The sequence below is a fragment of the Mercurialis annua genome, linkage group LG1-X, assembly GCF_937616625.2.
Source record: "Mercurialis annua linkage group LG1-X, ddMerAnnu1.2, whole genome shotgun sequence".
NCBI lineage: Eukaryota > Viridiplantae > Streptophyta > Magnoliopsida > Malpighiales > Euphorbiaceae > Mercurialis > Mercurialis annua.
In genome coordinates this window covers 4,796,279-4,859,231 of record NC_065570.1, presented here as the reverse complement: position 1 = coordinate 4,859,231, position 62,953 = coordinate 4,796,279, and the positions used below count along the sequence as shown (strand labels likewise).

Here is a 62,953-nt window from a genome sequence, read left to right as displayed (position 1 = left end):
AAATAAAGAATTTTTTTTCAAAGAACACATAGAATGCGCATGAGATTTTTCTTCAAAGAAATACAAAAATGTGGCATAAAAAATAGAGTATGAGAAAATGTAAGATTTCATAAAAATTTTCACAACATTCTATAAAGATTCACAAGATTCCACGTTAAAGAAAACCATAAAACTTTTTGATTTTCAAATAAAACTTTGTCCGGAAAAGAAAATGATGTGAGCAAGGATCATCCAAACCAAGTGTTATTCATAATTAGTTTACATCAATATCTCAAATAGTAAAAATAACATTAATGATGTTTAAATAAAATTGGAAATTTTCATATAACCAAATAAATTTTATCAATATAAAACAAAATGATATAAACCCGATTATATTATACATAAAAATGGTTTTGGATGTGTTGCATAGGATAATTAATGCTTATAATACAAGTTAAGATACAAAATTTGTGATTTTGTCTAATAAACTTCAACCATTACAAATGCACCCTAAAACCTCAATCATGCACTTCCCCTTTTATCATTATCACTTGAATAATATGAACTCCTAAACATTATGTCTTGATCAACCACTGTATGTGAAAATGGAAAAGAAAAATATATAATTTTAATGTATATATTTATTCCGCTTCAGATAAAGGGCTTTTTACCCAAATAACTAAGGTTCCATCTTCATTTACAATATACAATATATAATTTTAACTTTCTAAAATACTGTACACGAAAGAAAAAATTACAATTATACGGTGATATAAATACCCCTCATAACTTTCAGGTCTAATGTCTTAAAAAAACCCGACCTTATAAACCCTTTTCGATCCTACCCTGACGTTAAAAACTTGTCAATTTTACCCTATTTCACATTTTATCGTTTCGATTATAACCCATTTTTTTTAATGTTTGCCAATTTTTTATTTAAATGATAAAATCATTCAATTAGCCATATTTAAAGATAAAATAAAATTCATTTCCATTCAAAAAAATACAAATAAGTCCTTTATTTCTAAAAACTAACTAAAAACCATAATCAAATTAAAACTAATTTAATTTTTTAATTAATTTTAACTCAATCTAAATAAATTTTAAACATGTACAATTAATATATATTATACATGGAGAACGTTTTTGAATTTTTTACAAATGAAAAAGACGTCAATTTAATATTTCAGTGTACAATTGAAACGATACAATACAAAATAGGGTAAAATTGACAAGTTTGCAACTAGAGTATGATCGAAAAGGGGCTATAAGATCGAGGGTTTTTAAGGTATTAGACCTAACTTTAAAAACCCTCATAATTCATTTGATTTTCTCTCTTTTCATTTTTCTCACTTCTCATTCTCTGAAATCAGATATGTTCTTCGTTTTTTTTCGCCGTTCCGCGTTCTACCTTCGTATCGCCGTCGAAGCCATTATCTATGTTCGTTGTTACTGTCGTCGTCACCATTATCGTTTTCGTTATCGCTTTTTATTTTAATTTCAGATATGAAGTTCATCTTTCTTCTTCTTTTTTCGTTTTCAGATCTGTAATTTGTTTATTTTTTTACTGTTTTGCACCATTAAACATGTATAAAGATTATCTTTAAAGAATCTAATACTCATTTCATGTTATGTAGAATAATTTTATGACTTTATGGAATAAAATTCTGTCATTTCTGCATTTTTCTTCTGTTTTGTTGTATTTCTGTGTTTTTTTTTTCTGCAGCACGATTTGTTGATGATGGTTGATTATTGAAATATTGTAATGTTACAGTGTCGTTCATTTTATGTTGACTTTATGTTGATATTGTGTTGATATCAGTTGATATTTTACTGATCTTAACTTTGACAAATAATATAATATTATCCGTGAAATAAATTAAAAAAAATAAAAATTTAACTGAGACTAGATAATGATATGTTAGCATTTTGGAAAGAAGACAAATAATAATATTGAATTATTGTAATGCTACAGTGTTTATATTGTGTTGATTTTTGTTTGATATTTTGTTGATTTTAGCACTAGTGAAGAAGACAATAATGATGGTAAATTATTGTAATGTTACAATATTGATATTGTGTTGATATTATGTTGATTTTAACATTAACAAAAAAGACCACATTATATGTGAAATAAAATAAAAAAATTGAAATTTAACTAAAACAATTTTGAAAAAAATAAAAATTAGTATAAAAAAAGATTGAAAAATTTAAATTGGTTAGTTTATTATATATTATTAATTTTGTGTTGATATTAAAACTGACGAAAAGCGTCAACAGTAAAAAAAATAAAATAAAAATAAAAATTAAATATGTGATAAATATTAAGTGCAGGAATATAATGATGAAAAACACTTAAGAAAATGTTGGAAAATGAGAGTTAATATAGAAAATAAAGTTTTTTCACAAATTAGTATATAAAAAAAAATTGTTATGAAATCTAAAAATTTAGAAGAGATAGTAAAAATATAAATGTTGTAGAAAAAAATAATATTTCATATAAAAAATTCTAAGATTTTTTTTTAAACTTGTTATAACATTATTAATTTATGATTTTTTTACTCAGTTTCGGTCTATATTTAATTAATAAGTACAATCAATATGGAGTACAGACGCTTTACACAGTCTTTTCTATTTTTTTTTTTTTTTAACTTTTGATTTACTTGAATATTTTGGTACCACAAATATATTATGACTGTAAGTAAGCTATCGTGAGCGGAGCGGGTTTCAGGGTTGCTCGCCCCTAACTTATTGCTGACCTTTATTTTAGAAAGGTTTGAGAAAATGAGTAATCGTCACCTAACTTAGCTAGGGATGCCTTTTATACCGACTGGATGACCTCATTCGCATGTGGGCGAGATTATTGTACGTCGGAGTAAAAGATCGGGTTCGTGGACATTCTACTGAAACTCTTGTACTTAACTTATCAGTTACATTTGTTTTGTTTTACAGGTTGTATTCATTTTATATCTCATCTCAACATTCATGCAGTTCATAGTACAAATTGCGAAAAACACAGATGAAAGCAGTAAAGCGCCCCAATTTCAGACGCTCATATGACTCGATCGTTGAGGCAAGTAGCAGATACTTCTACACATTCATCTAATCTTAGAGATTTCTAACAAGTAACAGATAATGGTTGGTCTAGATTAGTTACATGCATAAAGCTTATAAACTGGATGTCTAAGTATTTTATTGATTTTATTAAATCATCTTGAATAATTTATACAACATCTAATTTACATTTTCATGACAGTCCTATGATTTCTAAGTGATTTGCTGGATTTAATTGATTTAGCTAATTTAACGTGATTAATCATTTAGCTTGTTAATATTGGATTGAATCATGCTTTTGAAAAGCGGTAAACGAGATCGACACACACATTGTGCATGTGATAAACATACGAGGTTAAATTTTTAACCTCATAGACCGTAGTGTCTGGTACTCGATGCAATTTAGATGTCAGGGTGATCATAATCTGGACTCGGTCACGGAAGTTCTTTGTCTCATCGATACAAATTATTTGGTTCAAACCGGGGTCAATTCTGAGTATGGATGGGCTCGGAATCGGGTCTGGAAGTTTTTGGTCACGTCAGATCTGGGCTTCGCGGCCCGGTTGGCTGGACATGTTACATAATTGGGATTTGAGACCCAAAATAAAGTGGAACAGGCCCATTAAAGGTTACAAACAGGTCCTACAACTAATTGTCTACGCGTGGGCTTAAACGAGGTTTAATTCTGAGTTCGAATGAACCCGGAAACACGGAAATATGATCAGATCGAAGTCTGAAAGATTTGGAAATCATTCTAGATTGTGAAAAGAGGAAGAATTGGGAGCCACTTACAGTGTCGGCAGCGACACTGTGTACTACTGGCGCCGACAACACATTCTAGTGGCGGCAGCACTTCCATTTGGTGGCGACGACGCTTCGAAGCAGGGGCGTTGGTTCGTCGTTTCGACCCTATTTTTCATCCAAACACTCATAAAAACGCATGAAAAAGCACATTGAAATGTACTAAAAATAATATACAGTAGATAAAACATCCTAAATCAGCTGAAGAATGTAAAATTATGGCAAAAACACTAAGAAAACTTTCATAGCAAGAAAAAGCGTAAAACGTTTCTAATATGCATTCTAAACATCGAAATTGAATGAAATAAGCATATGATATTTAAAACAGTGTTTTAAAAACCAAACCGGTAGCTAAACCGGTGTATCCAGCGGTTTTTCGACCGGTTCAACCGCCGATCAAACCGATTGAGTAAAACTGTAAACGAATAAAAATTAACACCGCAAGCCAACCTGTATTGAAAATCCGAACAACATATATCCAACTTAATAAAATTAATAAAATTCAAATATCATAGTTGTATACTTGTATCTTAGAATAGGGTTTTGAAAAGAGAGCCCACGTGCAACTGTGGGCATAATTGCACTTTTATAGCTTTAATTTCATCTCTTTTTTTTCAAAAGGAAAAAAGAAACCAAAATATGAAAATATTTATTTTCTTCCTAATTCCTCCGTTCACCAACAGATACACCATGACAACCAGGGATGGACCTAGGAAAAATTTATGATGGGCAATTGACCATCTTATAATTTGAAATCTTCAAAAAAATATGAATATATAGATTAATACTATAATTTTTTTGCCTTCAAATTTGAAGCATTGACCACATTAAATTTTATATTCCGTCAATTTATTCATCGTATAAACCGTTTGTACAATTTTGCGCACCTTATAAAATATTTTTGGGTCCGCCACTGGTGACAACCAATCTTTTTTACTATTTCTATCAATTTTATGACAACCAATCTTTTTTACAATTTCTATCAATTTTATGACCACCATCTTTAAATACGTAGCCACTATCCTTCATATCGGCCTCTACTTTTCACGGCAACTACCTCTAAATCTCCTTTTCATCACTTTTTATGTGTTGTATTTTCAATACGATGAGATGGTTATAGATCCAGAAACTCAACTTTATGTGTAATCCAAATTTGGGGCTTGAAGACATAACTTTCAGACTGAAATTATTTCTTTATTCAGAAAAATTGTTGGTTCTCATCACCGTTTTTTTTTTCTACCAATCTTTTTATAAACGGACGGTTCTATCGTTTTTTGGTTCTCCGGTTCAATCCGGTTTGCCGGTTTTATCCGGTTTAATCCGGTCGAATAGTATTTTTGGTTTTTAAGATAAAATGGACCGGACAGATGGCCGGTTCCCGATTTAACCAGTTCCACCAACCGGTCCGGGACAGTTTTTAAAACACTGGTTTAAAACATATTAAAACAACTCTAAACATACTTCTAATCAATTTTAGCATGGAAATCAAGACAAAGTCAGTTTATCTCAGTTTAAGCAGTTCATGAAAAAAATAGATAAAAATATACTAACATGTATCCTAGGCACAACCAATCAACATTTATGATTAATATGACATGAAAAGTGACAAGAGATTATTAAGGGTCCTTAGAAGCACCATTGTGAGTCTTTGACTCATTTTCTGGCGATCCGGATGTAGAATTCAGTTTTGGATTAGTGCGCTGTAGGGCAATTTTTGAGTGATTGAAGCGTTTCTAGCTTGTTTGAAAAATTGGTGTATATGTGTGTGTGTCTGTGCAATGTGTAGGATTCGGCCAACACTGTATTTTCCTGGGCCTCTATTATTTTGCTTCCTAAAAAGATCACTGAAGACATTCAAAAGACTTGTTCAAAGTTCTTATGGAATGGTTCTACTGAAGTGAGAACTAAAGCTATGATCTCCTGAGATGATATCAGTAAGCTTAGAAGTGAAGGAGGCCTCAGTCTTAAAAACATTAATGTTTGGAATAGAGCTGCTATTAGCAAACACATTTGGCATTATCAGTAATCCTACTTCTCTTTGGGCTGCTTGGATCAGGAACAATAATATTAAGAAGAACAACTTTTGGGGATTTAAAGTCAATAATTCTACTAGTTATATTTGGAGGGGTTTACCGAAAATCAGAGATGACATCAAAAGAGTTGTTAGCTATAGCTTGGGAGATGGGAATAAGATTGAATTTTGGAATGATCCTTGGCTTCAAGGTTGTTCTATGCTTGACAAATTCCTTAGGGTGAAGATGAAGGAATCTGATATCCCTAGAAACTATATGTTACCCGGATTCTTCATTTTACCCTGCCATACCCGTGTCGGACATGACATGGCACCGACACGACACATGATATGGGTCCAACTCTTTAACTGACAAGTGGACACTTCAAGAGATAGAATTCATGAGAAGTTGCTATATCATATGGTAAAAAGACCATATCATGTATCGGATTTGGTGTCATGCTTCCGTTCTTAAGAGCTAAGACTGTATTTATTGTTATAAACTTTAATTTGAGTTATTTTTTTTATTATTTAAGACTAACATATGAATATTTATGTCTAGTTTATATATACATATATATCCGTGTCTAAGTACCCGAGTCCTATACCGGATCCATATCCCCGTATTTTCATTTAAGAAAATTAGCGTGTCGGATATGCGGATATCTATCCATTTTGGACACCCATATCCGAGTCTGTGTAACATAGCCTAGAAACACTCTCATTGCTGATGTGTGGAGGAACAGATGGATCCTTCATGATCCTCTTGATGAAGATACTGAAACAGTGTGGAGGTTTATCAGGGATAATTATGAGGTGAGAAGTAATGTGGAGGATAAAATCTCTTGGAAAGTTGTTAAAAATGGTAGATACTCTATTAATTTTGTCTGGAATATTATTAGAATGAACTATCCTGTTGTTAACTAGTACAGAGTTGTTTGGGGTAAGAATTCCATTCCCAGATTTAACTTCATTCTTTGGCTTGCCATTGTGGGAAGACTCAGAACCAAGGACAAGATGAAAGATGGGGAGTGATTGATACTGATACTTGTGATATTTGTCCTACTGAAACTGAGAATTTAAAGCATTGCTTGTTCAACTGCTCTATCCCAAAGAATGTCTAGCAGAAAGTGTTAAACAGCTGCAACTGCCATGTTAACCTGGGTTGTTGAAGGAGACTTGTTAGCTAGTTCAGCAGGACAGCCACCGGGAAAAGCACTCTTGCAAATGCTAGAAGAATTATTCTTGCCTCTACTGTCTATTACTTGTGGAAAGCAAGAAATTAAAGAATTTTTATGCAGAAGATCACTACTGTTGAAGATATTATTAGAGATATCAGGAACACTCTGATTGCCAGATTTGATGGAGCTCGACACAACTTGGTTTAACCAGCTCATTTAGTTGGTTTGGTCAGGTTTAGTTGCTATGTCCATGAGGCTTTTATATCAGGGTCAGTTGCATTTTTTTATCTTGTCTCCCAATTTTCTGCTTTGGTTTGTTTTGTTGCTGGGTCTAGGCTCCCTAAGGCTTTTGTAGTAGGGTGGTTTTATATCTTTAGTTTAGTGTTTGGAGTTATTTTTCTGAGGCTTTTGTAACAGACAATTATCTCCTTTGGTTTTTCCTTTGCCTTCCTGGGTGTCTGTAACAGGATTAAGTTAATTAAAGTCCTTCAACTCAACTACTAATTCAAGTAACCACAATCATACATTTATCAATACAATCAATTAATAAATTGGGAGTGTATCCCCTTAAATTTAAAATTTTCTCAATTTTCCTCAAGTTCATTTAGATCAATGATGCCAAAGCAAAATAATATTTAATAAAATGATATTTTTATTATTTTATTTATGTGTCATTCATTTAAATGTATTTGAGAAAAATAGAGGAAATTTGTTGAGGAGAGGAATAAATTACTACTTAAAATTGGAAATTGGAATTTTGGTATCATTTTTGAAATAAACTCCAAAATTATTATTTCCGGAGAATTAAATTCTATCACTATTATTTCGGGATTTTTTTAATTTCTTTATTCAATTTTTTTAAATTATTTCTTATTAATAACATAATTTAGTCATGATAGAATTATTTTATCCAATTTATATTTTTAATTAATACCATAACTCCGATAAATTTAATAAATTTTATGAATAATTATTTTCTTAACTCAAATTGATATTTAGTTTCATAATTTCGGTTATGAATATCACAACACGTGGCAAAACCACCATTTTAGAAATTACGGGATATTACAATTTCATACTCTACTGAATTAATAACTGGATTAACGATCATTACTATTGCTACTATTTCATGCTCAAACTCCTCCTAAGAGTTAAATTTTTCCTCGTCTAGCAAATACGGTATTATAAACTTCTCAACATGAGGAAAATTTACAACCAGACTAATTATAGGCTGATTGTGTATATCTTGCTGATCAGCATCACCCACTTTATCATCATTTCTACCCGCGTCATTGATCACTGTTTTACTCAGTTTTTGCAATTCTTTAAAACTCAATATATAGAATGTTTGCTTCCCTGTTTTCTATCAAAATTTTCAGTTTGCTTCAATATCTCACATAAAATAAAAACATTTTCAGTACAGGAAAAATATTAAAATAATAAGATCTTTATACTTCTATAAGAATATCATCTAATTATCATTTCTTCAGTAAAGTGTGATTTTACTTTTATCACAAGATATACATTTTTATATCATCTAAAGATTTGTAATCTTGTACGAAGTGTGTACCATCCAAAACGTTTGTATGAATGACCGACAAAACAACCAAATCTCGAAGATGATTATTGTGTACAAATAGAAGACGGAAGTATACATATGGATCTAAGAATAAATAATTTAAATTTAACAAACATATATGTCTTTTAATGTAATATAAATAATATATGTAATTTTATTCATAAACCATGCAGTTCTAGCTAAATTACCTAGTTTTAACTAAAACTGTGTACTTTTGGCTGAATAAAATTTGGGCAATTTAAGTTAAGGTGTTAGGTGTGTCTACATTTTATATATACTAGTTTCGCATTACGTGCTATGCACGTGGCTCGTAACGTGACTCCTCAATGAACATATTAGTAAATTTATTATAGTTATATCGATTTTTTTATTTATAATTAATATTAAATTAGTTAAGATTTTTTATAAAAATAAATACAATATATTCGGTTTAATTTTTTTATTCCATACTGAATTTATTTTTCTTTTGGTTTTATAATAACCATAATTAAATAATTAACTTAATTTTATTAATAATATCTTTAAAAATAATAAGATAGAAATTTAAATAATAATATATTAACTAAATATAGTATTTTAATTTTTTAGTTCAATCAAACTAAAAGATAGGTATTTCTATACTAATTTGGAGACAATTTAGTTTTGGAGATAATTTAGCTAGCTATTCTAATTAGGACTTTAATTATAATAGTGATCAATTAAATAACTAATTAGTTAATGACTATAAAACCTTTATTTAGTAGTAAACTGAAAAGGATTATTCAGTAAATTTGCCTATCCCCCCATCCGTGCTTTTATATAATTAGTTAATGACTATAAAACCTTTATTTAGTAGTAAACTGAAAAGGATTATTCAGTAAATTTGCTTGTCCCCCCATCCGTGCTTTTATATATAGTATAGATAATCTAGCTTTTTTTATATAATTAATATTTTCTATTTCTTTTATATATTTATGGTTAGATGTAAAATAAAATATGCAATTCTCATAATCTTTCATATCAAACTATATTGAAGTGTTAGAACTATTAGAACCAAATTTTCATATTGAACCGTATCAAATATGAAAATCTCTCGACCAAACCAAACTAAACAAATTATTAATGCTTTTCTGGATATCTCATTTAGAGATTCTCAATTATTGTGGTTCGATTTCAGAAATTTACCATTTCAGCTCCCGCAAGTCATATACAATCCTAAAATGTATGTGAACCTTTGTATTGTATTCGTCAAACTTGTATTTCCTTTTTATTTGATATAAATGCATAATATAATACAACTAGGTCGATGCCCGCGCGTTGCGCGAGTGATTTTAATAATTTTAAAAAATATTCTCTATAACATAATTTATAAACATGATAAATTTCATAAGTTTTAAATATAATAAAAATTCTTCAAATTTCATATATTTAATACATTAATAAAAATTCGTCATATCTCATACCTTTTAAACGTAAATTAGAAATACTCATAAACTTTAAGGAAATTTCTTTAACTAAAATTCAATAAATTGCATAACCAAAACAATAAAAAATTTAATAAGAATAAATTTTAATTACTTTTATTTAATTTCAAAAATATTTCATATTTCATAACATATAAATAATGATATTATAGTTAAACATTTAAAATTCATAATCAATTTTTTTATTAATGTACTGTTTTTTTTAATATAATTAAACAAAGGGATGTCATATAAATGAATAAAAAAGACATTTGATGGAAATAATTGTCAACCTTAAATCAATTCAATGCAAAACATAAAATCTTTTATGTTAAATTTTTTTGATGAACCTCATAAAATCAACATTATCATTGAAATCATATAATTACGATTGTATGGTTTATGTCTAAAATATATATATTCCAATGGCATTCAATCCTCGTTTCTTTGAATTTTTTAGCAAGTTAGGTCACATGTCACTAAAATAAATTAAAATACAATAGCAACAACAAACATACACATAAACTAAACAATTTTAAAAAGATAGACGGTACTTACTTCAAGCGTACTTTATAAAAAATCATGAGACAATATCAAATATGAAAAAATAGAAAGAAATAGATATAAAGAATCATGTTTGTTTATAATTAAATATGTGTGCATGGATTTATATATATATACACTTATATATTTCATGACAAAAAAGTTGTAATTAATTGAAAAATATGAAAAGTTAGATGTTATACAAAATTTATTTTTAAAAATATGAAAAGTTAAAACAAAATTAATACATTTGGTTTCATAACCTATAAATGTTAATAATATTTAAATTTTTTTAATATTTTATAACTTATAAAAATAAATAGAAACTCTTCAAATTTTATAACCATCACTTTTATAAAATTCTATAATTTTAAATTTTAATTAACTAAATTTAGTTTTAAAATTATTCATATTTTTAGCATATAATGAAATAAAAGTATTTTAGTTCTCATAATTTAATTTTTTAATTTTTATAATATTATTTTAAAATATGTAATATTCAATAGGATGTATTTTTAAATTATGAGAAATAAAATATTTTTTATATTATTATATATTAAAAATAAAAAAATTTAATTTAATTTAATTTAAATTAAAACTTATAGAATTTTATAAATTTGATGGCGATGAAATTTGAAGAGTTTCTTTTTTCATGTTTATCAGTTATAAAATCTTAAGAGTTTTTCTATACTATTAATATTTATAAGTTATGAAACAAATTTAATTATTGCAAGTTTTAACTTTTCATATTTTATAACTTAAAAAATATTAATTAATAGATTTTTTAATAAAATAATAAATTAATTTTAAATGAGTAATTGCCACATGGCAATTTGTAGTCGATCCACTTGTCAAAATTAATTTGGATTTCAAGATTAGTTTTAGCATATAATGAAATAAAAGTATTTTAGTTCTCATAATTTAATTTTTTAATTCTTATAATATTATTTTAAAATATGTAATATTCAATAGGATGTATTTTTAAATTTTGAGAAATAAAATATTTTTTATATTATTATATATCAAAAATAAAAAAAATAATTTAATTTGATTTAAATTTAGACTTATAGAATTTTATAAATTTGATGGCGATGAAATTTGAATTTTTTTTTTTCATGTTTATAAGTTATAAAATCTTAAGAGTTTTTCTATACTATTAATATTTATAAGTTATGAAACCAATTTAATTATTGCAAGTTTTAACTTTTCATATTTTATAACTTAAATAATATTAATTATTAGATTTTTTAATAAAATAATAAATTAATTTTAAATGAGTAATTTCCACATGGCAATTTGTAGTCGATCCACTTGTCAAAATTAATTTGGAGTTCAAGATTATATTATAGTATAGATTTTAAATGAGTAATTGCCACATGGCAATTTGTAGTCGATCCACTTGTCAAAATTAATTTGGAGTTCAAGATTATATTATAGTATAGATATGCACATTTTATATAAGGGTCTTTTACAAATATATAATTGAATATTTGCAAAATACGCTGTTAACTTTTCTTTTGCAAAAATATGCTTTTTAATAGATTGGTAGATTATTAGCAGATTAATATTGGTAGTTTGAAAAAACAAGCGTATTTTAAAAAAAAATTAAAAAAGGTATATTTGCAACACCAAAAAGTTAAACCTATTTTTATAAAAATTTCAATAAAAAGCGTACATAGCGTTCTTCTTTATTTCAAGCATCGGTTGTTGGTGATAAATCAAAGGTTTTATATTTTAAAAATACTAATATTTTGTTAAGTCCGAATTCGAGCTTGGAATATTCAAATTCGGCTAGGCTCGTTTATACTCCAAAGCTGTAAACTTTCAAATGGTAAAGATAAAATGAAAATACTTGGCCAATATAAGCAACCCAATAGTGAAATTAAACTTCTTCGATATACTTATGAATAAATTTTCTATAACAAAATGTCAACATTACAAGATTATAACTCAGACACAAAACTTATTAAGGATAAGCTTTCCTGACAATATTATTAGATAAATTAATAATGAAAAAACATGTTACGATACCAAATTAACTTTATTTTCCACCCTCATATTTTACTTTTAAATTATATTGATTGTGATGTATTTCTTGCTCAGGTTCACATTGCGATCATTGCCATCACCACTGCGACTGCAACCAAAATATGGTACCACGATGAGAGGATTTTGTCGGAGTGACTGGGAGCCGGTGCCGGACCGTCGGATTCGACATTAATGACGAGCTTCATGCCGCCTGTACTACAGTGAGAACCAAAACCACAAATGTACCATTTTTTGCCTGCTTGGCTAAGTGTGACCATGCCATTGGGATTGTCTAAAAGAGTTCCTGTTGCATTGTTGCAGTCCTTGAAGGCAGCTCCATTCACTTTCATCACATTATGTGGTGCTCCGTAATTAAACACTGCAAATAAAATTTTAGGGTTAATGAATTTAAATTAAACTTTAAGATACACATTTTAAATAAATTCTATGATGCCTTGACAAGTTGAATTATTTTAAATTGTATATATCTTATATCAAAACATTCACCAATAAGTATTTACTTTTCTTATTCAAAACTATCTTCTCACTATATATAACCAAACGTCTATAAAACGAAAAAAATATTAGGGTTAACCAACTCCACCAGGGGCGGTGCAGAACCGCCCCTTTAAGGTGTTGGGGCAACCGCCCCTTGTAAAAGTTAGTCTTTCAACTTTTCCTTTTTAAACATAGTTTTTTTTATCTTAGTTTAGTTACTAGTGTTAATACAAATATTGTATTAACAAAAAGTATGAACAAAAGCCTAATTAATTATGGCACATGTAATAAATACAATAAAAATTTCACAATTATACGTGTTGAACCGACCAATTAATCTATAAAATTTTTATACCAACAAATTTAATTATTTTCTGAATAAGAGTTAACTCATGTGTCTACCTACATTTGAAATAGATTGTTTAATGGTCGAGATATCCATAATGTATTTTTTAAAAAAAAAATCATATTTTATTTATCACAATAAAAAGGAGAAGAAATAAAATTTAATAAAAGAGTTGAAAGAATTACTTAATGTGTCACCAATATGAAAAGTTTTGCCCATAGCCCACTGAGTATAGTTAACACCAACTTTCCAGCCTGCATCATCCCCAACAACATAGTCAGTAGCCATGGCTACGGTAGGAAAAATAATTGCTGCAATTACAAAGGCAATAAATTGATTAGAGGCCATTAGAGATTAATTAATTAGCTATTAATTGTATTTAGTAATTTATTAATCTCTAAAGCCAAGTGTATTTGGTTGTGTTTAAGGGAAGAAATTATGCTCCTTTATATATAGTTAATCTCTGTAATGGGAATGGAATGCTTCCAAATTTAAGTAGCAACCGGCAAATCGTTAAGCACAAGAAATTATTAGCAAATTAAAAAAATCAAATTCATAGCAACAGGCTAAAGTCGGCACAATAATAATATTATATGGTTGGCTTGTAGTATAAATATGGTCTTAATAATAAGAAATCAATATTAGCTCTGATCTACGACAGTATATATTTCATAGAAAATTTATGCCTAAAAGTAATTTTGATGGTTTCATCCATCAGTTTTATAAATCATGATAATTATACCTAAACAATAACTAAAAAAATAAAGGATCTAATTAAAAAAAGGATAAATTATTAGTTCTTAATTAATTTCTGTAATAAATTGGTCTATAATTACAAAAATCGTTAACTTTTAAAATCATCTATCTAATTTTATAAATATATATATATATATATATATATATATATATATATATATATATATATTATTAAAATATTTGTTTAAAAAAAAAATTTCACCAAATATAAATTAATTTATCATAAAAGTAACATAATTATTTTTATTAGTTAAATACTTCATCTTTTTTATTGCTTTTGAATATAAAGTCATGACTTGTAAAATTGACAGACCAAACTTTTAAAAAATTAAGAATATTTCTATCAATTTATAATTTATGAATAGTAAAATTTGTATGAGATAAAATATAGTAAAAAGCAATATAAACAAGAAATTTCCTATAATCTATTATTATAACTTTAACTCTTAAGATTTGGAACACTCATATCTAGAATTTTTGACGTAACATTTCCTACTTGCGAAAAAAAATTCCCGATTAGTGTCCCTCACATAACAATTTCTCGGATAGTGTCTAGAACCCACAAATCGGCAATATTGAATTGCGGATTTAACACCAATCCGCAATTAAATATTGCGGATTGGTGAATCACTTTGATTATCTCTGTTTTGTGGGGCACTAATTGGGAATTTTTTTTGCAACTAGGAATCGTAACGTCAAAAACCCCTCACATCTATAAAATTGATATTAAAATCATCTTTATTTTAGAGTTGCAAGATTATATTTGAGTTACAGTGGAAGTCAGTTTGCTAAATACATAATAAAATTAAGCATTACATAATTCACTAGAACTGAATAGAATATAAGTTTTAACTAGCTAATACAAACAGATGAATCACTACCATATTCATTTATTTCTTAATAAATAAGAATATACTCTTAGATATATGGAAAACAACGACATTGTATATAAATTAATCTTTGGACTGAGAGAGTTATAGTAATATCTCTCAAAAGTTGAATTAACTTGCAGTTGCCGACCTGGAATTTCCTGTGCTTAGGAGGTATCACCTGCCGGCGGATTAATGTAATTATAGAAGTTGAGCTTTTTCGTCCGAGTTTCGGAAGCTAAGTCCCGTCACTCGGAACACGTTGTGAACTTCAAAAAGCATAGAAAAAACTAGAATCAATATTGTAATCAATCATTAAGTAGAAATCAAGTTTATTAAATTCATTGGTCTTAGATAAAATACTACAATGCAAATATTAAAACAAAAGTTAGATAGACTTTATTCATCATATCATATGTGAATTAACCCAATTAAATTTTATCACATTACTAAAAAAAGTACATGAAATTATTTAGTGATATGATAGAAATTTAACCAGTGATGTTCACGAATGACATGATGAATAAAATTTACATAATTTTAGCAAAACATAGTTTACTCACCTCTAAACTCTATGAATTAAAGTTATTGCATTTCCGACTCCGCCAATTCCAGGAATTTCGCTCCAACTCTCCATTTTCTCCCTCTTAAGCCTCAAATTTGCATTTTAAATTTATTTTTGTTGAACTGCTTAATGACACTATATGATTGTTGTATCAAATAAGTACTATATAAAGATTTAAGTTATCATCTTCAGGTTCTACAAAAGTATCATGCTAGTACTTAAGTGACCTCTGTACTGCATGGTACTATGTTAGTACTAGTACTTCAAGTTGTAATGCTTTTAAATAGGACCGTGGATCGGTCGGTTTAGTCACTGAATAAAAAAATTTAACTTTTCAAAACGAACTATATATAACTGAATCGAAACTACCATAAAATAATTATTTAATGCGGTCGATTATTTTTGTTACCCAAATAATTAAATATCGTTAATATTAATTAATAAAAATATAATTTTAGTGTTAATTTTAAGGGTTAATTACATATAAAATCATGACCTTTCCACCAAATTTCAAAAATAACATTACATTTGAAACGTGTCAATTATAGACACCACCTTTCATTTTTTTTCAATTTCATCATGGGCACATATTTTGGTGAAATTTTGCTGACTTGTACAGCCGATGGGTCTGCCACGTATCATGCCACGTCAGCAAAAATGCCACTAAAAATCGCCGAATTTATTTTTGAAAAGAAATGAAAGGTGGTGTCTATAATTGACACGTTTCAAAGGTTATGTTATTTTTGAAACTTGGCGGAAGGTCATGATTTTATATGTAATTAACCCTAATTTTAAATTGTGTATGAATTTTGAAACAATTGATACCTAACTCCTATAAAATTACAAATAGATTTTTTTAAATTTTACGAAAATAACAGTATGGATACATAGAATTCAGTTAATTTATTGGTTTGATTAATTTAAAAATTTCATATTAAAAAACGAAATGAATCGAATTAATCAAACGTTCCGTTATTTCGACTATATCCAGATACAACTCACCCCTACTCATAAGACAACTAAAGAATAACAAAAGAAGTACAGTGTATATTAGTACTAGCATGTACTACGCACCCATCATATTTAGCAAACTTAAATTCTAAAATTTATCAGTTAAGTTATATAGATAATTATATAGTGTTTCATTATGCTATTCCTGGATCAAACATGAATAATTTGATTCCAAGGACTAAGTTAATATTCAGCAGCATTTAGATTTTAAACACCGAATAGATACTAAAATGAAAAAAAAAATTGATGAATGTTTCATCGGACAACCAACTCTACATCTCTAGAGAAGGCGGAAAGGCGTTTACAGATAGATTGACGTCGTGCTTTATGTCGAGATTGCTGTCTTTCGGTAGCAATGTGCAAAAGTGGTCGCTTGATGACTAATCGCTTAAGCTTGGAAGCATGTTTCAACAAGTATACTGCAAATCTGAACTGTTGAAATGTATCGGTATATCCACCAATTTCAACATCCTCCAAATGCTCAGAAGAATAATCTCCAAGTGGGAAATTTTTGTGGTTTACATCTTTTATGCAACGAAACTGCAATAACAGCACCAGATTAAATGAATTAATGACATTTCATAAAAGCATCATATATGCCAATGTCATGCTTCAGGCACATGATATTTCATAAAATCCTCGTATCATAATGCCAATATCATGCTTAAGTTATATTATACTTAAGAATAGATCATCACTTACCGCTAAATTCAATCCTCTCAAACGAGGACATGCTCTAAGAACGGAAATCATCTTCTGTATATCAAACTTCGTTTCACACATTAGCTCAAGCTTTAAATGTAACACACTGAAGATAAGCATTCTTTTTGGCACCGGCAAGCGATTACCCTACAGGGGAGAACCAAAAGCATTACAATCAAGTGAAACTAATTTTCTATATGACAAATAAATAGATATCTATATGTATGTACACACCCAGTCAATTCCAGACCGAATGTAGATATGCTTCAGCTTGATGACATTCGATAATCGCTGAAGTCGAGAAGCAATTTGGATCATTTGTAGATAGTTGTTACCAAAATAGACCAACGTTTTCAACCTATGAGCCCCAAGGAAATCCAATCTAAGGATTGAACTATCTATACACGCAAGACGCTTAAGCTTGCGATTAGACAGTTTGATATGTTTGATTCCAGAACATTGTATGAAGTGGAGTTTCCTCAGAGCAAGTAAAGAAGCAAAGCACAACATGGCAGGAAGATCGCATTGTTTAAACGTCAGACTTCTGAGATTCGCCAAACAAAAAAACATGCTTTGCAGATCATATCGGGCTAGAGGTGAATAATCCATGACGAGAGTCTGCAAGCAACTGAATTCCCGACTTATGCTTTTTCCTATGCAGCAACCAACCAAGTGCAAATACTTCAAATTAATCTGTCTACCGCCCTCAAATATGTCTTTCTCTAACACATACTTTTCCTTTGCAGTGTTAGGAAAAGGCAGGCGACGGTGTTTCTTACAATGTAATCCAAGATACAGATTTTCAACGCCCATTTGCACTGCAAACCTAACCCATCGATTCATATCATTTGCGCGATTAGAACCAAGACAATAGCATAGCGCAAAATAGCGTATCTTTGTTCCCTTGAAGAATTCCAGAAACTGATCAACTCCTCTTACAAATCTGTTCTCATTGAAGGTACAAAAGTGTATATCATGGTCTTGATCATCGCCATCCAACATGTTAATCCGGTCAAACGTTAGATTAGGTGGGAATGCTGAAACATGCCTCCATCTATGTGATAGAACATTCGTTCTTATAGCTTCTCTCAGTGGCAATTTTGCGAGAATGTCACTAAGAATTTCGTCGGGTAAGTTACTGATAAGATCTCTTGTTGAGCTACGGTCACTTGTATCCTGTATGTGCAACAGGATTTCAAAATATAAAAGATCATGGAGGATGATAATTAATGAGTAATACTAACATGTATGCGTAAATTAAAACTATCATACCGTAAATAAGTAACCTAATTCTAGTTAAGACCTGTTTGTTTCAAATGATTTCACAATTTTTATGGAATTCACCAGATATATGTTTGGGTAAAATGAATGTTCACAATTTAAATTTCCATTTACACTCGAAATACAATATTCATTTTATTTCATATCATTTAAAATTAATTTCATATATAAAATTCGAAAAACCAAACACAAAAATTTATTTTCAAATAAAGTTTATTAAGAAATGAAATGAAATAAATTTTACACTAAAATTGATCCAAACAGGTCCTCAAATTATGTTTAGATCTTCAAAAACACTGGATGCTTAGTGTATAAATATTGGAGGAAAAAAAATCGATTCTGCGAACGAACCTTGTTCGATGAAGTGTAACAAGTTTTTGATGATTTGCGTGGACGCATTATGCCAATACACAGATTAGATTGCTTTTGAGGCAGCGAAAAAATTGAGACAGTAAAAAGTTTTATAATATTTGATACGAACTCGAATAAAACACATATATATATAGGTTTTGAGAAGTAATCCTAATAAGGAAACCTCAAAATAGGGAAAAAAAGAAGAAGAATAAAATTAAAGTCAAAGCCAATAAGCGAATCTCCTAAATTAAAGTGAATCAGAAAAGTTCCTACGATCAAAAAAAAAAAAAAGTTCCTACGATCAAAAAAAAAAAAGTTCCTAGATTAAAGCAAATTAGGAAAATTCATAAGCTGAAAAATGCATTGATCACTCGTCTTGAGTTGCTAATATCATTCTTCGACTAGGTGTCAAAATGGGTTATTAGCCAAATTAATTTCGAATTGGTACCTTAATTTTTAATTTTACGACCAGCCAGTTGATAGTCGACCATTCTACAACTGAGCTACCGAGGAACAAAATATATTTTTAAGATCATTATTGTTTTTTTTCTTTCAATTCAGGATATCCCACCATTTCAAATCCGAATTTTGTCGGAATGACGGGAAGCTGGTGCCGGACTGTCGGATTGGACGCTAATGACGAGCTTCATGCCATAAGTACAGTGATTACCAAAACCACAAATGTTCCATTTTTTGCCTGCTTGACTAAGTGTGACCATGCGCATTGGGAGGGTCCAAAATCATGTTACATTATTGCATTTCTTGAAAGCAGTAATAAGCTATAATTTTACGCAGTTTTTATAGTATTTATTCGTCAGTTTTCAGTATTTATGCGTAAAATAAGAGTTTATATAGTTAGGTTTTCATGTTTTGTAGTTTTTATAAATAAATATTAAATCTTATTATTTTTTGGATATTTACGATTGAAACAGGGTCAAATAGTCAAAATCAGAAGAATTTAAAAAACCGAAATTAAATTCAAACCTAATCGGTTTGGATTGAATCGAACCGGTCAAGAATCAAAAACTAGCAGGTCAGCCGACATTCAACCGGCCCACAACATCAGGCCGGTCAGGGGCCGGCTGAGACCTGGATATGCGCGAAAATGCGTTCGCACTGGATTAAGGCAACGAAATTCTGAAGTTAATTATCACATCAAACCTTCCATAATCAGCAGAATATTACATTCACACTCAAGAGAGTGATCTTTCTTGACTTGCACACAAAGAAGTGGGCTTTAACAATAAGATAGAAGCTCATTAAGGGAATAAGTTATGCTTTTTTGGAAACAAGACAAGTTAAAGATTGGTCCATTCAATATGATTATGGAAGAATTTGATCATTACTCTACTTTCAAAGGAAAGAAGATATTCTCAACTTGATCATGATTCAAGTTTCACATGGAAAGATGATATCTTTGGTTTGGACTCCATTTCAAGTGACTCTATAAATAGACATCATTTGTGTAGAGAAAATATATCATTCGTGTAGACTTAGGCTTAGGCACTAAAAATATTCTTTTAGTATAGATTATTTATATCTTTTATTTCCCATGTACTCAAGGTATAACTTATCCATTGTTATAATTCACATGACAATGGGTAACTAAACCTTTAGTTCGATGGTTGATATAAATGTTTATTTATATAATTGATTGGCCTTGGATATTTTGGTGATTTATCGTGTTTCGGTTATTGAACTTAATGCTTGGATTAAATTGAGAAATTGATTAATGATATATGTTTAGTTAACTAATTGAGAAATTGTTAATTAAATAGATCTAAATAATTGGAAAATTAAAGGAAAACGCCACGAGATTGGGTTGGAATTTAAGTAATCTTGAGTTTGCTTCATAATCACATTTTAGTTGGCTAATTAGTTTTTAATAACACGAGAGTGAGTTAATTATCGATTAATTAATAGGTGTTGAAATTTGGTGTTGATTAATATTCTTCATACTTGAATGTTTTTTATCAATTCATTCATTGCCCTATGTTTTAATTATTGACTCTAGAGAGCTTAGTTAAAATAGATCATTTAATCAACAACGTATGAATTAATAATACAAGAGTTAGTTAATGAATACGCGTTCTTAAGGGTTTACTTAATAAATATCATTTAATCATTTGACTAGATTCATTACACTACTAAAAGTTAAAATCTGTCGCTGACGAACTGAGTCCGTCTAAAATCCGTCGACATTTAGCGACGGAAATATCCGTCGCTAAATGGCGCACGGCCGTCACCAAACGACGCGTTTGGCGACGTGCCGCGACGCATATGTTCCGTCGCCAAATGGCGACGGACAAAATCCATCGCCAAAAGCTGTCGCCAATATGCACATAAATTATATATTAAAACTCTCAAATATAATTTAATTAAAATTAAAATTAACTTACTAAATTACCCTAAAATATAAGTTATTTAATCAATTACATAAACTATAAAATTATACAAAATTAAGCGAAACCATATGATTAAACATAATTAACATACACACCTAAACTATACTACCTAATTAAACTAATAAAAAATTCAACTACCTAATTAAATTATATTAGATTATAAAATAAAACTAAATTTACAAAAAAAATATAATCTAATAAATTAACCTAAACTATATTAAACTACCTAATTAAACTAATAAAAAATTCAACTATATAATTAAATTATACTACATTATAAAATAAAACTAAATTTACAAAAAATATAATCTAATAAATTAACCTAAACTATATTAAACTACCTAATTAAATAAACCATATTTAAATGAAACAATTGAAGAAATTTTACTTAAACTAATTAATTTACACTTAAACTAATTAATTTGACCTAAATAAACTAAAATAAATTAATTAATTTAACAATAAATTAGCGGAAATACCTTTTTAGACGGGGCAGCGGACGAAAAATGCAGACCGGAGCAGCAGCAGGTCGAGGGCGGGCAAAAACGGTCGGAGGCAGCCTAATTTAACGAAATTTAAAAAAATTAAAATCAAATAAAATCAATAAATCACATATATTAATTGATTTTAACAAATAAAAATAAAAATGAACCACTTACCTTCGGAATTTCCGGCGGTGGCAGCAAGTTGGCTTCCGGCGGTGGCAGCAAGTGGAAGTGGCTCTCGGCGGTAGCACGAACGGCGCAGACGGCGGGGGAAGAGAGGCGCAGACGGCGGGGGAAGAAAGGAGCGGATGTCGGGGGGATGAAAGGAGCGGACGGCAGGGGAAAGTAGGCGGGCGGCGGGAAAGAAGAAATTTGTAAGAATTTTTGATTTTTGGAATCTGAAACAAAAGGGGGAAGAAGAAACGTTTTGTACCATTTAGGGTCCGTTTAGCGACGGATTGTGAGAATCCGTCGCTAAACGGACCTTAAATGAAACGCAGTGTTTCATTCATTGTGGTTAGCGACAGATTTTGATAGTTCGTCGCTAACTACAAAGAATGAAACCTGCGTTTCATGATGGCTGTCAGATTTAGCGACGGATTTGAGAATCCGTCGCTAAATTTGTTAAATTTTTAGGTGCCATTCCTTCCCGCCAATTGGCGCCAATATTAGCGACGGATTTGTGTGAATCCGTCGCGAAAATGTCGTGAAATAGCGACGGAATTTCTTCGTCGCTATTTCGCCAATTACCGACAGAATTTGGATCCGTCGCCAAATTCCGTCGGTAAAAACAGACATTTTAGTAGTGTTATAACACGAGAGTGAGTAATTTGCCTATAAATTGGTTATTTGTTTATTTTTATCTGTAGTAACTTGAGAGAGAGCTATGGGTGCTTTAAAATAGTCTGAACTATAATTTTGGCAATACAACTGAGTTGTGTTGTGATCATTTTGGTCTTTGAGGCTCGAGAGAGCGGGATTCGATATTTTAAAATAACTCGATTCTTGATAATCAACAAGATATTCATTGTTCATGATTTTTTATTTTTATTCGGAATTATCAACCCTTGAACCTCTACACTTATTATTTACAAAAATTATCTTTTAAATTATTTTTATTTTATTGATTTTAATTATTTAATATATTTGTTAATTGGTCACTTTTAATTGTTTTGGTCACAAACTCTCAGACCATTTTCGTAGCTAACCGGTTAATAAAATTCTCAAAATTAATCATTAAATCCATTGTATATGTGGGATCAATATCCGTACTTCCGAATTATATTATTTGTGCGATACCATGATTTGTGATTTGCAATCAACAGGCAGCTCCGTTCACTTTTCATCACATTATGTGGTGCTTCGTAATTAAACACTGCACATAAAATTTAGTGGTTAATAAATTCATTGACGTCTTGACAAGTTGAATTTATCTAAATTTATACTCCATCCGTCCCGTAAAGATAGAAAAAGTAGCTCTTTTACTAGAATTAAAAAAGTAGTTAATTATAGATAATTTGTGATAATTTTCCTAAATTGTCCTTTTAATTTCTTGAATAATAAATTAGTGGTTCACACAACCCAAAACCAGTATATAAATATTAGCCAATAGAATTTTAAATGCATAAAAAGCATATATTGAAACTCTAAATCAATTAATGTTAATATAAGGATATTTTAATAATTTTATATTTAACTAACACTAATTTTACGGGACGGAGGGAGTATACGAGTATCTTAATATCAATTTTTTTATTCAAATCTATCTTTTCATTATATAAAGTCTCCACCATATAAAATTAAAAACTTCTTATGGTAATTGTTAGATTATATTAGTCAACAATCTTCTCCAAAATTGTTTTGATTTGTTTATATTTTTGACTCACAATAAGAGAGGCTGATTTTAGGTGATTGATTTAATGATTATTTGTTTCTATTTCTAACTCTTTATTTTCTTTATATATAAAGACCTGTACCAAGGCTTGTAATTGACAAGTTAATACAGTCTGTTGAAATATGAAAATTAGAAAACACTTGATGTGTATTTATTGTCCCGTAATGATTAGGAAGTAACCGACCATTAGGTTTATTAGGGAGGACTTTCTCATTTGGGTTTGGCCCTAAAGAGTACTACTGGTGCTGTCCGGTCGGTCGGTCGGTCGGCTGGCTTGATTCAAGCGCTATTATTATTTTTCGTAATTAAATCCCTTAATTATGTATTAATGGAAGCGTTTTTTAAAGATGAATTTACTACGTTAATTCATATTGATGTTTTATTTCATTTCTATTCTCTATAAATAGCAAAGGTCTTCCTTATTTTTAAAACAAAAAATTTTAACACGGCCATTTAAAAGAAAGAAACAGAGAATTCTTGAGCAATAGTTTGAAAGAAACAGAGAGTTGCTCAATGATATTAAACAAAGAGTGTGATATCACTGAAGTTATTTAGATAATTATATAGTGTTTCATTACGCTATTCCTAAATCAAACATGAATCATTTGATTCCAAAAACTAATTTAATATTCATCAACTTTTAGATATATAAACACCGAATAGATACTAATTAAAATGAACAAAAGAATTGATGAATGTTTCATCGGACAATCAACTCTACATCTCTAGAAAAGGCGGAAAGGCGTTTATAGATAGATTGACGTCGTTCATTATGCCGAGATTGCTGTCTTTCGGTAGCAATGTGCAAAGGCGGTCGCTGGATGACTAATCGCTTAAGCTTGGAAGCATTTTTCAACAAGTACACAGCAAATCTGAACTGTTGAAATGTATCCGCAAATCCACCAATTCCAACATCCTCCAAATGCTCAGGAAAATAATCTCCAAGTGGGAGAGTTTTGTGGTTTACATCTTTTATGCAATGAAACTGCAATAACCACCAATAGATTAAATGAATTAATGATATTTCATAAAATCATCACATATATGCTTCGACAAAAAAAATCATATATATGCCAATGTCATGCTTAATTAAGGGCCGTGATATTTCATAAAATCATCATATCATAATGCCGATATCATGCTTAAATTACATTATACTTAAGAATACATCATCACTTACCGCTAAATTCAATCCTCTCAAATGAGGACAGGCTCTAAGAACGGAAATCATCTTCTGTATGTCGAATTTCATTTTACGCATTAGCTCGAGCTTTAAATGTAACACACTACTGAAGATAAGCATCCTTTCTGGCAACGGCAAGAAATTACCCTACGGGGAGAACCAAAAGCAATACAATCAAGTGAAACTAATTTTCTTTATGACTAGTAAATATATATATCTATATGTATGTACATACCCAGTAAATTTCAGATCGAATGTGGATATTCGTCACCTTGATGACATGTTCGGATAATTGTTGAAGTCGAGAAGCAATTTGGAGCATTTGTACAGTGTTGTTACCAAAATAGATCAAGGTATTCAACACAGGAGCCCTAAGGAAATTCAATTTTAGGCCATCACAACTCATACATGCAAGACTCTTAAGCTTGTCATTAGACAGTTTGATACTTTTGATTCCGAAACATTGTATGAATTGAAGTTCCCTCAGAGCAAGTAAAGAAGCAAAGCACAACATGGCAGGAAGGTCACACTGTTTGAACGCCAGATTTCTGAGATTCGGCAAACAAGAAAACATGCTGTGCAGATCATATCGGGCTAGAGGTGAATATTCCATGACGAGAGTCTCCAAGCAACTAAATTGCCGGCTTATGCTTTTTCCTATGCAGCAACCAAGCAAGTGCAAATGCTTTACATTAATCTGTCTACTACCCTCAAATATGTCTTCCTCTAACACATACTTCTGTTTTGCGGTGTTAGGAAAAGGTAGGGGACGGTGTTTCTTACATTGTAATCCAAGATACAGATTTTCAGCACCTCTTTGCACTGCAAACCTGACCCATCGATTTATATCATTTGTGCGATTATAACCAAGACAATAGCATAGCTTAATATTGCTTATCTTTGTTCCCTTGAAGAATTCTAGAAACTTATCAACTCTTCTTATAAATCTGTTTTCATAGAAGGTATGAAAGTGTTTTTCATGGTCTTGATCATCGTCATCCAACATGTTAAACTGGTCAAACGTTAGATCAGTTGGGAATGCTGAAACATGCCTCCATCTATGTGATAGAACATTCGTTCTTACAGCTTCTCTCAGTGGCAATTTTGAGAGAATGTCACTAAGAATTTCATCGGGTAAGTTACTGATAAGATCTCTTGCTGTGTTACAGTCACTTGCATCCTGTATTTGCAACACGATTCAGAATATAGAAAATAATGGAGGACAATAATGAGTAATACTAACTCGCCTAAACGGATTTCTCCTAGAAAAGGATTACGGAAAGACATCGACCAAACTAAAGATCTTTTAAATTCATAAGTTCGTACAACTTATTGAAAATCCTCTCCTCTCCATACACTACTACCATACTCTACTCTGAGTAAATCAAAACTCGCATACCATGAACAAACAAATTGATCTTTGCCAAATACTGGGATGCTTAACTCTCTTATTTTGCAAATTATTAGAGTGGTAGCAATTCAGATTGGATAAAAATCAGTCCAGCAATGGCACTTTTTGCATAAACTATCAATGAACAGGCAGGGGTGAGCCGGAGCCAAATCGAAGTTCATAATTTGGTTCGGATATTCGGTAAAAATGGTCTGGTCCAGTTTCTATTTAGATAAATTTGGTGTTCGGTTTTTGGTCTGGTTTGGACACTTTAAAACCGAAAAAACTGAAAAAACCTAACTAAAACATAAAAAAATATATTTTTCTAAAATATATATTATCTTGGCCAAATGTCTTAAAAAGGCCAAACCTTTCATAAAATTTTCACAAAAGTCCTGACCTTTCAATTTTGTCGATTTTGGCCAAAAACAAATTATTTGGTTTCAATTGTGGCCAACTCTCAATTTGATTTCAATTTGCCTATGTGGAGCCTATGTGACGCCTATGTGGCATGCCAAATATTAAAAGTTTAGGACTTTTGTGAAACCAAATAATCCATTTTTGGTCAAAATCGACAAAATTGAAATGTCAGGACTTTCGTGAAACCAAATAATCAATTTTTGGCCAAAATCGATAAAATTGAAAGGTCAGGACTTTTGTGAAACTTTTGTGAAATGTTTGGCCTTTTTACAACATTTGGCCTATTATCTTTGTTCCTTAATTTTTGTTTATATATAAGTTAATTAATTTTATACAATATATAAATATATTAATAAACATATGAAAAGTTATTAGACACTATTATTATTTAATGCTTGTATTAATTTTAATATAAAAATAAAAATAATTGGTTTTAACCAACCGAACTGATATTTTCCAAACTTTGGTTGGTCGGTTTTGCTTGATTTCCAACCGAATCAAACCGACCGATATGGTCACCCCAAGTAATTGGATTGACATGTATTCATAAATTTGATTTATTTATACTCCGACTCACCCGTTCATTCAAATCGCAACTGGATTATAAAATTAAAACCTAATCCGCATATCCATTCTAACATTCCACAGCAGTGCATCCTTATAGGAACAATATACAAGCATTGGAGACAAAAATTGACTTTGCGTACGTACCTTGTTCGATGAAGTTGAACAAGTTTTCGATGATTTGCGGCGACGCATTATTATGCCAATAATGGACAGATTAGATTGCTTTTGAGACAGCAAATAGCTAAATATATAAGAAACCTTGAGAGAATAGAACTCTCACTGTGTAATAATATTTGATACCAATTCAAATACTAACACTTGTAGACAATAGGAAACCTCAAAATAGAAAAAACATTTAATTTTAACTTATACTTATACATAATTACACAGTGTTCCATCCGAGATCAAACTCTAATGATTTGATTCCAAAATTAATCTAATATTCAGCAGCTTTTAGATTATTAAACTCCGAATAGATGCTAAAATGAACAAACAAATTGATGAATGTTTCATCGGACAATCAACTTTACATCTCTAGAAAAAGGCGGAAAGGCATTTATAGATAGATCGACACTGTGCTTTATGTCGAGAATGCTGTTTTTTGGTATCGAATCGGAAAGGCGATCGCTGGATGACTAATTGCTTAAGCTTGGAAGCATGGTTCAACAAATACACGGCAAATCTGAACAGTTGAAATGTATCCATGAATCCACTAATTTTAACATACTCCAAATGCTCTGGAAAATAATCTCCAAGTGGAAAATCTTCTTCATTTACATCTTCTATGCAAACAAACTGCAATAACATCAATAGATTAAATGAATTAATTATATTTCATAAAATCATAATTTTATATGCCAATGTCATGCTTAAAGTACATAATAATTGATAATTAATTATCACAAACCACTAAAAAATTATATTTCACAAAATCGTCATATGTCATATGCCAATGTCATGCTTAAATCATATCATCATACTATATTATAATCTAGCTTGAGCCATTTAGAGAGAATTAACAAAAACTTGCCAAGTGGAACATTAAAATTTTAACATGTGGTTTTCTCTTTAATTATGTTCTTATTTCTTAAAGCATTTTATAATTTATAAATATTAATAATATAATAGAACTTTTCGAATTCTATAACCTATAAACATTAATAAAAATATCTTTAAATTCATTTATCATGAAAATAAATGATAATAATTATCACATTCCGTAACTTATAAACATTAATAAAAAAAACTTTAAGTCATTTATCATAAAAAAAATATATGATAATACTTTTCACATTGTATAACTGATAAACATTAATTAAAAAATATCCTCTTTAAATTTATTTATACTATATTATAATTTTGAGCCATTTAGAGAGAATGAACAAAAACATGCCAAGCGGCACATTAGAATTTTAACAAGTGGCAATTATTCATTTAACATTATAAACATTTAATTAATAGTTACTATTAATATTTTTAAGTTATAAAAATATGATAAGTTAAAACTTACAATAGTTAATTTGTTTCATTATCAATAGTTTTAAAGAGATATTATTCATTTTATTAATAGTGAAATAAATGTATTAAAAAAATCAAATTAAATAAAGTTTAAACTAACATAAGTTATAAGCATTGATATGAAAAACCCTCTTCAAATTCATTAATCATAAAAACTAACAAATTAATCTATAAATTTTATTTTAAATTATATAATTTTTGAAGATTTTTTAAAAATCTATAAACTTTCCATATTTTTAAAAAACCTCTTCAAATTCATTAATCATAAAATATAATTTATTTTAAATTAAATTAAATTATGAAATTTAAAGAGCTTTAATATAATAATAATAATACTTATAGTTATTGAATATGAAGAGTTATATTAAATCCAATCAATAAATTTAATTGTATTATTTTAATAAATTATAAAATTTTATTATATTAATAAGTTGAATAACATAAAGAATTTGTTAAAACCAATCAAGATATTTTATTATAAATATATATAATTAATAAATTTAGCTTTAAAGTATATTTTATGTTAACTCATTCAACTACTAAACTAAATAAGACTCAAAAAAAATATTTTTCATGATATAAATTTTAAAATTTTAAAAAATTAATTATTAAAAAAAAATTCAAACTATTGATTCTCCGCGCAACGCGCGGGCATCGACCTAGTTACATAATAATTCAGAATAGACTTACTGCTAATCAATACTCTCAAACGAGGACAGGCTCTAAGAATGGAAATCATTTTCCATATATCAAACTCTGTTTCGCACGTTAGCTCAAGCTTTAGTTGTAACACATTGCTGAAGATAAGCATCCTCTCTGGCACTAGAAATAAATAACCCTACACGAAGAACCAAAAGACTCACTTACAAGCAAAATTAATTTTCTATATGACAAATATAAATATATAGTATATGTTATGTATACGCATACCCAGTTAATTCTAGATCGAACATAGATACGCGTCAACTTGGTGTCATGTTGGATAATTCACAAATTTGAGAAGCAATTTGGAGAATTTGTACATGGTTGTTACTAAAATAGACCAAGTTACTCAACACTGGAGCCCCACTGAAATCCAATATAAGGCTTTTACAATCGATACATACAAGACCATCAAGCCTGGCATTAGACAATTTGATACCTTTGATTCCAGAGCATCCCATGAATCGGAGGTCCCTCAGATCAAGTAAAGAAGCAAAGCATAACATGACAGGAAGATCACATTTTACGAACATTAGAGTTCTAAGGTTCAGCAAACAAGAAAACACGCTTTGCAGATCATATAGGGCTAGAGGCGAACGATCCATGACAAGAGTTTCCAAGTAACTGAATTGCTGGCTTATGCTTTTTCCTATGCAGCAATCAACTAAGTGCAAATGCTTTACATTATTCTGTCTACCGCCCCCGAATATGTCTTTCTCTAAGACATACTTTACTTGCGCGGTCTTAGAAACATGTAGGCGCCGATGTTTCTTACATTGTAATCCAAGATACAGAGTTTCAGCACCCATTTGTACTGCAAACCTAACCCATCGATTCATATCATCGGTCACACTATGAACAAGACAATAGCATAGCTTAAAAGAGCTTATCTTTTTTCCCTTGAAGAATTCAAGAAACTGATTAATTCCTCGAACAAATATGTATACATTATCAGTACAAAAGTGTTGTTCATGATCAGTTTCCAGGCTTGATTCTCGTCGCCTTTGTGGAACATGTTAAACTGATCAAACGTAAGATCAGGTGGGAATGCTGAAACATGCTTCCATATATGTAATAGAACATTCATTCTTACAGCTTCTCTCATTGTCAACTTTCAGAGAATGAGACCAAGAATTTCGTCGGGTAAGTCACTCATAAGATCGCTTGTTGTGCTACGCTTACGTGTATCCCATATGAAAGGAGTTCTCCTACAAGAGAGCTACGGAAAGACGTCAGCGAAAATAAAGATCTCTCAGACTCATAACACTTGTTAATAATAGATGGATTTTGCGTACGTACCTTGTTTGATGAAGTTGAACAAGGATTTGATGATTTGCATCGAGGCATTATGACAATACACAGATTAGATAGCTTTTGAGGCGAAAATAACTCAAATAGAACACTTATTTATATGTTCGGAAGTAATCCTGATCAAAACAGGAAACCTCAAACAATAGGGAAAAAGAAATAAAACTAAATTCATAAGCTGAAAAGTACTTGGCTGATTTAGTGGTGGAATGCCTTCCATTGGAGATGTGTTAAGAGGTAGTTATTTCGGATAATCCTGACGTAAACAGTAAAACTATGATTGGCAGGGTTTCTCCAGAAATCAACAGCTTTAGCAATGTTGAAAACAGTGTTTCTGTTGCGCCATTTGAAGCATCAAGTAATAGCATCCATGAGTTTCAATGAGTAGTTAAGTGTTTTCGCAGTCAGAAGGCCGACAACCATTGAAAATTGCATGTTTGATATGAGTTGCATTCCTCAGATCACAGCAAGATGAATTGCTCACTCGAGTTGCTAATTTCATCCTTCCATTAAGGTGTCAAAACAGGTTGTTAATCAAAATGGTACAAATCGTTACATCTTAATTCAAATCGGTATCTTAATTTTAATTTATGTCTTTTAAGACCATTACTTTTATTTTTGCTTCAATTTATGATTTCCCACCATTTCAGATCAAAATTGGGCACTCACTAATGGGTCTATGCATCTGCACTGGTCGGAATTGATCGAAGATGTATTTTTTATATAAAAAAATTGATTCTTAGCTATGCTCTAGTTGGTACAAAAAATAAAATTAGGATTCCTTGCTTACAGTTGGTTTTTACACTAATTTCTACAACACCACTATAAGTTGTATCATGTCAACTCAAGTCATACACTGATCTAAACAACTATAAAATTAAAGGTCTCGTAAACATACAAATTAAAAGTACGAACCGATTTAAAATGATGTATAAAGGTTTAATACTATTTTGACTATAATCGCGTAAAAACAGCTACCTTGAATTGTTTGTAACTAGAAGAATATTAATCGAATATAATTCATCTTAGACAAATGGAATCTTACTGCGATGATTATGAACCAATATTGCAAACATGAATCTGAAAAAATAAGCTGCACTATGCAAAGCAAATGACATGTAAGGCAGTTATATGATGTTCCACCTTTATTGAAAGTAAAACAGATTTTATATATTAACAGAAATACAACATCTCCAAAATGGAGTATGAACAAATCCCTCTCATAACAACGACAACAAAATAATAGGCGCGACACTTACACCCTTTGCTTGAAATCAGCTTATTGTCCATCCATTGCCGAGTAAATTGCTTCTCAGAAAGTTCTAGAAACTTGCAGCCAACATTAGCCGCCACTAATGGGAGGTATGATCGCCAACTCGTCTCTTTCTCTAACAATTGCCGACTCTGTCGTGTACTCTTCATTTAGAGCTAGAACTATGCAGTTACGGATCTCTTTCAAACCGGGGAACCTTGCAACTAGCTTATTCAAACAATCACCAGCAGTACTACCAGATGCCACCTCCAGTGGCATCTCTGCTAAGCCGGTTAGATCCCGTGCTCTAGCAAAGAACAAGACTTTTACCTTAATAGAAGAATCCTTGCTTTCCGCAGGCATAGTGTCGACATTTTCAGTCTTCTTATCAATTGCATCCATAATTTATCAAGGAGTGAGGAGAATGGAACACGTATCTGCATCAATAACAGTCTTGATAGAGTTACAGGAATTTAATTTGGAGCGAAACAGAACAGCAGAAAAGGGAGAGTGGAGAAACTTATGCCAAAACTTAAGTGCATAAAAACTGAAACAAAAATTGGTAGTGACATTTTCTAACACATATTTATAGCATAATAAGGACACAATGATATCAAATGATTGTAATAACCAAAGTGCACAAAATTGTCATAATCCAAAATTGTTACTTCTCTAATCTTCTCCTATAACCACTTCATCTACGTCACTGATGATCTCCCTGCACACTACAAAATCCTCCGGTTCCAATGATTCCATGATGCGCCAGTTTCTGTTTACTGTTACGGTTAAATACGGACTTATCAAGTTGTTTTTTGTTATGCTCATACCAGGAGAAACTAGTCACCATTACAAGATATTCCATTCCGTCGAGATTCTAAAGTATATTTGCTCATACACCTTGCATTTCCACTGCAGATCAAAATAGGAAAATCTAGCTACAACACTCCCAAGGAACTAAAACAAGAAAGCTCAAATTACATCATCAAACCGCCACAAGAAGCAAATCAATTCCAGCAAATTCCTATTAATTTATAAAATAAGCTGCATTACATCATCAAACCATCACACAATTATTTTAGCATCAACCTCAGATAATGAAAATTCCTATTAGCTACCAAAATTCACAGGACCAAAGTTCAAAACTATATACTATATTAAATCTTCTAATGACTAGGGAGACCTAAATTAAGAGAGAATAATAAATTCATGAGCAGTAATCAGTTAAAATGTAAGTAAGTATTCCATTATAAAATTACCCATTCTCTAATTCAATCAAGTAAAGTAAATTAGAGAGAAAAGGAGAGGAGAGAAATACCAAAAATTAATAACTGAGAGAAAGGAGATTGTGAAGCTTCTTTTTTCAACACCAAAAAGTAGCTATGAAATTGAATATCAAGCTTCATATGTTTGTTGAGTTGGCGGATCATGGTCCAACTGGGCCCAATTACTCAGAACAATTGTCAAGTCCAATATGTCTTTTTTCTTTTTGAAAATAAAAAATATTTTTATTTAAATAATTCTTCCACCATTTAATTCTAAAATAAAGATGAGTTGAATTTTCTCTAATAATTATCCCTTCAAAGCTGAAAAAAATATTATTTTAGGGGTATTTCTAAAGAAATTATTCTCACCGTATTGCTTTTTGTACAAATGCATTTTTGAGGTTTTGATTTTGGATTTCACGGCAGCCTCCAATAATAATTACGAGCTAATATTAAAAAGAAAAAATTGTTTTTCGTGTCTTAATCAATGTTGGTCGAAAGTAAAAAACAACTATTGAAAGTTAAAATGTTTTATAGTACAAAATCCTAGAGACCAATTTGATTTAGTGTTTTACATTTTAACTAGGCATATAGTATTGAAACAAGAAAACAGTATTGATATAATAATCATCAAAGGGACAAAGGTACTTATAAAACAGAAGACAATAATAAATCTCGCAATTAAATTGGAAAATACAATGATCACACGGCAAATAAAATAGCAATACATGAGAAAAAATTCTTATGCAAATGCATCCTTTCAAAGGAATAATAATAATAATACATTTTTCAATTAAATTAAAAAATACATGATCACACAATAAATGAAGCAGCACTACATGAGAAAAATACTTACGTATCATATAAAATTATAAACCAAATCTTTTTATAGTATAACACTATAGTGTGATTAAACTTACCTATTAATGGAAAACCACATTAATTAATAATCATTTTGTTTAAAATTAATGTGGCTTTTATTGTTTCATAATTTTAATTTAATCACACTATTCTTCACACTATAAATAGACGGTTACCTCTATGCGATGAATTTAAGTTATATAAGCATTTTTTATAGTTGAGATATCGATGGTCTGGGTGATTCAATAAACAGTCAAGAAAAGCTTCATGCCATACTCGCAGTGTTTTCCTACACCACATATGTACCATTTTCTTCCCGGAGTTGCAAGAACTATAATATCATTTCCGGTGGTCAATGCTTCAGTTGCCGGCGGCCTAATGCAGCTTTCGAAGCCAGTTCCATTCACCCGGTATACATTGTGAGCTCCAGGGGTATACTTGAACACTACATAATGATTAAACTTTAGTAAATATATTATATAACTAGCTAGTCGCTTATTTATATCATACTAACAATTTCATAATTGAATATATATTTTGTGGTGAAAGATCTGAAATTCAATTTGAGTCATACATAACAATTATTTTAAAATGACTAAAGAAGAAGGATAAAAAGGAAATTTAATGAAAAATTACTTTAAAAATAAAAATTGAACATTTAAAATGGGACGTCTACAAATGAAAAATAAAACTTTTAAAATTGGACTTGTGGAGTACTACATAGTAAGTTTTTGGTGAGCTCAAAAAATACTCGACATGATATAAACTTGAATTTCGACTCGAAACGAAGTTAGTTAATTTTAATATTTTCAATACTCAACTTGACTCGGTTCGATTATACCCTCTAGAGAGGACTTCACTATTAATTGAAATAAGTTTCGACTTTTCAAGATTTGAGAAGTCGAATTGAGATCAAATTCAAGTGTATTTCGACTCGATTACACACGGATTTTTGAGAAAATTAACAAACTAAAATAAAAAGCAAATGGCACTAAAAATTAAATGTAACCAATTAATGAAAATGCAAGAGATGAGAAAAAACTGTTAAAAATTTATACCAAGCTTGTCGCCAACTCGAAAGTGCTTGTCCTTAGCCCAAGCTTGATAATCAAATCCAAGTGTCCATCGAGCTTCATCTCCAACTATAAATTCTTTGCCATAAGTGAGAGGAGCAGGTGCAGGACTAGGAGCTGGAGTTGGTGCATTGTAAAGAGGTAGCACATTGATAAACAATTTCATCCCATACTCACAATGCTTCCCTACACCACACATGTACCATTTTCTCCCTGGAGTTGCCAACAGAATCGTATCGTTTCCGGTGGCCAATGCCTCGGTAATCGCTGGCCTAATGCAGCTCTGGAAGCCAGTTCCGTTCACTCGAAACACGTTGTGAGCTCCGGTTGGATACTTGAAAACTATACGTGACAATATCATTTTAAAATATAATAATCAGAATTATTAAAAAAAATCTATTAATTTGTAACTATCAAATCTATGACGAAATTATCAACATAAAATTTTGTGATGATTTCTAATAGAAATATCGTATCAGACATTTTCTGTCACAAAGTCTCAAAAGACTGTCATAAATTTAATTACAATTCTGTCATAAATTTGCAATGAATATTTTGTATACTAGAAAAATAAACATTTTTAATTTAGCATTTGATATATCTAATTAAGAAATAATTATCTACGTACCAAGCTTGTCTCCAACGTGAAATTTCTTTCCGTAAGCCCAAGCCTGGTAGTCGAATTGGAGTCTCCATCCCGCTTCATCACCAACGATGTGTTCTTTACCCCAAGCCGTGATCGATGGAACAATGGCGGCCATCGAAAGGGCGAAAACAAATAAAAAAAGATGTGAAGCCATCGAATTAATTAGATAGCTCAAGAAATTAAAGAAATTTAATTGAGTAGATGTGATGACTTGAGGAAATTGTATGGATATTTATAGGGTTTTTATTAGGATTCTTTAAGTGCAAGTAATAGTATAACATAAGAGTGGTTAGCCGAGCGGCATACATAGCCGAATAGAGAATCCAATACTGAGTCATATTTGCTATAAAATTAACATAATTTCTTGACCATTTCAAAAGATTTTTAGTCTTTTCATAAGCTTAATCTTGAAATTTAATAAATGGGTCACAAAATGTTAGATTCTGCTACCATTAAATATATAATCAATTAATAAGAAAGTATTTTAATTCAATTTAAAATTATTAGTAGTAATTACATATGAAATGGATAATTTTTTTTAAAAAAAAAAATTGATTCTTCTGGTCAGATATATGTCCATATGTTGAGCTATGATGTGGGCGTTCGTACAGATGTTCATGAAGAATGTGTCAACATATATAATTTATGGATAAGTAAATAGCATAGTTAATTTTAATTTTGTTTTGTTTTTTGTAGTTGATTATTTTGTAAAAGTAAAAGACGAATATCTGTCTGAACCGGCACAGCAAGCTCTCCGATTCTTATAGGAGAGGGTGTAAATGAACCGAGTCGAACCAAGATCGGTTCATGTTCAGCTCATTTAGCAATAAGGTGTTCATGTTCGGTTCATGTTCATCCGAGCTTTGAACGGAGATGTTCATATTCGGTTGTTTAGATTTTATAGTGTTCATGCTTGACTCGTGTTCAGTTTGTGTTCGTTCGTTTAATTGCTAAATGAATAAACTTGTGAACAAGCTCACAAACACGCTCGATAAATATCAAATGAATCCGTTCGATATTTATAAAAATAGACCTACTGTTGTTTTAGGTATCCTTTTGGTAAAATATATACAAACAAAGGGTCAACGCGCCCCCTAAACTTGTGACATGGGTTCATCTAGCCCAATTTATACTTTTTTGAGCAACTAACCCCAAAACTCTTCATTTTTAGGTCAAATAACCCATAATTTATATTTTTATTCAAAACAATAAATTTAGGATAATTATATCGCAACAATTAGAGAAGTATCTAATTACTTTTTTGCATCCCTCACATCCGATCTGTATTTTACGCGTTTTAAAAATACAATTATGGGGTTATTTGACCTAAAATTGAAGAGTTTTGGGGTTAGTTGCTCAAAAAAGTATAAATTAGATTAGATGACCCCGTGTTATAAGTTTAGGGGGCGCGTTGACCCTTTGTTCAAATATATACTAAGCCAAACTCCAACACTAAATTTGAAGGAGAAATTTTAAAAATGGTTTATAACCAGTCATAATTTTTATAATTATTTTTTATTTTCATTTATTTTTATACTTTATTTTTTTTATATATTTATTTTTAAAAAGTTCACTTTTTACACTTTATATCAGAGATTTGTTAGAAATATAGAGTAGATATATCAATATTTGCACCAATAAGTTGTTATTCAAATTGTATAAGCGTCATATAGCAAACTGCAATACTACTAGGTCGTGAATTCAATTATCCTCACAAGCGTTTTTCGCTCTTCAAATATCAAAAAACAAAATATTGTACTTTTGAGGTGTTTGGTATATATTAGCGATAGGTAAAGATAAAAGCATAAAAAAAAAAATTATTTTTTAGGTAGAGATGAAAAGTCCACATTATGTCCGATTTATATAAATCCGACTATTGAGTAGAAAATGGAATATATTTTTTACTTCGAACTTGGTCTTATGTTAATCTCCTCAAATTCTGATCATAATAGAAGTTAAAAATATGAAAAACAATCCTAAAATTTTAATCTTTTTTTTTCTAGATGAAATGTTAGATTTTGATGAGCTATCAGCAGTGAGACTAAGAAGTTAAATTTTAACACAAGATTTTCTAAGGACTATGTTAAATTCGAAACTCCCTTCCTGTAAATAAATAAAATTGAAATTTTAAATAAAATTTGAAAGCAGTAATTTTGATGACAAGATTGGCAAATTGCATTTATGATTCTAAATAAATGGAATTATTAGATCCTGAGATCAACTAATTATAAGACTCGATCGCTAAATAACTGAAAACTTCAAGCATATTAGTATCTTTTATTGTTGAGTACATGAAAAAAAAAACTTATAGCTAATTTTCTAGAGAAATTTTGATGTTTTATTTTAATTTATTCCCAAAAAATAAAACTTCTTGTCCAAGTCACAGCTGCATTCATCACCACCTGAAAAAGTTCAAAAATCGCGTCTCCTTGTCGGCACTGGCACCGGTAGAAGGCGAAGGAGCGATGGTTGGGGCCGGAAAAAATGGGAGTTGAGAATTCACAACATTTATTGCAAGTTTCTGGCCACCATTTTCACAATGTTTAGCTACTCCACAAATGTACCATTTTTTTCCTGGTGCTGCTAGGGCAATTGTGTCATTTCCACTTGTTAGCGCCTGCTCTATTGGCGGAATAATACAGTTCTGAAACCCAGTTCCGTTCACTCTGAACACGTTGTGGAATCCAACTGGGTATTTAAACACTACAAAAAAAAAACCAATTTAGATTTTGATCAGTTTAATTGTTTGTTGAATATTAAGTGTGATGGAAATCCCACATTGGAAAGATATGAGTAGAATGTGGAATATATAAGTGGGATGGACTACCTAACCCATTACCTTAGGGTTTTGGGTTTAATGTGGTGTCCGGCCCACGGTTATATGCTTCACATTCTGGGCCTCATGAATGTATTCTCCCATACATTGCGCTCAACTTGGACCAACAATTGGTATCAGAGCCCGGTTCGGCTGGGTGGAACTTGGTGACTCCGGGTAGCCATCCCGAAAGGGTTGGAGTCTAGTTCCGAGGTAAGTTGAGCGATCTAATGTGGAAGGGTATCACACTTAAGGGGGAGATTGTTGAATATTAAGTGTGATGGAAATCCCACATTGGAAAGATATGAGTAGAATGTGGAATATATAAGTGGGATGGACTACCTAACCCATTACCTTAGGGTTTTGGGTTTAATGTGGTGTCCGGCCCACGGTTATATGCTTCACATTCTGGGCCTCATGAATGTATTCTCCCATACATTGCGCTCAACTTGGACCAACATTGTTCAACTGAGATTTCCTTAAATGTGTCATTAAACTACTTATTCATTCATCAATTAAATAACAGTTTCAACTCAATTCACCTAAATAATTAACTTTCATCTATTAACTTATATAAAATCAAGTCTGGCTCATAATTTAGATTTATGGGATATTAAACTCAATAAGTCACTGAATTATTCCAATATTACAGAAAGGGTACTAAATTTGAAATCGTTAAAATATAATCACTAAGTTATCGAATCATTTCTCAGAAAGGTCACCGTCTTAAAAGAAGATCATTAAATTTATCGCAAATTACAAAACGGGTACTGAGTTATAATTTTGTTAAAATATGATACTGAATTATACGCCTTTTTGTAATTATGGCATGCCACGTAGGATAAAGCGCAAAATGTTTAGTGCGTTTAGCCTCGAGTGATATCCCGTGAAATAATTTAATAACATAGTGATCATTTTTTAACGATCTGAAACTTAGTACCCTTTCTGTAATATTGGAATAACTCAGTGACATATGGAGATTAATATCCTAGATTTATGCAAGCTCAAGTTTTTTTTATCTACATTAAATTTTATTTAAAAAATAAGAAAACCGAACTCACACATTCAAAAAGCCCGAGTTTAATATAGGGCAGAATTGGAAATGCGCTTGATAATAGAATAAGTGTTACGGTTCAAACGGGGCAGATTTGACAGATTCTTGGCTTAGTAAACAACTCTTATAATAAATTTAAAAGAAGATTTTAAGAAACATATATTATGTTGTAAGAATTCATTGATAAGCTAAATTAACTTATACTATCTGACTATACTTAAAATGCATGCTTATTCAAAACTAAAAAAGAAAATATATTAGTTATGCATGATTAATTATAGAAAAGAGTGATAGAAATGTTTTAATTTTACCAAGTTTATCTCCAACTTGAAAGTTCTTTCCTTGAGCCCAAGTTTGATAATCAAAATTGAAAGTCCAGCCTGATTCATCTCCAACAATGTACTCTCTTCCCAAAGTTGTGATAGGAACAAGGGCAGCAATAAGCATAAAGATCATAAAATTGCCATGAGAACCCATCCTGAGTTAAAACAAAATATATCTAGAAAATGGTTTTAATGGTATAAAGATTAGAATTGCTTGCTTTCTAGTTGATTTATGAACAATATACCTTGACATACCTTTTTATAGAGCTTTAGAGAATAGGAGACGATGTCAATTGAGTTTGGTTAATGATTTTGATTAATTCGGTTAGTTCGCTTAATTTGATTCGGCCCATAGATATTTTGGTGCAATATCGGTTAGGAATTATAAAAACTCGATTAACCAAATTAACCGAGTATTTTATTTTATTTTTATGCATAACCGATTATTTTATTATATTCTATAATTATTTCTTTTTATATATTTTATCGATTTAACCAAAGTAACTGAATGAATCAGTTAATTTTGTCGGTTCAATTTTAAAATTTTAGTTTTATTTTTTGATTATTAGGGAGGGGGAGCGCTTGCTGGAAAAATTGAATCCACGACCTAGCATATTGCTGCCTTGCGTTTATACAATTTTAATTAAAATTGATAAGTGTCAAGTATCAATTAATTTAAGTATTAATTAAATCTATGGAGCACTAACCAAATTGAATACTGAAGGCCAGGGACGGCTTGGTAGCCGAATTGAGCACTATGTGCAAGTGATTGTCATTTGTCAACAAAGTTTGGAGATCATTACAATGTGTAGGAATTACTTATGCACACAAGTACATTCATAATACCCAATTGGACCTAATTACATCTAAATACATTAGGTGACTGTTAATGGTTTTTTATTAAGCAAATTAAATATTTACTTTTTAAGAAAAGTGTTTATTTCACAAAATCGTAAAATAACAATTTTATAAAATAATTATTTCATAAAACAAAGTAAAAAATAGGAATTATATATGGAATAACTTTTCCATTTCACAACTATTACATGAATCAATCATAGCATTTGAATTTTGAAATAATTTGAAAATTTTAACTTTATAATAAAACGTATTGCCTGAACCAATCAATTCAGCACAAATTCATATAAAACTCCAAAAGTTTCGGGGTTAAGGATTGGGGCTCCAGCCCAATTTTAAGATTAGTATCTTGGGAAAAGTTGAAAAATACTTGATTTTGTTAAAATAATCTCAAAAATACTTATGTTCGTTTTCATTTGCGGAAAATACTTACAAAAGAAAATAAATTGCACCTAGCACTTGATTTAATAAAAACATTAAACCTAACACTTAAAATCTTATTTTTCTAAACCCTAAACCCTAAATTATACTAAACCCTAAATCCTAAATCATGTTAAAGCCTAAACCCTAAACTCCAAACTCTAAACCCTAAAACATGCTAAACCCTAAACCCTAAATTCTAAATCTTAAACCCTAAACCCTAAATCATGCTAAACTCTAAACCCTAAATCATGTTAAACCCTATATCCTAAATCTTAAACCCTAAATCCTAAATCATGCTAAACCCTAACCCTAAAATCATAAACCCTAAACCCCTAAAATCCTAAAATCTAAATTCTAAATCTTAAAAAAATGGAGTTAAATGTTGGATGAATAAAAAAATGAATTTAAATGTTGGACGAAATAAAAAGGTTGGGTTAAGTGTTGGATAAAATAAAAAGGTAAAATCAAGTGCTGAATTAAATAAAAAGGTAAAATCAAGTGCTAGATGAAATAAAAAGGTGGAATCAAGTGCTAGATGAAATAAAAAGGTGGGATCAAGTGTTGACAGAAAAAAAAAAGATGCTCAAGTATTTTTGGAATTATTTTTGATAATCAAGTGTTGAGTCTAATTTTCTCTAGTATCTTGTAAAACTAAAGCCCAAAACAAATTACACCAGACATGAGTTCCAAATCCAACTGAGGTTCAGACTCGCAGTAACTTGTCTAATTTCTGCGTTTCTGCTAAAACCTTAACAACAGTGTTTTTTTAAGGTTTAACTGTAATATTTGTTTGGCTTCTTCAGTTGCTTATTATTTCTTTCACCACTTTGTCTTACCATATTTAATTCACTTTGCAGCTTAAGTTTTTGATACAGTTCTGATTGGGTAACCATGGCCATGGGTAAGGATTCTTAATTTCGATTTTATAATTTTTGTATACAATGGGTTTAGTTCTTAGTGTGTGAATTGTAGAGAAATTTTGAAGCTTTTTGTTTGGTTTTGATTCTGTAATAGAGAAAATATCACGCAAAGACAAGCGAAAAGAAGGAAGGAAATCAAATAAACAGCAAAAACATCAGTCTTGGCTTCAACATCAGGTATAAAGACTCTGCATTTTTTTATGTTTTGTTAAGTGAAATTTGCCCATTTCTTGTATAAGTTTTTTGAATGCTAATTTAATTTTAACAGCAATCACAAAAAACTAGGAAAGCTCAACTAGCTAGTACAACAAATAAGAAATCGAAGCCTAAATCTATAAACAAGTCGAGAAATTCTTCTCCTCTAGTTCAGACTTCGGAGAAAAAGAATAAGAATGTTGTAGTGAGACCGGAAGTTAAGTCGAAGATGGTGAAAGAAAGGAAGGGTGTGAAGAGGGCTCGTGCAAAAACGAAGTTTGAAGAGTTTCTTGAAATGGATATGAAGAATTCAGATCCTTACGCAGAGGAGGATTTGGAAATGGAAAGGAGACTAGCTAAGAAACTTAAGGGGAAGGATGGAAAATTGGAGGGGATGGATGAAGATATGAATTCGTTATTAGATGGGATTTTTTCTATGCATAATTCTTCTGAAAATGTCCAAGCGTCTCCTGAATCTAGGAAACATAAAAAGCTAAAGGCGTCGGATGAATTTTCGGGGGATGAAATGGACTCTGATCTTATGGATGGACTATCTGAGCTAGAGGATACCTCTGATACAGATATAGAACAGGAAGAATATGCAGACGGTATGAGTTCACATAAGAAAAGCAAAAAACACAAGTCCAAGCAAAAGCAAGAAGGGGATGTGGCAGGAGATACAACTGACAATGATATTGTGGGTGAAGATTTTGATGTAGAGGGAACTAATGTTGCACTGTCGGAAGAAGAAGAAGAAGAAGAAGAAGGTGCCACCAAAACAGCATCCTGGAAGAGACGTCAAAGGAGAAAGAAGTCGAAGCTGAGGCAAGAAGGTGATATAGTAGGAGAAACAAATGTTTATGCATCTAAGCCAGCAAAAGTCCACAAGGCTGAGGGGGCATTACAGAAAACTCCTACAGATGTACCTGCAATAGCAAGTAGTCTCAAGTATGTACCTCCTGGCTTGAGATCTCTTGCTGGGAAGGAGTCTGAGGAGCAGAGTCAGATTCGTAGAAGGGTTCGTGGTATGAAATTGAGCTTGTGCTTAAAATTATAGCCTTTAAATGCATAATAGCTTTTCTAACTTTCAGTATCCTACAGGTCTTCTGAATAGGTTGTCCGAAACCAATGTGGAGGCGGTTACAGCAGAAATGGCTACCGTCTTTTGTGTATGCTTTCATTCTCACTGCACTTGCTGGCTATATTGTATCAAGTTTAAATTATTATCAAAGGGTTAACACTGTGTTGACCGTTGAGCATAAAGATCTTTTAAGCATTATCTCCTCTCTTTGATAGTCAATTTTTTTTTTTTACATATTAAGTATTGCTTTGAGGAAGCTTTATTGTGTATGCATTGCTTCAATCATTTTTCCGATTTTCGGGATTGAAAAGCTAGACATTAGTTCGTGCTCTTTTAGTTGGTAGTAATTTTCAAAAAATAAAAATCAAATGGTGTCAGTTCAATTCTTTAATTTGATTTCTCTGCAGTCTGCTAGTCGCAGTGTCAGTTCTCAAATTATCACTGATGAGGTGTTGGCAGCTTGTTCCAGAGGACCTCGCGGAAACGAACAGTAAGTTAATTTGCTTCATTACAAAATATTTCCTAGTAATATTGATTGTTTAACTCATTTTCAATTGATGAGAACGTCTATGATGGTATGTCGAGTATGACTTGCTAAATGACAGTTATTTATTGGTCCATTTTCTTTGAGTATTTTCTAGATCGGGTAATGTTATAGTGTTGTTTTAATTACTGGGTTGCTTTTTTTCTTTTTTCTATTTACTATATGTTTGATATACTGTATGTCCTTTTGCAAAGGTATGCTGCTGTTTTTGCAGCTTTTGTTGCTGGCATGGCTTGTTCTGTTGGGATTGATTTCAGCGCAAAGCTTTTGGCTTCACTTGCCAAGTCATTTGAGGTGCACCTTTAATTTTTATGGTTTCAAGATTCTGATATCAAGTTTTCTTAATAAGTGGTGAAACATTTATAAGTTCTAACTTTGAAGCATTAACATTATAATTCTAACTGTCCGCTGCTTGAAATTGAAGATATTACTGTTTGTATTGTTAGAACAGTTTGAAAGTAATGAATTTAATTTTTGCTGTTGTCATGCAGGATGAGTATCACAAAGAAGACAATATGTCCTTGCGAAATCTCACTCTTCTACTATCATTTTTATGTACATTTGGAGTTTGTTACAGGTTGGTAACAGCATAGTCATGCTAATTAAAATATAATAAGAAGTAATATTAAGGAAGTTTTATAGCAAAATAAGTGAAGCTTGTTTAAGAGCTTTAAAAAGATTATATCTGCGGATGAGACTCTCTTTTAAGTTTATGTCAAGATATACGAATTAACAGACATTTTCTATGTGCACATCGTGACACAGAGGCCAGTCCTCTATTTATACTACGATAGATATTATGCTGGATAAAAATAAGGGATAATCAGTCATTTATTTTATCATGTACTGCAATGAGTATTGTCTATGAGATTGATGTTACTCATCATAAAATAGATTAGAACTTGAAATAACTTCATTGCCAAATTCTCACTTTGATGTGCTTATTTAACATTATTCATTTTATTTTTTAATTTTTTGCTAGTTCTTGTTTATTTCAATACCAAACTTCTGCTTACTGCATTAGTTTGCTGATTTCAGTGATTTGATTTACGACTTTCTGGACATGTTGAGCAAGCGGTTGGAAGAGATTGATGTCTCTACTATCCTGACAGTTTTGCAATGTAAGACTTGTATTTTGACCATTGATTCTGTAACAAGCCATAGCAAATGTAGACGGTGATAGCATTTTTCGGCTATTAGGCCAACCAAACATGTCTAACGTATAGAACCACTGAATTTAGGCTGTGGCATGAAAATAAGGAGCGATGATCCTACTGCCATGAAAAACTTTATTCAGTGTGTCCAAAGCAGGGTGAATGAGCTGAAGGCCTCTTCAGAGGAAGACCATGAAAAATTAATTGGCAAAAGAGTGAGCATTTTTTGGATATTAATTTTGAATCTGTTTGCACTGTTGCTGTTGTTCATTTGGTGCAGTACCTGGTAACTTTTGCAGATGGAATTTATGCTAGAAACCATATGTGATATTAAAAACAACAAAAAGAGGCATAAAGAAGACGTTGCACAACATACACGGATCAAAAAATGGTTACAAAAGGTATGTGGTCTATTTTCCCTTATGTGTTCCTTTAGATGCTTTATGTTAATCTCTACAGCAAATGCCTTTTCTTTTAGAATTATGATAGTAAACTAGGAACAGATTAAGCAATTTTGGAGGTCAACATCTCTAAAATTCAGCGTATTGTGGTCACCCAGTTTGATTGTACTTGTACATTTCCGTTTTTGGGGTAATCGTTTGCCTATTGTCTTAAAAAAATACAGCCAATTGCCATGATATTAAGAAACTAATGTTTTGAAAGATGGTTCTGCTTACCACCACAGGATCTCACATGCATGTCCATGTCTTTTCATTTTCCTGATGATTTTCTGCCTTCTCATTTGTGTGCTTTGACATGGTACAAAGTAGAAACATAACTATTTATAGAGTTCGTATCAATATATATTAGATAGATACTTTTGTTATTATGTATACGTGGACTGCAGACCCAACACAAACTCCTAAAAGCTTAAATCTTTTCGTACGACTTTCAAAATCTTTAAATTCATATCCTTATCCTTCCTCATAGCACCTTAATCTACAAAATTTAGTGCGCTCAAGAGTTTTAGGTTCTTCCGTAGTTTCCCTTCTCCTTAGAAATCTGAAAATTTCCGTTTCGCTCTTCATATTTTGTTGTCGTCATTACTCTTAGCCCCTCCAATTCAAAAGCTGTAGTTCTGCCTGTCATCATTAGTTTCTCCTTTTTTCAGCTAAATGTTGAAGAGATTCTTATCAAAGGGCTTAAATGGAGCAAACTGGTTGATCCTGGCAAGAAGGGCCAATGGTGGTTGTCTGGCAATACTGCCGCTAAAACTGATGATATCGACGAGGTAGCCAATACAATTGACAAAGAGGTTCTGGAAGCACAAAAGATGCTGCAGCTTGCTGCTTCTCAGAGGATGAATACTGATGCCAGAAAGGCCATATTTTGTATAGTAATGAGCGGAGAGGACTACATTGATGCATTTGAGAAGCTTTTACGGTTGGATTTGCCCGGAAAGCAGGTGGGTCTTCCTTGCATCTCTTCTTTTACTACTATTCCACCTTTTCCTCCCTTTATCAGGTCGCTTTCTACTGTCTTCCTTCATTATGTATTATGTTCTTTTTTCTGCACAAATTTACAGGACAGAGAGATTATGCGAGTTGTCGTAGAATGTTGCTTGCAAGAGAAGGTGTTTAATAAATATTACACGGCTCTCGCTTCCAAGTTGTGTGAGCACGACAAAAACCACAAGTATACGTTACAGGTACTCTTTTTATTTACCTAATGATCTAGCAATTGGCACATAATAGAATAATTATTTCACGCCACTGTTGTGTCATGTCACCTATACAATTATTAAAAGATTTCAAATTTCACACCTATTTTTTGTTGTGTCATGTCACCTATACAATTATAAAAAGATGATGACATGACACAACAGTTGTGTAGAATAATTACTCAACATCATAATTATAGTTTTCATCCTTTTTATACATTTCTGATTGTGCTTCATTAAGAGAATTGATAATCTTTGTTATATCCTGTATGTCATACAGTATTGTCTATGGGACCATTTCAAAGAGCTCGAGTCGACCCAGCTCTTAAGATCTATGCATCTAGCAAAATTTGTAGCAGAGATGGTTACCTCGTTCTCGCTCTCCCTGTCGGCTTTGAAGAGTGCGGAACTGGGTGATGCTGCGCAGCTAACACCAAAAAGGATCATGCATTTCCGAATGATATTCGAGTCCCTATTCGAATATCCTGATAAGCTTGTGTGGAATGCATTTACACGTGTAGCTATCAATCCGGAGCTAGAAAGCCTCCGCGATGACATTGAGTTCTTCATCAGAGAGTATGTTGTGAAAACTAACAAAGCCCTCGCTAACAAACTCAAGCTTGCCAAGAAAGCCCTTAACAATACCGAAGGGGTCCTCATGTGAATGTTGGATTTTGCCATGCTGTTAGATACGGAACTGAGCGTCTTCTGAGCTCAAATTTTATTCATGCTTTTGTTTTCGCAGCAAAGGCCTAAATTTTGTACTTTGTTTTATTTAATACTCTCTGTGTTCCAAAGTGATTAGCCATTTAAACATGCAAGGTAATTAAGAAAAGAAATTAGTTGAGTTGGTTAAACTTTGTAATTTTATCTACTTTTTCAATTTTATGCTTTTATATGTTTTTAGGTGTATAAATAATATATTCATGACTTTTTTTTTGGTTGCATTTTGCATTGGTATTACAAATGTTGCTCCCTCCATTCCGGGATAAAAGGCGTTCCGGTGTATCTCAAAAATTACACTATATATGACATTATGAGCTCTAAAGTCAATTTTTATCTGAAATTAGCTTGTTATCCTTTGCAACGGAAGCGACAAATTCCAAAAAAACATCCCAATTATCTACTGGAACGTGATTAATATACTAGTTAAGATTCCAATATCATGTGTCCTCCACCGACCTTCGACTGAAGATGAGATTCACATCCTGCTCCTCAAACAAATCCCGAATCAAACCATGGTCCCAGCCACCACTCACACTATCCATTAGCTAATTTACTTTAGCTTCAGCTAAACCAACATGAACCACATTAGTAACCAGCCCTGTCTCTCCTCCGGCAACTACTGGCCTTGCCAAACTTAGGTAATCTCACCATTACCAATCTTTACTCTAGCGCCCTTTTTCACTATAACTTGACACTCAAAAATACTTCTCCATACAAAGCTTGGATTCAGACCCAACTTAGCCTCAAAAAACAAAATCTTAAGCTTTGAAGACTTTAACCATAAGATTATCATCTGAATTTACCAATCTCCAACCTTGGCGAACAAGCATAGCAATATTAAAATTCTGAATCCTCTTTAAACCCATATCATCGTACTTCTTTGGGATACATTTCTCACCTAGCCCAGTTAATTCCTTTCCGCTTGACTTGATTCCTACTCCACCGAAATAAATTCATTATACGTTCAAAGTTCTTCACAAAGCCGAAGCGGAATCAAAAAGACATTCATAACATAATTAGACTAGAATGTGCCACAATTTTAATAAGAATCTCCTTTCCACCTCAAGAAACGAATTTAGAATTCCAACCTTTAATTAATAAAGGTGTATGTTGTAAGAGTTGGGTCTATGAACCCTATTTTTTTTAATATATTAAAGGTCCAATTGACTATTAATAATTTGAATATAGAGTGGAGAGCGAATGAGTTTTTAATTAATTAAAATTTTAAATTAAATTTTAAATATGGAAAACTTAATTATTTGAATTTTTTTTTGAGTGAAAAAAGTATAAATTTACTCAAGGGTTTAGTTTTATTGGATGGTTTCATCCCTTGATTAAAAAATCATCCTTAATAATAATTATGAGTAAAACTGAAAGTGAAAGATGAAGATTTTCAAAAATATTAGCCATTTTTCAAGATAAGGATATAATTGAAAAAAAAATAAAGGTGGGTGTTTTTTCTGATATTTTTTCCTTTTTTAAAAGGACAATATTTTATATTTTAAAATAAATTTGTTATTTTTTTAAGAGTATTGGTAAAACAAATCCTAAACTTCCAACTTTATAGCAATTTAATATAATTATTTAAAATGTTACAAAACAAATTTCAACTTTTTTTTTGGGCTTTTTACACAAACAACCTACTTTGTCAAATTTTTAACTTTTATACGGGTGCAGGTTTGAGTTTTCTAAACTATCATGTGCGTACTGAATTATAACTTTTATACGGACTCTATATATTAAACCCTAACAGCATACAAATCATAATTTCAATTATTTTCTCTCTCCTCATCATTCAATTCTCTCTTCCTCTCAGTTCATCTTCCTCTCTTTTTTTTACCGTTCGCCGTCTTCCGCTGAGCCGTCCTCTATTCCTCCGCTCCTCCGTCATCGTTCTCATCATCGTCTCCGTTGTCATCTTCGTCAACGCCATCATCTCCTCTGCTCATCGCCGTCATCTATTTGATTTCAGATCTATAATTTATTCATTGTTTTTCTTTTTCTTCTTCTTTTTTATTTTCAGATCTACAATTTTTTTACTGTTTTTTCACCATTAAACATGTATAGAGATTATATTTTATGAATATAATGCTAATTTCATGTTATGTAATGTAAATTTATGGTTATATGGAATAAATTTTTGTTATTTCTGCATTTTTTTGTGTTTGGTTATATTTCTGTGTTTTTTTTATTCTGTAGTTCGATTTATTGATGATGGTTGATTGCTGAAATATTATAATATTACAGTGTTGTTGATTTTGTGTTGATAATCAGTTGGTATTTTCTTAATTTTAACATTGAAAAATTTTATTCTAAAAAATACATTAGCAAATTAGATAATTTTGTGCGTGAAATAAACTAAAAAAACAAAATTTAAATGAGATTAGATAAGAAAATGTTAGCATTATCATGTTGATATGTTGTTGATTTCTTGTTGATATTTTATCGATTGTCACAATTTCTCAAAAAATTATATTTTATTTTATTCCTTATGTTGATTCGTTATTGATTTATTGTTGACATTATGTTGATATGTATTACAACTTTTTTTTTATTTTCAATTTTATGTTGACATATTGTTGATATACTGTTGATAACATGTTGATTTTTCAATCATTGAAAGAAAAATAAAGTTAGTCTTAAATTGATGTATTAATGAACTATTGATATGTTTTTGATAATATGTTAATAGTTTTTGGCTTAAATCAATCGATGCTCTCATTTTACAAACATGTTGACTAAATTAGCATTAATTGTTGATATCATGTTGACATTATGTTGATAACTTGTTAATATGATAGTAGTAATTCTACTAAAGAACAATAAAGGTACAAAATGTTTAAAATAAATGAATCAGATAAAGATGTTAGCAGAGTAATTAATTAAAACAATATGAAAAAACTACAACAATAATTCAAATGAAAAAATAAATTTATTCTTACATATAAAAATAAAAATATATTAAATATACACCAACACAACAGTTCACAAATTAAAGAAATCTATTTCAAAATATATTTTTTTCCTCAATTCTCTTTGCAGCTGCACAGTTTCTTCAAAATCACTTGTATAATTGTTTTGCGTTCCACCTCTCATACCTAACTAAATTTCGATAAAGACGGTTATGATACAGTTTTATTTCATCCAACGAAAGTTTATTTCACAGACAATAGTATCTTATTTGTTAATGTTAAAATAAAAAAAAATCAGTAGATATCAACATAATATCAACATAAAGTCAACATAAAATCAACAGCACTGTAACATTACAATAATTCAACAATCAATCTTCATCAACAAATCGTTCTGCAGAATAAAAAAAACGCAGAAATACAACAAAACACAAAAAAATACAGAAATAACAGAATTTTATTATATAAAATCACAAAATTATTCTATATAACATGAAATAAGTATTAGATTCTTTAAAGATACTATTTATACATGTTTAATGGTGAATCAACAGTAAAAGATAAACATATTACAAATCTGAAAATAAAAATAAAGAACAAAAAATTTTAGATCTAAAATTAAAAAGATAAAAGAAAGATGGCGCGGCGAGACAAAGGCGGAACGATGGAGGCGAAACGGCGGAGGTGGAACGGCGAAGGCGGTACGACGGAAGCGAAGGAGTAGAAATCGTGAATTTTTTTTTCACAGCTCAAAAGAATTTATTGTTATATAAGCAAGAACGGTTGAGATAATGATGAAATAGAGATGAAAATGAGAGAAGCAAGAGGAGTCGTGCAGTAATGGAGATAACGCACAGCAAAATTGTGGAGAAGAGAAGCGAAAATGGCGGAGAAGAATGAAGAAACCGCCAATTGAGAAGGAAAATAAAAAAACGGTAAAAAGAAAAGGTTAGGTTTCATAAAATTGATGGTGTGAAAAGTAAAGATATGGATTGGACCGTATAAAAGTAAAGTCTAGCCCAAATCTTGTATTTTATATAAAAGGCCCTTTTTCTTTTCATTTCGTAGCCCATCTTTGATTTTTGGCCCTTTTTTTGTATATGTAGCGGCCAAAATTTTCCTACCTTATATATTTAGTGCTACATCGCCCGTCATAATGTCACGTCAAATGTCCCAATGTTCTAAAACGTTCAAATGAAATCTCAACTCTTTGCGCTTTTGCACTATGTAGCCTAAATCTGGTTTCCTCAATTTCTTAATTGTCATGTAAAAAGAATTAGTTTTTAGAAAACGTTATTACCAAGTCAATTTGTAGAAGGTAACTTCAAAGTAATTTAGAAATTGTGATAAAATCTCTCTCTCTCTCTCTAAAAATTATCCTCTTTCTTCTCTTTAGAATTTTTTTTTTCTTCATCTTCTTAAGGGTGGGAGAAGATGATTTTTCCGGTTAATTGGAAAATTATCTTCTCTCCGCCCATAATAAAAATTATAGTAGATTTATTTTTATGTTTGAATAAGTCTTTTTTAAGATGGTTTTTTCAATTTGGATTTTTATGTTGTTGAATAAATTTTTGCAGTTCTTTTCCACCTCTTTGATCCGATGTTTTAGATTGTTCAAACATTTTTAGTGTTCGTTCAAATTTTAAAGTCAAGGTCTTGTAGATCTAAGAATTGGGGAGGTGTGTATATCTATCTTTCTAGAATATCATTGAAGATGAACCAAAAATACTAGGTTTCGTCGAATAGAGCGGTTTGTTTGTCAAAATCAAAAGAAGAATTATCTAAGTACCCCGCTCAATGGGAACATAGTTCTACGTTGTGTTAAGTTTACGGGATCCATATCATGAATCTTTCTTTATTTTTCGATTAATTTTGCTTATCTTGAATTGTTGTTTAGTATTTGTTTGTTTCAAATTTGAAAGATCATATTGAGCTCTTTGTAATATAACTTTCATTATTTGTACTTATGTTTATCAATTTATTCTAGCTTTGGAAAAGAAAAAAAAATTGTTATATAAAAAAATAATTTATTAGGTTAAAAGAAGTATTATAATATAAATAAAATATAATTAATATTGCTTTCAAATTAATGCTTGCGACTAAAAACTATCATGAATAATTTATAGATTTTATTAAAAATTATATATAATATATAATAAGAAAATTTAAAAAGTTTTCAAATAGCAGTAAGAAAAACTAAATATTTTCATTTTTTTTATAAAATTAAATTGATTTTATAAAAATCTAAAAAATACAATCAGGCCCATCAATTGGTTCATATGCTCTTTTAGTTCGATTTTTATCGAAATTAAATTGAGACATTTTATAAAATCAATTAAAAATAAAAAAAATTAATCATTTATTAACTATTTGTATATTTAAAAAGTTATAAAAGAATAAAATTGAAAAGATAAAATAAATTAATTCTACTCAATTTAATTATTTTTAAGCTACATAATGCAAAAGTAAGGAACATTAGATTATAATTTACTTATCTACTAATATATGTATCTGACGCAAAGCTCAGATCTGTCAAGTATACAAAAAAATGGCCAGAAAATAAATTTGAGCTACAAATGCAAAAGCAGAAAAAGTTGGAATTTGTTTTGTAACATTTTGAACAATGGAATTATTAAATGTAAAGTTGAAATTTTAGAATTTATTTTGTTAAACACCTTTTTTTTTAAACAAAAACTTTTTATTTTTAAAAATAAAGACTGAATAAATAAAAAATAAAAAACAAATTAAATATTATTGATATTTAATTTTTTTATTATTATTTATAAAACTAAAAATAAAATAAGGAGTCAATGAGATTGTCGTACCCAATATCCAGTTAGCCTTGATGCTTGATGCTTGATGCTTCATTTTTCTAAGCGTACAATCAAAATACAGCTCTACATTTAATTCATTGCTCAAATTACACTGAAGTCGAGAAAGATAACAAATTTTAGGCACGCAGTCATTGAGCTACAATAGTTTTACTGACTGGATTGAGAGGTACCCACTGCAACCCAGTTATTATCGCTCACGGGCAGCATAGTGCTACCTGAAGGATATGTCATGGTCATCCCACGTGGATGAATTATAATTTTATTATGAAGCGGCGTATTTGCCCCAGTTGGATGCTCAATGCTAGAACTTACAGGTATGCTGGTTGAAGAATCAGTCGCGGAGACAGATAAAGACGATCCTTGTTCAGGCAAAGAAGGGACGTTGGAGCACGGTTGAGACAAGATCACATCTGGCCCTGGAGATCCAATATGGGGATCAAGACTAGGAATGTCAGCACCCGTAGAGAGAGGAACACAGCTATCACGAGCCACTGCAGTCGACAAATGAAAGACACTTACATTTAAGTACAAAATTACAGTATGGATGTATTTTAGCCTGAAAGATCCAACAATCCTTGCTTAGACGATCTAGCACTTATGTCAGTGCAGCTCAGAAAATAGATGCTCGTGGCCATGTAGAAAAATGTTGAGATAAAGCAATTAAAATACAGGTTTCTTAAAGTAGTTGCATCTCAAAAGACTGGATTACAAACCAATACACATCAGTGTGGATCGTATTACCTACTGACAAGCAATTAAGCTACGAGAAAAAGCTCCCTTCAAGTTCTTTACATGATTACATCTGGATCTTCATTTTTTCTTACAATATCTAATCATGCCACTTTTTAAGGCTATTGAATAGCCATGTAACAGCAGAGCAAAAAGTAGAAGAATCACTAGAAAACTTTAGTTACCCTATTAAACTATAAGTTATTTATCTTATGAATGAGCTGGTACCATAGAGCTTATCAATAAAAGAGCATCGCTATAAATAATAATAATAATAATAATAATAATAATAATAATAATAACACTCACTGTTTTCCTCCTCAGCTTGTTTGTCGCACCCAGGAATTATAGGTTGAAAGTTCTGTTTATAATAAGCTGTGAGATCAGACCGCGAACCAGAAGTCGATGGCATAACTTTTTGTCTTTGGTGAGGAGGGAACATACTTTCAGCATTCTCATTTGATTCGCCTAAACAAGTCGTAGGCCTCTGTCTGAGGTTAGAAGAAGAGGAAGGCATTAAGCTCTGACTAGGGTTTCCAGAAGACGAACCCGTAGATTGATGAGTTGTATTGATAGAACTAGAAACTATGGAGCTCTGCATTGACTTACCTGAAACAGAAACCATGACATGCATATAAGGAATTATCAAGAGAATATCCTTGCTAAAATATATGATAACTATTTTACCAATCCATCGAACTTTTTTGAGTTGTTTTCACTTTTTTGGCAGCTTGAAAACATGAAGTTCATTGAAATTTGATACCACTATTACATTATCGGTAAACTTTACTGAAGTTATCAAAATTATGTAAAATCAAAATTTTAAGCGATAGAAGTAAATAATGCGTAAAAGCATATAATAAAATTCATTTAAACTTATTTCTCTATGACCATGAGTATAAATACATACGTTGTTTTAGAGCTTTGTAAGCAACCTTCGCTACATTAAACTCGGCTTGTTTCTTAGTTCTACTTTCATGTCCCGTGAAAAGCTCTCCAGCTACCTCCACAGTTGAAACAAAAGTTGGCTTATGAGATTCCCCAGATTTGACTGTAGTATAAGATGGTAAAAGATAACATTCTTTTTGAGCCAATTCTTGCAAAAGATTCTTGTAAGCAGACTCATCCTAAAAATAAAACAAAGAAAAATGTAACCGCAAAAAAACTACAATGATGTCCTAAAAATTAAAAACATCCCACAAATAAACGATAAGAGGCTAAAAGTTAACAGAGAACTAACCTCTTCAACTCTATCCGGCCCCAATGACATCAAAGCGGCTTTTGCAGCAGCATGTTCAGCCTTACTTAATGTAGAGAAAAACTCCAAACTCTCATAGGTTTTTCCATCAACAGTGACCTTACACTTAAAGCGAGATGCATGAGGTGGGCCTTCTCGTTCGCAAGAATACTCGGGGAGAGTCAGACCTCTCTTTTGAGTATAGATTTGCAGCAGTGTTTTGTACAAGTGTTGCACATCTTCAAGCAAAACAAAAGTTCACACAACATTATATACCATACAACAACAATTAAACTAGCATTTCGAAACTCCAAAACGTATTTATTACCTGTCGATATGTCATTCTCTTTGGCAATAGTAGTAACCGCTGGCTCGTTCCTTCGAGGAATTTGTTCTGAACAAATTCCATTATTGTTAACATTATTAGTAAACTAATTAGTGCTGGTAGTAGAAAATGCAGCAGCTATAATAACACACAAAAAAATTAAGCATAAGTTTAGCAGCTTGTGCTAATTAGATTACCTAATTAATTAATGTCAGTTAAAAAACGATTTGAATTGAGAATGATTTACCTGTGGCGGAAGTAAAGGAGGAGGAGAAGTGAACAAACGCGAGCTGAGCGGCCTCGTTCTGAGCGAGTTTAGACGATTTAGCCGGAGAAGGAGAGGAAAAGGAGTGGCCGTTGACGGTGACGGTAGCTTGAAAACTGGGATTGTGATCTTGACCTTCTTTTTTAATGGAATATTCCGGTAACAGCCATGTTTTCTGGTGACAGAGCTCTTGCAGCTTCGTTTTGTACATTTTTTTGGAATCTAAGAGATCTCAATCTCACTTCTTTCTCACTCGCTATTCTATTAGATATGCTTTATCGTCACTGTGATTTTTTCTCTTTTCTGGAAACGGAATCGACAGCTTGAGGTGTAGGTGGGTCGTTTTGCAGTGGATAAATACTCGTCATAACAATGTTTTGTTTATTTTCAAAATGTAAAATACTTGGTAATTATGGCTAATACTGGATTCTAAATTATTGCTAGGAGCTGATATTTTTACGTTTATCAATTTCAAAATTAAAATTAAAATCTTTATTTAAAGGATGTAACTAACCAGAACTAATTGAAATTTACGTTTTTTTTTGATTTGATATACTGAGATTGACTCCAATAAAAATTAATTTGATATACTGAGATTGACTCCAATCTAATACTTCATATTGTATTGTTGAGTTGATTATAGATTTATATTATTAAAATATTTCAATTTATATTGTTTTGATAATTTTAGCGAATTTGTTAAGCATTACTTTATTGCATTTTTAAAATCTTAACAAAAAACAAAGTACATTTGAAATGATCATAAATATAAATTTGTGACCTTATTAGCATGGAATATAACACTCCCCTCGATGTTCCAAAAAAAATACGATCCAGTCTCTTCTTAACATCCGATAAAAAAAATATCTTCTCAACATAGGTTAGTATTTACATTTTTCTCCATTCACAAATATTTTTAAATAATATGGCATAAACTATCACTAGTTGATAAAGAATAAAATGAAATGTTTTAGAGTTCATAAAATTAAATAAATACTAATCTATGTTGAGAATAGATTGAATCTGGGGAGTAACAGAAACTAATTTTGTGGCGGATCATCAGCTTTTTCATTAAAGATTATCAAGGAATAGATGTTTTAGACATAATAGTTCACCGGTTAGTTTAATTCCGTTTAGGGTTTGCCTTCACAATTGTACCAAAAGAAATGGTGGCACTGGATTTGGATGCTAGGGCAAACAGGAAATGGTGGCAAATACAGTATTACAAACTGGTAATGGCATTCCAAACGATTTCCATGACTAGAAACAGTAGGCAGACATTTTTTAACGCCTTTCAAATAAATTGAAGGCAAAAGCCAAAATACAAAATATTCAATTAAAAAAAATATAACAAAAAAGTTGAGAAAAAAAAAATCATGGCCCTCTGGGCATATTATGCCTACTAAGTATTTAATTCATCGTACAACCATAGCAATTGAATCGCTCACTTCTTCCTTCTCTTTCAGTAGGAATCAACTCACTTGGCACTGGCAAGCTCGGTACGGAGGAGCTTGGCTGCTGCAACCATGTTCTGCAGAGCGGGCTTCACCTCGGTGTACTTACGGGTCTTAAGACCACAATCGGGGTTAACCCACAAGACGTTCATCTCAAGAACTGCAAGCATCTTGTTGATTCTGTCGGCAATTTCCTCACTTGATGGTATTCTTGGAGAGTGGATATCGTACACACCGGGGCCAATGCCAGCTCCGTACTTGACTCCCTCACGGAACACTGACAGGAGCTTCTCATCAGATCGAGAGTTCTCAATAGTAATCACATCAGCATCCATGTCAATGATCGAGTGGATAATGTCGTTGAAGTTGGAGTAGCACATGTGAGTGTGGATCTGAAGCAATTGAAGAACCGAAATTAGGATGAGTCTAATCGAAAATAATAAACGCTAATCAATTTGATTCTGCCAAAATGTTATGGGTACAAACCTGGGTGGTGTCCTGAACTCCGACATTAGTGATTCTAAAGGAGTGCACTGCCCAATCCAAGTAGAAAGCTTGCTCGGACTTCCTAAGAGGCAACCCTTCTCTCAAAGCAGCCTCGTCAATTTGAATAACATTGATGTTAGCCTTCTCGAGATCCTCCACTTCATCCTTGATGGCCAAAGCAATCTGGTAGCAGGTCTCAAATCTGGAAAATACAAACCGTGTTATAAACAAATTTAAATAAGAGTAACCATCTAGTATATTTGAGAAATTTCACTCTCTTTTGCAATTTGTTCTTTTTTCCATCCAAAAATAGACTTCTGGTTATTCGGTTTTATGTATACCTTGGCTGGTCATTTCTGACGAAGGACCAGTTAAGAATAGTGACAGGGCCTGTAAGCATTCCCTTCATTGGGCGGGAAGTCATGCTTTGAGCTGTAGAGGACCAGAAAACAGTCATTGGGTTGGGGCGGCTAACGTCACCATAGATGATTGGTGGCTTCACACATCGTGATCCATAAGATTGGACCCATCCATTGACAGTAAAGGCAAAACCGGACAACTGCTCTCCGAAGTACTCAACCATATCGTTTCTCTGCAATTATAAATATTTATGTTTAGTTGGAAGAACAGTTCTTTTATTATGGAAAACAGGCATCGAAGTCTACGTTGAAATTTTGTTTTCTCCTAAATGATTAAAAATCGGAGTTACCTCAGGTTCTCCATGGACTAGAACATCAATATCAAGCTCCTCTTGGAGTTTGACAACTTTGTTAATTTCCTCTTTGATGGCCTTAACATACTCTTCCTCAGAGATCCTAAAGATAACATTAGCAAAATACATTAATTGATGAAATGATTCCTGCTAGTCTCGCATAGATAGAATCAGATTACTCTTTTCAACTCACTTTTTAGCCTTGTATTCACGGCGGACTCTCCTTAGTTCAATGGTCTGTGGGAAGGACCCAATTGTGGTAGTTGGAAGGATTGGAAGGTTAAGCTTCTTCTGTTGAGCATCTAATCTGGCACTAACATTTGTAGCACGGCGGTGGTCAGATCCCTTCAAAGCAGCAGCCTGATAAAGAAAGGAAAAGTAATTGTAAGCGCAAGGCAATAAAATCAGAATAAATATTCAAAGCCATAGAAGAAAGTAACAAAATTACTTACCGCCTTCTGAACAGCCTCATTGTTTACTCTTGGTGATGACTTCCTTGAGGCCTGAGCAGCAGCATTAGCAGAAAAGAAAGCCTGAAAATCAAGAAAGAAAACAATGAGTGATGAGAAGAAACCACAGTTTTAAGTTTTACTTCATGCAACATATAGAGCTAGTTAAAGTCTGAACATAATGCATTTACCTCATCTTTAGAACCAGCCAAAGCCTTGGCCAAAGCATTAGCTTCAACAACTTTCTGGGCAGCAAATGCAAGCCATGACTTGATTTCTTGGTCCAATTTAGTCTCATTGACAAGATCAACAGCAGTGTGAAGAAGTGATGAAGAGGTAGAGACGACAAGTTTATCTGTGAAGTGAATAACATAATTCAATCAAACTGTATTATGAAAAGCTCACAAGATTATGCCAAAAAAATTGCAAGAAATTATACCCTTGCCCACAATGCCCTCAAGCTCATGCAGGGTGCTAAGAGAGGCAGCAAGATCATTGGCCCAGATGTTCCTTCCATCGACTACTCCAGCGAATAGGTATTTTCCCTTGGGGAATTCACTCTTGATCAAATCAAGGGTCTTAGTTCCACGGACCAAATCAAAACCAAATCCAGTAACACCCTTCAAAGATGTGAGGGTCTTGAATGCCTCAGATGGAATATCAGCAAAGTATGTCTCAATGAGAACATTCACGCCAGAAAGAGTCGACTCCAATGAGGAGTAAGCATCAGTAAATGCTTGCAATTTGTGAGACTCAAGATCCATCACAAGTGTGGGCTCATCAAACTGAATCCAGGATGCACCAGCTGCTTTAAGTTCAGAAATAACCTCCCTAAAGACAGTCATTGTTGCAACATGGAATTAGCAAATATGGCTTTAACATCAGATAGAGAAGTGAAATTTTCCAAGAGAGTTGAACACTTACTTGTAAACTGGGAGGATTTTATCAAGGAGGGAGAGAAGAGAAAAGTTCTTCTCCACACCCTTGGCAGGTTTTGAGAGCAACAAGTAAGAGACAGGGCCAACAAGGACAGGAACGGTGTCAACTCCATGCTGCATGGGACAAAGGAACAAAGTCAGTTTAGGGTTCTTTAAAAGACTGACTGGAAAAAAAGACAAAATGCTAACCAACCAATATACAGAAAACAACTCCACAAATTTTAATCTGAACAGAGAATACATACCGCCTTGGCCTCCTTATATTCAGTCACTGCCTTGTGTGAAGCGTAAGAAAAGTTGACCTCTGGGCCCAATTCAGGGACGATAAAATGGCTGAAAACAGAAATCATCAAATCATTAGTAAACCTTCTCCATTTTTCTTTGCTAATAGAAAACCCTACTATTAAGTGCCAGAAAAGGCATTAGCTTTTGTCAGTCACTACTTACTAGTTGGTGTCAAACCACTTGGTCATTTCCATAGCTGGAACAGTTGCATTTCCTCTGGCCATGGAGAAGTAAACATCGAATCCGATCTCACCACCGTTCCATCCATATCTAGGTGGAACAGCACCGAGCATTGCTGTAGTGTCAAGAACCTGGTCATAGTAGGAGAAGGTATTGCTGGGGATATATTTGATCCCAGCGGCAGCCATCTGCTTCCAGATAGACTCCCTGAGATCTGATGACACCTTCTCCAAATCTTGAGCAGTGCTCTTCTTATCCCAGAAAGATTCCAATGCAAACTTGAGCTCTCTCTTGGGGCCCATGCGAGGGTATCCAACAATATGAGATGCCATTGTTCTGCTTCACACATCAAAATTCAGTCTCCTCCACTCAAAACTCAAATTACAAATAGACATATAACATGCACAAACAAGCCTTTAATAAAGCCAGCGGGAAAAAAAGTGATCCATCATTTCAGGAAACAATAGATCCATAACATGTAGATCCAAATCCAATTGCAGATCCAACATTAAAGATCTAGAATTTGATATTGCAAATTATATAAACCCTAATGTTTCTCATCCTACTAGCAACTTCAGATCTCTAATCTACTGTCATGTGAAGCAACTAATGACTGGATCTAATTCTGTAATATACAATTGTACTTATAAGTAATAAGGAATCTAACGCTTAGTCAAAGATACCTGAAAAGATACAAACTTTTTCGAACAAAAATAGAATCTGAAACGTTTCTATGAACAACAAATGCAGATCTATTTTTCAGCACAGACAAAAATGTAAACATCATCAGTAAACCCTAAATTTGAAAAACATATAAACTACACCAAAAAGATCTAAATCCAAATCGAAACAATAAACCCAGATCTAAAAAATCTCATCTTTTTTTTTCAAAAGCGCCACTAGATCTAATTATCCAATCAAATGGTAAAAAATCCAAAATGGGTATTTCATAAACCACTAAAAAACACGTAAATAACCATCATTACACATCAATATCACAGACATGGATTAAAATCACCAGACCTTTAGTGATAAATAAATTCAGAACTTCTTGTGATTTAATTGTTCAGTTTTAATGAGAGCTTAATGTTAATGAAATGAGATTAGGGTCAAATTAAGTTTAAAAACAAGGAATTGGGCATTACAACAGCTAGGATTAAGAATAGGGAAATGAGTGATGAAAAATGAAAGGAAGGGAGGCGAACCTTGCGGAGAAAGAAGCGGAAGGTATACGAAGACTGGTTCGTTGTTTTAAAATCCTTCCGTTTCTAGCAGAGGTAGAAGAAGAAGAGAGAAGCACGAGTTTATGGAGCTCGTGTTTTGCGTTATTTATAGATAAAAATGCCACACTTGGTTGGTACTGCTCTAGTCTAGATCTCAGATTTGATTTGCGCTATTTTTTTTTTATATATCTGTAATTCTTTTTAATCAAGTAGTAGCAGTAGTAATTATTTGGGGTACTTCACGCGCTTTTGTTCAGGCGTTGATTTCGTTTGTGGCTCCTAGACTCCATGCTAAAAATTTGGCCAAACTCATTAAGAGGGCCTTGTGTTTTAACATTTGTATTCAAGAGGTTCCTATCGTACATTTACAATCTTTTTGGTCATTCTGCTGTTAGCTTTACATTTATTAAAAAAAATATGAATAAAATTCATCTAAAGGTTCATTATATATCATTTTTATTTGGAAGGTCCTTAAAAACACCTCTTTTATGACTTTCTTAAAAAATAAAAGTAGTGAGTTTAGAATCACTAAGTTGGTAAATACGATAATTATGATTTTTAAAGTAAAATTTTAATGATTATTATTATTATTGACTCAATTTTTTATAAAATAAACAAAAATAAAAATAACATATATCTTATTTATATGAATAAAAATAAAACACAGAATTTAGAGAGAATAAATTATATAATTGGAACTATGTTAATAATTTTTTTAATTTCAATTATAATAAAATGGGTAAATTTTTATTATAAACTCTATGTAGGTCCGTATTATTAAAAAAATTAAAATAAATAATATTGTTTACTTTCGTACTCGCAAATAAACTACATAAAAGTTAGTACAATATCATCAAATTAAGAGATAAATTGATGAAGAATTGATTGAAATTAACACCACAAATTTAGAATTTTTTTATGAAGGTTTGGCATTTTTTGAAATAACTCTAGATCAAAAAAAAAGACAGGAAACAACCAATATAATCATGGCTGGAATTTATAATTTCTCTTTTATCATTATTCAATTTCAAGAAAAACATTAGTAATGGGTTAGTTTAGTGAAAGCTTTGGTGGCATGAACTTTTATGCAAATGGAATTATACGTCCTTTGCAAAAGTAACCACGCGCTCTCAAAGCGCTTCCACCTAACCAGATATTAATTTTTTATTAGATTACCAGTAGTTAAAAAAAATTAGGCTTCA

At 31.4% G+C, this 62,953-nt stretch overlaps 10 protein-coding genes across 13 annotated transcripts; 1 reads left to right on the top strand and 9 right to left on the bottom strand.

Annotated features, from left to right (window-relative positions):
* Window positions 1-12,467: 12,467 nt before the first annotated feature.
* LOC126664839 (blue copper protein 1b-like) lies at window positions 12,468-15,799 on the bottom strand. Of its 3 annotated transcripts, XM_050357414.2 has the most exons (4): window positions 15,654-15,798; window positions 15,242-15,359; window positions 13,651-13,776; window positions 12,468-13,000 (listed from the first exon to the last, which is right to left on the bottom strand). In XM_050357414.2, the coding sequence occupies exons 3-4, from the start codon at window positions 13,751-13,753 to the stop codon at window positions 12,699-12,701; spliced, it is 405 nt and encodes a 134-aa protein (XP_050213371.1). In that variant the 5' UTR covers window positions 13,754-13,776; window positions 15,242-15,359; window positions 15,654-15,798; the 3' UTR covers window positions 12,468-12,698. The 3 variants fall into 3 exon arrangements, with proteins under 3 accessions (XP_050213371.1, XP_050213372.1, XP_050213370.1); XM_050357415.2 differs by lacking the exon at window positions 15,242-15,359 and having other exon boundaries at window positions 15,654-15,799; XM_050357413.2 differs by lacking the exons at window positions 15,242-15,359; window positions 15,654-15,798 and having other exon boundaries at window positions 13,651-14,219.
* A 1,016-nt stretch (window positions 15,800-16,815) lies between these two features.
* Window positions 16,816-19,099, bottom strand: LOC126681384 (putative F-box protein At1g49610). Its single transcript, XM_050376927.2, has 4 exons — window positions 19,001-19,099; window positions 17,603-18,544; window positions 17,369-17,515; window positions 16,816-17,206 (listed from the first exon to the last, which is right to left on the bottom strand). Exons 1-4 carry the CDS (start codon window positions 19,046-19,048, stop codon window positions 16,922-16,924), a joined length of 1,422 nt encoding a protein of 473 aa, XP_050232884.1. The 5' UTR covers window positions 19,049-19,099; the 3' UTR covers window positions 16,816-16,921.
* Window positions 19,100-24,404: 5,305 nt separating this feature from the next.
* On the bottom strand, window positions 24,405-28,069 carry LOC126681379 (putative F-box protein At1g49610). Its single transcript, XM_050376921.2, has 4 exons — window positions 27,492-28,069; window positions 25,206-26,150; window positions 24,968-25,117; window positions 24,405-24,772 (listed from the first exon to the last, which is right to left on the bottom strand). Exons 1-4 carry the CDS (start codon window positions 27,537-27,539, stop codon window positions 24,488-24,490), a joined length of 1,428 nt encoding a protein of 475 aa, XP_050232878.1. The 5' UTR covers window positions 27,540-28,069; the 3' UTR covers window positions 24,405-24,487.
* Window positions 28,070-29,577: 1,508 nt separating this feature from the next.
* Window positions 29,578-32,165, bottom strand: LOC126681393 (uncharacterized). The gene is made up of 8 exons (XM_056104460.1): window positions 32,135-32,165; window positions 31,921-32,018; window positions 31,341-31,378; window positions 31,089-31,209; window positions 30,867-30,938; window positions 30,750-30,775; window positions 29,796-30,569; window positions 29,578-29,703 (listed from the first exon to the last, which is right to left on the bottom strand). Exons 1-7 carry the CDS (start codon window positions 32,163-32,165, stop codon window positions 29,828-29,830), a joined length of 1,128 nt encoding a protein of 375 aa, XP_055960435.1. The 3' UTR covers window positions 29,578-29,703; window positions 29,796-29,827.
* LOC126669795 (molybdopterin synthase sulfur carrier subunit) lies at window positions 31,957-33,550 on the bottom strand. Its single transcript, XM_050363358.2, has 2 exons — window positions 33,443-33,550; window positions 31,957-32,564 (listed from the first exon to the last, which is right to left on the bottom strand). Exon 2 carries the CDS (start codon window positions 32,527-32,529, stop codon window positions 32,218-32,220), a length of 312 nt encoding a protein of 103 aa, XP_050219315.1. The 5' UTR covers window positions 32,530-32,564; window positions 33,443-33,550; the 3' UTR covers window positions 31,957-32,217.
* An 815-nt stretch (window positions 33,551-34,365) lies between these two features.
* Window positions 34,366-36,152, bottom strand: LOC126665059 (blue copper protein 1b-like). Its single transcript, XM_050357742.2, has 3 exons — window positions 35,952-36,152; window positions 35,309-35,665; window positions 34,366-34,695 (listed from the first exon to the last, which is right to left on the bottom strand). The coding sequence occupies exons 1-3, from the start codon at window positions 36,121-36,123 to the stop codon at window positions 34,493-34,495; spliced, it is 732 nt and encodes a 243-aa protein (XP_050213699.2). The 5' UTR covers window positions 36,124-36,152; the 3' UTR covers window positions 34,366-34,492.
* A 2,212-nt stretch (window positions 36,153-38,364) lies between these two features.
* LOC130015043 (blue copper protein-like) lies at window positions 38,365-40,315 on the bottom strand. Its single transcript, XM_056104455.1, has 2 exons — window positions 40,150-40,315; window positions 38,365-38,672 (listed from the first exon to the last, which is right to left on the bottom strand). The coding sequence occupies exons 1-2, from the start codon at window positions 40,313-40,315 to the stop codon at window positions 38,365-38,367; spliced, it is 474 nt and encodes a 157-aa protein (XP_055960430.1).
* A 1,810-nt stretch (window positions 40,316-42,125) lies between these two features.
* LOC126664278 (uncharacterized) lies at window positions 42,126-47,894 on the top strand. 2 transcript variants are annotated; one of them, XM_050356586.2, is made up of 14 exons: window positions 42,126-42,213; window positions 42,300-42,343; window positions 42,457-42,539; window positions 42,631-43,582; window positions 43,659-43,726; window positions 44,046-44,128; window positions 44,377-44,476; window positions 44,674-44,759; window positions 45,221-45,303; window positions 45,424-45,551; window positions 45,636-45,737; window positions 46,448-46,741; window positions 46,862-46,984; window positions 47,277-47,894. In XM_050356586.2, exons 2-14 carry the CDS (start codon window positions 42,334-42,336, stop codon window positions 47,658-47,660), a joined length of 2,496 nt encoding a protein of 831 aa, XP_050212543.1. In that variant the 5' UTR covers window positions 42,126-42,213; window positions 42,300-42,333; the 3' UTR covers window positions 47,661-47,894. The 2 variants fall into 2 exon arrangements, with proteins under 2 accessions (XP_050212543.1, XP_050212544.1); XM_050356587.2 differs by having other exon boundaries at window positions 42,203-42,221.
* A 5,556-nt stretch (window positions 47,895-53,450) lies between these two features.
* Window positions 53,451-56,349, bottom strand: LOC126665823 (double-stranded RNA-binding protein 1-like). Its single transcript, XM_050358749.2, has 6 exons — window positions 56,007-56,349; window positions 55,763-55,828; window positions 55,438-55,673; window positions 55,108-55,324; window positions 54,507-54,806; window positions 53,451-53,959 (listed from the first exon to the last, which is right to left on the bottom strand). Exons 1-6 carry the CDS (start codon window positions 56,233-56,235, stop codon window positions 53,616-53,618), a joined length of 1,392 nt encoding a protein of 463 aa, XP_050214706.1. The 5' UTR covers window positions 56,236-56,349; the 3' UTR covers window positions 53,451-53,615.
* Window positions 56,350-57,246: 897 nt separating this feature from the next.
* On the bottom strand, window positions 57,247-61,873 carry LOC126665672 (5-methyltetrahydropteroyltriglutamate--homocysteine methyltransferase). Its single transcript, XM_050358536.2, has 12 exons — window positions 61,734-61,873; window positions 60,511-60,864; window positions 60,309-60,396; window positions 60,050-60,177; window positions 59,565-59,956; window positions 59,317-59,480; window positions 59,129-59,209; window positions 58,870-59,036; window positions 58,674-58,779; window positions 58,306-58,556; window positions 57,965-58,166; window positions 57,247-57,870 (listed from the first exon to the last, which is right to left on the bottom strand). Exons 2-12 carry the CDS (start codon window positions 60,858-60,860, stop codon window positions 57,502-57,504), a joined length of 2,298 nt encoding a protein of 765 aa, XP_050214493.1. The 5' UTR covers window positions 60,861-60,864; window positions 61,734-61,873; the 3' UTR covers window positions 57,247-57,501.
* Between the last annotated feature and the right edge of the window lie 1,080 nt (window positions 61,874-62,953).

Excerpts from the sequence above, each read along its gene's own strand:
- LOC126664839 (XM_050357413.2), bottom strand. The coding sequence starts at position 13,813 with ATGGCCTCTAATCAATTTATTGCCTTTGTAATTGCAGCAATTATTTTT. Across the intron at positions 13,001-13,650 it reads TCATATTGGTGACACATTAA|TGTTTAATTACGGAGCACCA; the intron begins GTAATTCTTTCA and ends TTTTATTTGCAG.
- LOC126681384 (XM_050376927.2), bottom strand. The coding sequence starts at position 19,048 with ATGCGTCCACGCAAATCATCAAAAACTTGTTACACTTCATCGAACAAG. Across the intron at positions 18,545-19,000 it reads GTTACACTTCATCGAACAAG|GATACAAGTGACCGTAGCTC; the intron begins GTTCGTTCGCAG and ends TTGCACATACAG. Across the intron at positions 17,207-17,368 it reads TGAGAGGATTGAATTTAGCG|TTTCGTTGCATAAAAGATGT; the intron begins GTAAGTGATGAT and ends CTGTTATTGCAG.
- LOC126681379 (XM_050376921.2), bottom strand. The coding sequence starts at position 27,539 with ATGCGTCGCCGCAAATCATCGAAAACTTGTTCAACTTCATCGAACAAG. Across the intron at positions 26,151-27,491 it reads GTTCAACTTCATCGAACAAG|GATGCAAGTGACTGTAACAC; the intron begins GTACGTACGCAA and ends TTGCAAATACAG. Across the intron at positions 24,773-24,967 it reads TGAGAGGATTGAATTTAGCG|TTTCATTGCATAAAAGATGT; the intron begins GTAAGTGATGAT and ends TGGTTATTGCAG.
- LOC126681393 (XM_056104460.1), bottom strand. The coding sequence starts at position 32,165 with ATGGACAATAAGCTGATTTCAAGCAAAGGGT. Across the intron at positions 32,019-32,134 it reads GCTGATTTCAAGCAAAGGGT|GTGGAACATCATATAACTGC; the intron begins GTAAGTGTCGCG and ends CTTTCAATAAAG. Across the intron at positions 31,210-31,340 it reads AGTGAGCAATTCATCTTGCT|AAACACTGTTTTCAACATTG; the intron begins GTGATCTGAGGA and ends ATGGCGCAACAG.
- LOC126669795 (XM_050363358.2), bottom strand. The coding sequence starts at position 32,529 with ATGGATGCAATTGATAAGAAGACTGAAAATGTCGACACTATGCCTGCG.
- LOC126665059 (XM_050357742.2), bottom strand. The coding sequence starts at position 36,123 with ATGGCTTCACATCTTTTTTTATTTGTTTTCGCCCTTTCGATGGCCGCC. Across the intron at positions 35,666-35,951 it reads TCACGTTGGAGACAAGCTTG|TTTTCAAGTATCCAACCGGA; the intron begins GTACGTAGATAA and ends TGTCACGTATAG. Across the intron at positions 34,696-35,308 it reads TCGAGTTGGCGACAAGCTTG|TGTTCAAGTATACCCCTGGA; the intron begins GTATAAATTTTT and ends ATCATTATGTAG.
- LOC130015043 (XM_056104455.1), bottom strand. The coding sequence starts at position 40,315 with ATGGGTTCTCATGGCAATTTTATGATCTTTATGCTTATTGCTGCCCTT. Across the intron at positions 38,673-40,149 it reads TCAAGTTGGAGATAAACTTG|TGTTTAAATACCCAGTTGGA; the intron begins GTAAAATTAAAA and ends TTTTTTTTGTAG.
- LOC126664278 (XM_050356586.2), top strand. Across the intron at positions 44,477-44,673 it reads CACTTGCCAAGTCATTTGAG|GATGAGTATCACAAAGAAGA; the intron begins GTGCACCTTTAA and ends GTTGTCATGCAG. Across the intron at positions 44,760-45,220 it reads ACATTTGGAGTTTGTTACAG|TGATTTGATTTACGACTTTC; the intron begins GTTGGTAACAGC and ends TGCTGATTTCAG.
- LOC126665823 (XM_050358749.2), bottom strand. The coding sequence starts at position 56,235 with ATGTACAAAACGAAGCTGCAAGAGCTCTGTCACCAGAAAACATGGCTG. Across the intron at positions 55,829-56,006 it reads CTCCTTTACTTCCGCCACAG|AACAAATTCCTCGAAGGAAC; the intron begins GTAAATCATTCT and ends GAATTTGTTCAG. Across the intron at positions 55,674-55,762 it reads AGAGAATGACATATCGACAG|ATGTGCAACACTTGTACAAA; the intron begins GTAATAAATACG and ends TTTTGCTTGAAG.
- LOC126665672 (XM_050358536.2), bottom strand. The coding sequence starts at position 60,860 with ATGGCATCTCATATTGTTGGATACCCTCGCATGGGCCCCAAGAGAGAG. Across the intron at positions 59,957-60,049 it reads AAAATCCTCCCAGTTTACAA|GGAGGTTATTTCTGAACTTA; the intron begins GTAAGTGTTCAA and ends GACTGTCTTTAG. Across the intron at positions 58,557-58,673 it reads TAGTCCATGGAGAACCTGAG|AGAAACGATATGGTTGAGTA; the intron begins GTAACTCCGATT and ends TTATAATTGCAG.